The sequence below is a fragment of the Budorcas taxicolor genome, chromosome 4, assembly GCF_023091745.1.
Source record: "Budorcas taxicolor isolate Tak-1 chromosome 4, Takin1.1, whole genome shotgun sequence".
NCBI lineage: Eukaryota > Metazoa > Chordata > Mammalia > Artiodactyla > Bovidae > Budorcas > Budorcas taxicolor.
In genome coordinates, this window is record NC_068913.1 from 77,188,429 (window position 1) to 77,260,517 (window position 72,089).

The following is a 72,089-nucleotide window of genomic DNA, read 5'->3' on the forward strand; positions in this document are numbered from 1 at the left end:
GTGATGAGTCATGTGGATAGTACACACATTAATATGTTATGCAGAAATGACACTTGACTCTCGTTGTTCTCCAAAGTGACCATTATCCCAGCCTAATAATGAGAAACATCATCAAATTCCAATAAAGGAGCATCTGGCAAAATATCTGGCAGCATATGAAAAAACTGTGAAGGCCACCCAAAACGAAGAAAAGTCTGAGAAACTGTTGTCGCCAATTGGAGCTGAGGGGACAGGTTAACTAAATATGACATGGTATACTACATGAAATCTTGGAATAGAAAAGGACATTTGATAAAATTTAAAAATTCTGAATAACTATAGACTTTAGTTAACAAAATATATAAATACTGGTCCATTAGTTGTATTAAATATGTGAAGGTAAGATGTTAATAATAGAAGAAACTGGAGGTAGGATATATGAAGACTCTGTACTATCTTTGAATTTTTTCCCTTGGTCTAAAAAGAGCATTCATTAAAAGAAAAAGAAAAAAAAAGAAGCTGATGGAATTGCACAGCCATATTTTGGGTACGAGAGAAAGCCTTACCATAAAGGAAGCATTTGAGCTAAGATAAAGGGTGAGTAAGACTTACTTGGCAGGCAGAAAAGGAAGATGTTGTAGGCATAAGACAATGAAGATGCAAATACTGATGGTGAGAGAAAATACAGTTCTTCTGAGGAACTGAAAGAAGGAGCATCCTCCTATCCCCTCCCCTACTTCCCTGCCCTCCCAACCAGCCTTCTCTATGAACCATGGGAGAGGTGGGAGAGCCTGGTTAGCCAATTAATTGAGAATCTTGGCCTCTCAGGAGAAAGGGAAGTTATAGGAGAATTTCAAGTAGACAAAGGGCATGACTACACTTGTGTTTTTGAAAAGTTGCCCTTAATATTTCCAAGAAAGTGAAGGGCTCAGCTCACTTCCTTTCTTTTCTTCCCATTACCCTGCCATTCGGAAACCATTTGGGCTCCTTCAGCCACACTCTCCTTTGGATGGTAATGTTTAGGGATGCTTCTTTGTCCCAACCCCATCCTTCAAGTTCAGAGTAAGAAGCATGTCATGCAAAAGCCATAAATGAATCTTAGAAGGAGGTTGAAGAATCTCATTCTTCTCAGATGTTTCTCAGGCCATCAAAGGAAGTCTCAAACAAGTTTGTTAAATACCTGGAGCCTTGGAAAGTAGGCTTGTGCCTTCCTTCCTTCAGACATAATATTTCAGTAATTAGTAATCAATTACCACACTGTTTCTGCAACAGTGAGCTTCCTTTTCCGTGATATTTTCTCCTCACCAAAGCTGTGCTGACAGGCGATTGAGTCATATCTTTCTCAAGCCCGCCTAAAGCCACACACTCTACAGAGGGAGAAAGGAGAGAAAATGAGATGATCACACTGGATTATAGATAATTAGATAATTATCCCTAGTTGAAACCACATCTTGGAGTCTACATTCAACATAAAGAGATTTGGCAAAAAGAATGCTGATGTCAGGTACTGGGTAATTTTATTTCAGAGAAGGAGATCAACAGGGAGGATTTAGTCATCCTGACTCTCATCCAGCTTCCTCACTTGTCTTCCAACCTGTGACTTTTTCTATTAGGATCTAAGCTCTACACCATCATCAGAGAGAAACATCTCAAACATCATGCTGTCGTTTGAATAAAGGAGGAGGAGTTGTGGTCCATTCACTTTTACAATGAAAATCCTATTGTATGAGATCTTCCATAATCTCACCTTTTCCTGCATTTCAGTCTCATTGATCACTCCAATCACATGCTCTTATGTTTTGTATTTCAGAAACATGGGACCATTGATAGGTCTCCAGACTCAAAACTGTTTGATAAATCCATGCTCCCTTGTCTCTCAACTTCATTAAATATTCCAGCCTCCACGTAGGTACTTGAAAAAAATTCTGGGTACTCTTGAGTACTCTTTCCTTTCCCCACATGTCTGATCCACCTGTAAGTCCTATTGACTCCCTTGCTTCATTTCTCACCATCCTCGCTGCTGACACCCTCATCCACACCCCCACCACTAGACACATGAATACACTCCATACTGGACTACTGCACTAATTCCCTAAGTAGTCTCTTTTCTTCCACTAGTACTCCCCTACAATCCACTGGGCTCTTAAAACTAGAAATCCAATCATATTACTCTTCTGTCTAAAATGTTCCATGGCTTCCCATTGTTCTTTTGTAAAATCTATTTTTTACTTACCTTCACTAACACCGTGCATCTCATTTAACCTCTTTTTCTCCTTCATACCATTCCTCAAACACTTCAGAACCCCCAGTAAAGGTCCCCCTGAGCTGAGAACAGGCAGCATGGCCCAAGGGTCTTTAACTTCTTCAGCACAGTGAGGGTCCGGGCCACACTCTAGCCTCTGCCAGGGTTTGCTGTTGGTTTCTCCGTTTGTCGGACATCCACAGATTGGAAATCCATTCATTCTAATTCTCCACACGGATTGGACTGCTTGCTCCAGTTATTCATACTTTATACAATTTAGAAAGCCCTCCTCACGAGATTTGTAGCAAACTTCTTGGGACCTGAGCTCTAGTTAAGGCATCCACCCACAGCACAACACGTAAAAAGAGGGGCACTCAACTCAAGGGTTACATTACTTCAAACTTTTAAAAAATACATCTTCATGTTTGGGAACACATGTAAGAATTAAAGATTTTAAAATTAAAAAAAAAAAAGCAGACTGTTACGTGGTATGCAGATTGCAATTATAATAAAAAAATGTATGCTTGTGCACAATTGCAAATAAAAAAAAATAAAAAAAAATAAATAAAAAATAAAAAATACATCTTTTTAAAACTTTGTTTTCCATTTCATCCTGACAAATATCCTGATCCAGTTATAAATCACTACTAATTTATAGAGGAAGGAACTAAAAACCAGTTATGCATTTCAGGTCTTCCTGCTTCAAACTCTGAGCCTTTTTTATGGCTTCAGGTTTCCAGTTACTCCTCTTCCTCTCCCAATTCTAAACCTGCTTTCTAAGACTGGTCAGAGTTTAGTCCAAAGGTGAATAATTCCTCTTCCTCAGCTCATTCAGCCTCTATCCAAATCCATCGTTTCTAAGTACATTCTTCACAGGGAAATTATAATATTTATTGACTCTCTCCAACAGGCTAGAACTACAACATATAAGTTATCTAATTTCCTTATGGTAATATCATTCTGAAAGGACTTTTGAGTTAAATGAGTACATCTTCCTATTGACAGATGAAGAATTGCTGGGTTGCAAGGTAATATATGTTATACTCATACTTGCAACGTATGAAGGTTCCAGTTTCTCCACATCCTCAGCCAACACTGTTTCCCCTTTAAAAAAATTATTACACCTATTTTAATGGATATGAAATGTTATGTCATTGATGTTTTGATTTGCATTGTCTCCAACCAATCCATTCTGAAGGAGATCAGCCCTGGGATTTCTTTGGAAGGAATGATGCTAAAGCTGAAACTCCAGTACTTTGGCCACCTCATGCGAAGAGTTGACATTGGAAAAGACTCTGGTGCTGGGAGGGATTGAGGGCAGGAGGAGAAGGGGACGACTGAGGATGAAATGGCTGGTTGGCATCATGGACTTGATGGACGTGAGTCTGAGTGAACTCCGGGAATTGGTGATAGACAGGGAGGCCTGGTGTGCTATGATTCATGGGGTCACAAAGAGTCGGACATGACTGAGCAACTGAACTGAACTGAATGACTAACGATGTTGAACATTATACATGTTTATGCATATAGTTTTTGGAGAAATGTTTATTTGTACATATTCTTAGAGAAATGCTTAGTGAAATGTCTATTCAAATCCATTGCCTACTTTATTTTTAAAATTGAGTTGTAAGTGTTCTTCCTATATTCTGAACACTAGACTCTTATCAGAATATGATTTACAAATATTTTCTCCCATTCTGTGCACTGTTTTTTCTTCTTCTTTATTTAAGGTGTTCTTTGATGCAAAAAGGTTTTTAATTTTTATACTTTCAAATTTATATGCTTTTTGTTTATTGCTCTGTTGGTGCCTTATATGTGATGTCCAAGATACTGGTGCCCAATCTAAAGTCTTACAGATTTACACATATGCTTCTTCTAAGAGTTTAGCACCTACATTTGGTTTTCATCAAATCTGGAAGTGCCTGACCATTATTTATTAAAAAATTTTCAGTTATGACTTCCTTGAAGACTCAAATAACACATATATTAAGTCATTTGAAGTTTTACCACAGCTCACTGATATTCTGTTTATTTTTTTAAATCATTTATTCTGTATCTAATTTTGGATATTTTCTATTGCTATGTCTTCAAGTTCTCTAGTCTTTCCCCCCCTGCTATATCAAATATGCCATTAACTTCACCACTGTATTTTTCATCTCAGATGTTTTAATTTTCATCTTTAGAAGTTTCATTTTTAAAATACCTTCCATTCTCCTACCTTTTCGACTTGCATATATAGACTACAGTTATACTGACTGTTTTTATGTCCTTGTCTGATAATTCTAATAACTGTAACAATTTTGAATTGGCCTAAATGGGTTGATTTCTCTTCTCAAAATGGGTAAATATTCCTATTTCTTCCCTGTTTATTTCCTGTAAATATTTGGTTAAATAATAGCTGCTATGAATTTTCTCTTCCTAGTACTGGATATCTTTGTATATATATATTTTTTAATATTCTTGAACTTTGCTCTGGAATTGGTTAGGCTACTTGGAAATAGTTTGAAGCCTTTAGTTCTGACTTTAATATTTATTGGGAAGAACTTTAATGTTTGAAATGTTCATTCTAGTGTCAATTATTCCTAACTAGTGAGGCTAGATCTTTCTGAATACCCAGCCAAATTCTCTAAATTATGAGGTTTCCATTCGGGTTACTGGACACTGGCACTACTCTCAACCCTACCAAGTTTATATCTTTTCATCTTTTTGAGACTCTTTCTCTGAATTTGGGTATTTTTCACACATGGATAACTATTATTTCTCTGGGCTTTCTTGAGCTCTTTGCTCTCTCTAAGTGTCCTCATGAGCTAGGATTTGGCAGCATGGGCTCAAGGGAACCCTCTTCATATCTCCAGAGTTCTCAGTGCAGACCTCTCATCCCTGAAAATTCTAGCCACTTTGGTGTCTCTGGCCTCTTAGCTTCATTTCCCTTGCTCAGGGGATCTGTCAGGCTCTGTCTGAGTTCACTCCCTAAGACTTCACCAGGAAATATTATAAGCTGAGGTAATTGCAGGGCTTAGTTCTTTAATTACCCTTATCTCAGGGATAACTGTCTTGTAAGCTGTTATTTCAAGTTGATTTTTCTCCTTTCTTTCTTTCTTCCTGTCTTTGTTGTTGTTTTAGGGAGGAAGGTAAATCTAATCAATGTTGCTCAGTCTTAGCCTAAAGTGGAAGTCCCTCCTGCTTTATAACTAATACAGGAAAATTCTGAAAGAGATAGGAATACCAGACCACCTGACCTGCCTCTTGAGAAACCCTTATGGAGGTCAGGAAGCAACAGTTAGAACTGGACATGGAACAAGAGACTGGTTCCAAATAGGAAAAGGAGTATGTCAAAGCTGTATACTGTCACCCTGCTTATTTAACTTATATGCAGAGTACATCATGAGAAACACTGGGCTGCAAGAAGCACAAGCTGGAATCAAGATTGCTAGGAGAAATATCAATAACCTCAGATATGCAGATGACACCACCCTTATGGCAGAAAGTGAAGAGGAACTAAAAAGCCTCTTGATGAAAGTGAAAGCGTAGAGTGAAAAAGTTGGCTTAAAGCTCAACATTCAGAAAACTAAGATCATGGCATCCGGTCCCATCACTTCATGGGAAATAGACAGGGAAACAGTGGAAACAGTGTCAAACTTTATTTTGGGGGGCTCCAAAATCACTGCAGATGGTGACTACAGCCATGAAATTAAAAGATGCTTACTCCTTGGAAGGAAAGTTATAACCAACCTAGATAGCATATTGAAAAGCAGAGACATTACTTTGCCAACAAAATTCCATCTAGTTAAGGCTATGGTTTTTCCAGTGATCACGTATGGATGTGAGAGTTGGACTGTGAAGAAAGCTGAGTGCAGAAGAATTGATGCTTTTGAACTGTGGTGTTGGAGAAGACTCTTGAGAGTCCCTTGGACTGCAAGGAGATCCAATCAGTCCATCCTAAAGGAGACCAGTCCTGGGTGTTCATTGGAAGGACTGATACTGAAGCTGAAACTCCAATACTTTGGCCACCTCATGTGAAGAGTTGACTCATTGGAAAAGACCCTGATGCTGGGAGGGATTAGGGGCAGGAGGAGAAGGGGACGACAGAGGATGAGATGGCTGGATGGCATCACCGACTTGACACACATGAGTTTGGGTGGACTCCGGTAGATGGTGATGGACAGGGAGGCCTGGCGTGCTGCGATTCATGGGGTCACAAAGAGTCGGACACGACTGAGCAACTGAACTGAACTGAATTGAATTCTTTAGAAAAAAAAATGATTATCATTTTTCCATCATAAATTCCGTTTTATAAAGTCATTTCCTAATATTCCTGTAAGTCAACAGTATTACATTCTCTTCTATATATTTAGAATACATTTCCCTCCTTTATTACTTATTCCAAAATGTCTCTTTCTTCTTCTGTGTTCCCTTGGCACTGTGCTCTGAGGTGTATAGTGATTTTCACAGTGTTTTTTGTTGTGTCCATTATCTTCAGTGAGGGTACATATTGTGGCTTATTCATCTCTGTAACATTCCTTCCATTTACCAATAGAGGTGATTTTTAATGTCTCTTTGAATGGGTGAATAAATAAATGGAAATGAACTTATGAAATTATAGTTATTAGACATTGGCTGGTATCTGAGAGGAGAGGACATTTTGGAGTGATGGTGTGCCACTACATGGGCTTCAAGAAGCAGACGCCAAGTTGAGATAGACATGCTGGAGATTTTGTGGGAAATATCTGTGAAGGATAAAAGAGGAGGGATAGGAAATAAATGAAGAAAGACTTCCTACCATGGTGCCATCTGACAACTGTCAGAGCAGAGATGGCAGAAATAATTTGATAGAAAGAGCTTTCACCTGAAATGCACTTTCTGAGAAAATCTTAGTCAAACTGATGAGGATACCCCTAGAAAATAGTGTTGTTAAAGAAGTCTTGCATTAGATGGAAATGACCTTGTGTCCTACCCACAGGGTTCAGTCATTGGCTGGAGTGGCTGATGGGAAGTAGGGACCCATCTGGAGCACTATAGCAAATCCAAAGATGGTGCTTGTGAAGGTTGCCAGTCAACCGTGCTTCCCAAGGCAGATGTCCTTAAAAGAAATAAGGATAAATCTATGGCTACTATAAATCGAAAGGAGGTAGGACAGTGAGCAGTCATTATGACTCCAAATGCCTACTACCCACTTCTATGACTCTCTGTGGGAGAATACAGTCGGAAGTTGGAACTGACCCACAGGGGCATTTGTGGGCAGCCCACTACTTTAAGCATACAGGTCTTGGAGCTGGTCTATGGCTTGCCCAGTTTCTAGCTTTCTCTCTGAATCTGATGGGCTAGGGCACAGAGCCTCACTGCTTATCCAAGAATCATTTTATTAGTCTCCTCCTTTGAGTGCTGGCAGATGAAATTTGTTGCCTTTATTATCTTGTAAAGATGCTAATCTCCCAACCACAGCGAGGGGTTGCTTCTGTGATTGATTTTGCCTCCCTACATGACATGTTCAAGAGCTTGCTGAATCTCCATGCCACGCTTGCCAAGGTTCCTGCATTCCTCATCTGTCATAGGGAAAGTGATGGGGATAAAACTGTATAAGCAGAACCTTGCCACAGGCATCCATCATGAGTCATGGGGTAAAGGATGGGAGAACAGCCAGATGCCTCAGCACCCTGATTCTGTGTTCCACACAAAAATACAGAACCTCTCACTCAGCTAGTGTCACTAAGCTGGACTCTGCCCCCTAAACACTGACACCTGATCCAAAAAGTCTATGCAAAACAGAGTGAAATGGAATATGTAGGCTGGATTCTGGATCTGGCAAAGTACATTTTTTTTTTTTTTTTTTTTTTGCACTATTGCCCTAGGCCAGCTTTTGTTTCTCCTACACACTTGTTCTGCTTTCTTAGATCCACTAATGAAGGGAATGGAGGTTTGGGGCCATATAAAGTCATTCTAGCAAGGAGTCAGCTCAGACATGTGTTTTTATGCTTTAGTTGGTGGCAGAAGATTCTGTTTATATTTTCAAATCAGGAGATATACTCACTCCTTTCAGTCAAATGTGCCTTTATTCACTTTCAATTTTTTAAATCCAGAAATAGGGTGAAAGTGTTCATATATTCACTGAACACATGCACATATTAGTTGGGTAAATTTTGGATGTCAGGTTCCAACTCTGGCAATGAAAGGGCAATGGAGAATAAGAAAGAAGAAATGTCTGTTCTTCAGATTAATTCTTTCAGGTGTCTTTAACACCATCTCCCTCTCAACAGAGGCCCCAGGCAGACACCTTCAGTGCAGGGACCAGGTGGGTACAACCATGAGCTCAGCCTGACTTGCTGAAGGATTCCAACCTGAGGCCAAAGCAGCTTGCAGGTGGCTTTCAGCCAGAGCTGGGAACTCAGGGAGCCCAGGCCAGGCCTGCATAGCTCACATACCCCCCCAGGGTCTGAAACCCATAGACAGGAGTCCAATGACACTGGACAAAAGCATGGCACCTGGCTCTGGGCCAGCATGAATTCTGTTCTCGGGTTTTTTGTTGATGTTTGTTTTTGGTTGTTTTGTTTTACCATGCAAAAGAAAAAAATCATTAAGTAAGACATGAACACAAGTTAAGAGAATAGAGTGTTACTCTTAGCTGTCTCTGGAGACATTTTCATTTTATAATTGAAACTGTGAAGAATTAGGTCGAGGGGGAGAATGTATAAAATGGGAGGCACCAAAGCAGCTGAAGGTACTTACATTTCAAATTAGATAAAATGGAGGAGTTGTGTCTCTTCTGCAGGCCTGTGTCATACATCTTCCTTAGAAGAGTTTACTCTTGTGATAAGAAATGTGATAAATGTTAGAAGATAGTTTGTGTAGTCTAAATCCCTGGGAGGAAGAGAATTCAATTTTCATCAACTTTGTAGATAAAAAGTTGCGATAAACATCTTAGAAGAAAGAGTTAAGGAATTTCTTCATTATTATTATTATTTTGTTCTCTCTCTTTCTCTCTGAATGATGATTAGATTTGACAGTCCTCTTGTACAAAAAGAGAAGATAATAATAATCAGTTAGCTATTGCAACTTTGTCTTTGAAATTTGAACAGTATCAGATTAAAAGATGAGGTACACAGATTTCAGCATTTTTTAGTGTCATTTTATATCTACATTAGTCAGTTGCATCTACATTTTCTTTTTTGACTTTTAAAGAAAATTAATTCAATTAAACAACTGTCTGTGGATACCTGATAGTTCTTGGGGTGATGCAAACATGAATAAAACGGGGATCCTACTCTCAAGTATTTAAAATAAGAAAGATAGATTAATCAGCAACCTGAACAGAAAGAAAAGATTATCAGAAAATGAAAGTGGAAGAGACGAAGGAATGAAGGAAACAAAGAGGAAGAGAGGGAGGAAGAAAGCTCTTTGATTTACATTCACCCTGTTTTCTCCCTGTTCAGGTCCAGTTTGTTCAATTTATTCTAGGGTTGTGATAAGCCGTGTGTAGTTTATTTGCAGGTTTGAACTCTGCTTCCTCCTGTTATTAGCTGTATGACTTTAAGCACGCTATTTAAACCTGAGTTTTCTCTGTAGGCTATCACTTAGTTTTCTCTAAATGACCTTAGAGATCATTTAAGTTTTCCACTGTTATTTCTATCTATTGCATTTTCTTTCACTTCATATATGTTGTCAACTGAAACACACACACAAACATGAGAGCTGTAAGTTCAATTTTATTTGAGGCTTATTGAGGACTATCACCCAAGATATAACCTCTTAGTGACAGTTCAGAAGAGGTCAGAAGGAGGTCTGTATGTATATAATGTTGGCAAAGGATACATGAAATCAAGTACACATCTCAGATGTCTCTTTAAATGATTTTTATGCTTTTCTAGATCTGAGATGATGCAAGAAATTGGATTCATAAAATTTTCTCCTGTAAATATCTACCTGAAGACCTGTTCTGCCAGTTTTTCCCAGAGCACAGAGTGTCTTTGATAAATAAAACATTGCCTGCCAAAATAGTAAACAAATGATCTAGCCATAATATTAGAGTCACCCCCAAAGTGAGCCCTGAGGGAACTCAGGAAGGAGACAAGGAATGCCTGCCATCTAGCAGCCATCAGACTGCAACCACCCCAAGCTGGGGCATCCTGAGGAAACTCAGAATGAGAAAACAAAGGATACTAGCCTGGAGAGCTGAACTGCATATCAAAGGAAAGATTTCAGTGAGTCCAGACTCTTGCATCTTTTCATACATGTTGCTATTGTTCTGTTGCTAAGCCATGTCTGATTCTTTATGATCCCATGGACTGTAACACGCTAGGCTCTGCTGTCCACTACTGTCTCCAAGAGTTTGCTTAAATTCATTGCCATTGAGTCATTGATGCTATCTAAGCATCTCATCCTCTGCCGCCCCCTTCTCCTTTTGCTTTCAATCTTTGTCAGCATCAGGGTCTTTTCTAATGTGTTGGCCCTGCACATCAAGTGGCCAAAGTACTGTAGCTTCAGCATCAGTTCTTCCAATGAATATTCAGGGTTGATTTCCTTTAGAATTGACTGGTTTGATCTCCTTGTAGTCTAAGGGATTCTAAAGAGTCTTCTCTAACACTACAGTTCAAAAGCAACAATTCTTCAGCACTCAGTCTTCTTTATACTTCAACTCTCACATCCATACATGACTACTGGAAAAAAACATAGCTTTGATTATATGAACATTTGTTGGCAAAGTAATGTCTCTGCTTTTTAATATGCTGTCTAGCTTGGTCATAACTTTTCTTCCAAGGAGCAAGTATCTTTTCATTTCATGGCTGCAGTCACCATCTACATTGATTTTGGAGCCCAAGAAAATAAAGTCTGTCACTGTTTCCCTTTTTCCCCCATCTATTTGCCATGAAGTGATGGGACTGGATGCCATGATCTTAGTTCTTTGAAAAGTGAGTTTTAAGCCAGCCTTTTCACTCTCCTCTTTTACCCTCATCAAGAAGTTCTTTAGTTCCCCTTCACTTTTTGTTATTAGAGTGGTATCATCTGCATATCCGTGGTTGTTATTTCTCCTGGCCATCTTAATTCTAGCTCGTGGTTCATCCAAACCAGCATTTCACATGATATACTTTGCACATAAGTTAAATAAGCAGGGTGATAGTACACAGCTTTCTCGTACTCCTTTCCCAATTTTAAACCAATCAGTTGTTTCATGTCTGATCCTAACTGTTGCTTCTTGACTGGCATACAGGTTTCTCAGGAGACAGGTAAGGGGGTCTGCCACTCTCATCTCTTTAAGAATTACCCACAGTTTGTTGTGATCCACATAGTCAATCACTTTAGTGTAGTCAATGAAGCAGATATTTTACTGAAACTTCCTTGCTTTCTCTATTATCCAATGAATGTTGACAGTTTGGTCTCTGGGTCCTCTGCCTCTTCAAAACCCAGTTTGTACATCTGGAAGTTCTCAGTTCACATACTGTTGAAGGCTAGCTTGAAGGATTTTGAGTATAACCTTGGTAGTATGTGAAATGAGCACAACTGTACAGGAACTTGAACATTCTTTAGCATTGTTCTTCTTTGGGATTAGAATGAAAGCTGACCTTTTCCAGTCCTGTGGCCACTGCTGAGTTTTCCAAATTTGCTGACATATTGAGTGCAGCACTTTCACAGCATCATCTTTTGGGATTTTAAATTGCGTAGATGGAAGTCCTTCACCTCTACTAGCTTTGTTTATAGTAATTCTTCCTAAGGCACACTTTCTACTTCCCACTCCAGGCTGTCTGGCTCTAGGTGAGTAACCAAACCATCATGGTTATCCAGGTCCTTGAGAGGTTTCCTGTATAGTTCTTCTGTGTATTCTTGCCTCCTTTTCTTAACCTCTTCTGCTTCTTTAGGTCCTTACCTTTCCTATCCTTTATTGTGTCCATCCTTGCCTGAAATGTTCCCTTGGTATCTCCAATTTTCTTGAAGAGATCTCTAAATCTTGCCCATTCCATTGTTTCCCTTTTATCTCTCCTTGCTATTCTCTGGAACTCTGCATTCAGTTAGGTTTCAGTTAAGTTGCTCTGTCGTGTCTGACTCTTTGTGACCCCATGGACTGTAGCATGCCTGGCTTCCTTGTTCATCACCAACTCCCGCAGCCTACTCAAACTCATGCCCATGAAGTTGGTGATGCCATCCAACCATCTCATCCTCTGTCATCCCCGTCTCCTCTCACTTTCAATCTTTCCCAGCATCAGGGTCTTTTCTAATGAGTTAAGTCTTCTCATCAGGTGGCCAAAGTATTAGAGTTTCAGCTTCTGCATCAGTCTTTCCAATGAATATTCAGGACTGATTTCCTTTAGGATGGACTGGTTGGATCTCTTTGCAGTCCAAGGGACTCTCAAGAGTCCTTTCCACACCAGTTGGGTTTATCTTTCCCTTTCTGCTTTGCTTTTCACTTCTCTTCTTTCCTCAGCAATTTTTAAGCCCTCCTCAGACAACCACTTTGTCTTCTCACATTTCTTTTGCTTGGGGATGGTGTTGGTTACCACATCCTATACAATGTTACAAACCTCTGTCCATAGTTCTTCAAGTACTCTGTCTACCAGATCTAATTCCTTGAGCTGAGTGACTAACTTCCTGGGCTCAAAGTCCTAAGAATGTCTGCCAAATAAAACATAACTGTCAACTTTTAGATGGTGCTTTTTTTTTTTTTTTTTTCCAATCAGCACCTTATTCTTGATCTCTGCTCTGAACTTTTTAAAGAGTGTGTTGAAGGTCAGGACTCTATGGCTAGTGACTTAATTCTTTTAGAATCAGATAGAGAGTGACATTCTTTATTTGGCAATTTCAATGCTGTGTTTTTTCAAAAGATTGAGTCACATAATTTCATTATAAAACTTCATTATTTAACTTCAATAATAAAAAACAGTTGGCAACTCTATCATAGACAATATGCTTCATTTTACATTGTGTGTGTATATTACTCACTGAGTGTGTCTAACTCTTTGTGACCTCATAGACTGTAGCTCAATAGGCTCCTCCATCAGTGGAATTCTCCAGGCAAGAATACTAGAGTGATTTGCCATTCCTTTCTCCAGGGGATCTTCTCAACTCAGAAATCTGCCTCCCTCATTGCAGGCAGATTCTTTACAGTCTGAGACACCAGGGAAGCTCTTATTTTACATTTCACTGTGTTTAAAATAAAAACTCTTACCTCTCTCTTGCTTTTAGTTGAATTGGCCTGGTATATCTATCTCCCTTTATATCAGTGTTATGGACTGAATGGTGTCCCCTCCAAAATTTGTATATTGAAGCCCTAACTTCCAATATGACCGTTTTCTGGAGTTAGGGCATTTAAAGATGTAATTAAGGTTAAACAAGGTTAGAAGGGTGAGGTCTTCATCCAATAGGGCTACTGTTCTTGTAAGAATAAGAAATGACACCAGAGATGCATGTGCTAACAGAGAAAACAGCAAGAAACAGCCCTCTGCAAGCTAAAGAGAGAACTCTCATCAGAAATCAATTCAACCAGCATCTGACCTTGGACTTCCAGCTCAAAGCCTGAGAAGTCAGTGTTTGATTTGAGCTACCCAGCCTGTGACATTTTGTTATGACAGGTCTGATAGACTAAGCATGGCAATTCTGTGACACTTTTTTTAAAGTGAATTTTGAAAATATATTTAGATTTTTTTCAACCAAATTAAATCTTTTTCTTAACAACTAAAAGTCTAGATTGTCTAGCTTTTTTTTTTTTAATATATATATAATATAAGTTCCTTGTAATGTCATAAGACTTGGTGAATGTTTGAATGATTCTTTGCTGCTGCTGCTGCTAAGTTGCTTCAGTCATGTCCGACTCTGTGATCCCCCAGAGACGGCAGCCCACCAGGCTCCCCCGTCCCTGGGATTCTCCAGGCAAGAACACTGGAGTGGGTTGCCATTTCCTTCTTCAATGCATGAAAGTGAAAAGTAAAAGTGAAGTCGCTCAGTCGTGTCGGACTCTTCGCGACTGCATGGACTGCAGCCTACCAGGCTCCTCCACCCATGGGATTTTCCAGGCAAGAGTACTGGAATGGGGTGCCATCGCCTTCTCCGTGAATGATTCTTTAGTACCCCATTAACAATTAAAAAGTGAGCCTCCCTTCAATCCTTCCCTTTCCCCTCCCTTCTTAAAGGACTTATTTGACACTTAACAGTGTGTTAGATTCTAAGTGTTTTAAAGACACTAACATATTTAAACCTATTCACAAGTATGTGATAATGGGAGATATTGCTATCATCTCCATGTTGCAGAGAAGGATACTAAGATCTAGAGGAACAGGAAACATTCACAAGTTCACAGAACCTGGAGGGCTACACAGAGAGCTGCCCTCCATGGCCTATTCCTGAACTGCAGACTGTCTCCAACCAAATACAGATGCCTTAGTCTAGGAAAGAAAGTTCCAGTGGACCACGGGGAGAGAGGGCACAAGGTGGTGGCTCTGATCCATGAAGGGCCTGGGCCAGAACCAGTCCTTGGATGTGGCTGTAGCAGAGCAGGTACAGAGAACAGAGCACAGAGACAGGAGCCTGAGGACCTAGAAGGGCCTGGAAGACTGAGCTAGCAGGGGGTGGGAGCATCCCTTTTGGTAGGGCACCTCTGCCTACCGAAAGCTACCTACTCTGGCTCAGAGAAAAAAGTACAGGGAAAATGAGGGAGGCCACTGTGTTTTGCACCTTAAATTCATGAAACCATTTACACCCTGTGGGATCTCAGCAAGGCCCCTTCTATGCACTTTTACTTGGCAGAGCCATTGTCTACAGTCCAACTCATCAGCCTTCACTTGATACCACCTCCAGAGAGATGAGGCATGTTACTCAACTCAGATTTCACAGTGGCAACTAGGACCAGCTTCAGGGCCAGGTGGCCTGCAGCTGTTTCCTAACTGAACTCCTTGATTTTCCTCTAAGTCCTCTGAATCTCTCATTCCTCACAAATACAGTGATGTAGAAAGTACAGGGTCAGCATTTAATCATTCACAACACATCCCAGCTTCTCTAATCCTGTCCCTCCAGTGTGTCCTCTGCCTTCATTCTCTTAGTTATCGCAATCAACTTCCACCTGAATGGGCTTTCTAGACTCCTGGATAATTCTACCTCCCTTTCATCACCCTCACATCTTACTAGTCTCCAGGTTCTGTTGATTCTGCCTCCCTCAATCCAGTGTACTCATCCCCCTTATTCCTACCCGCTAGCCTCTCTGCCTCAATTGCAGGGACAGTGAAGATCTTTTCTTCCTGCCCCTGGCTTCCCCATCACCTAACACCCTTCCAGCATGTGCCATGCTTCTGCTTAGCAACCTTCAGTACGTCCCTTATCCAGGGATTGCCCACGTGATGACACTGTAGGCACATGGTAACAAGTTGAGTGACCAAATTGGCAAGACCAATCCCTGCATTCTGTGCTCCAAGTTGTTCTTAGCTGTGTTCTGACCATCTTTTGACTGTTAGGGCATCAATATCAGAAATCTAATATGACTGGTTTACCTTTGCAAAAGAACAAAATGGATTTAGTTAGAACTTCTACAAAGGTACCCACTCCAGTGTTCTTGCCTGGAGAATCCCAGGGACAGGGGAGCCTGCTGGGCTGCCATCTTTGGGGTCACACAGAGTTGGACACGACTGAATCAACTTAGCAGCAGCAGCAGCAACAGCTACAAAGGTATGTGAAGAGGGGTGATGCTTGTGGAAAGATGAAGAATGAAAAGCCTTTACTAGAATATGAAGAATAGTTAAAAGCCAATACTAGCTTGAGGTCACATACAATCCAACACAGACATTATTTGCATAGCATATGATATAACTAACACAGGAACTTTGTCAAGGGTTGAACTTACATTTTTAAGTATTTAAAACTTGGCAGTAGTATTTATTTTCAATTTATTTTTTACAGTAAATATTTTAGTTGGTTTCCATAATTATTGCAATGTTTGTATAATGTTATATTCATCTAATTTACTAAATTTTAAAAACTAACGTAACTAAATTAGTTTACTAATTTAGTAAGCTAATGTAAATTAGTAAGCTAATGTAAGTTAGTAAGCTAATGTACTAAAAACTAATGTAACTATGCTTTCTGCTTATATAACTAACACTACTGTAAATATCTTTAAATATGTGGTTGTTTACTTTTATGGAATTACCCTAGGATAAGTTAATTACAGAAGAGATTAGCTTTGTTAAAAGCAGAGACTTGACTTTGCCAACTAAGGTCTGTCTAGTCAAGGCTATGGTTTTTCCTGTGGTCATGTATGGATGTGAGAGTTGGACTGTGAAGAAGGCTGAGCACCGAAGAATTGATGCTTTTGAAGTGTGGTGTTGGAGAAGACTCTTGAGAGTCCCTTAGACTGCAAGGAGATCCAACCAGTCCATTCTGGAGGAGATCAGCCCTGGGATTTCTTTGGAGGAATGATGCTGAAGCTGAAACTCCAGTACTTTGGCCACTTCATGTGAAGAGTTGACTCATTGGAAAAGACTCTGATGCTGGGAGGGATTGGGGGCAGGAGGAGAAGGGGACGACAGAGGATGAGATGGCTGGATGGCATTACTGACTCGATGAATGTGAGTCTGAGTGAACTCCGGGAGTTGGTGATGGACAGGGAGGCCTGGCGTGCTGCAATTCACAGAGTCGCAAAGAGTCGGACACGACTGAGCGACTGAACTGAACTGAAAAAGTATTAATCAACATGCAGCACAGTCACTGGTATGTGAATGCACCACAAATATAAGAAGCTAACCACAAATGTAAGCTCTTAATGTGTCTCAGAAAGTTGTGCTGTTTTGATACTTCATCAGTTCATACATTTACCAACTTTCCTCATTTTAATAATATTTAAACTTTCATTTACTGGCCCTAAAAGTTGCTTTGATCTTTTTTCAATTAGCATTTGTTTCATTACTATTTAAAATTAATTTTTTAAGTGCTGCTTACTTTAGGGATTTCTTCATATTTGAATTGTTGACGGTGTATTTATAGGGGCTTATTTAGACTCACTTTAATCCAGGTTGTCTATGTATAAACATCTTCTAACCTTTGATATAGCCATTACAAATAAACTAATCATTTATATTGAATTAAACCATTAAGCATTTTCATATATATTATAAAGAATGACTTATGTGTAACTCTCCTAAGAAACTAGAGTTACAACAGAAATACTGTTTTAATAAGCCATTTAATATACTTTCAGCTGAGTTATCAAGAAGAAATTTTTTTAAAAGTTGCTATAGGCAGGGCTTTATGGGAAATTATTAATATTATGATATAAGCTGAGAAAATATAATAAGGGAATCAGAAGCAATGTGATCAAATACACAATGAAGGTAATAATTCAAAGGTTTAAGTTCCATGGAGAATCAAGCTAAAGAGACAACATAAAAAAGGTTGAGCGATATTAAGACAATTGTATAAAATATTAATACAAATTCTAAGATATGACTTTTACTTAAATGAGACTTAAAAAGAAAAGGTTTTTATTTTTAGAACTTTATCCCATGACCAATAAAAGATGAGCAGATTAAAGCTTCCCAGGTGGCACTAGTGGTAAGGAATCTGCCTGCCCACGCAGGAGACGCATGTGATGGACTTGCGTCCTCATGGACTGTAGCCTGCGAGGCTTCTTTGTCCATGGAATTCTCCAGGCAAGAATACTGGAGTGGGTTGCCATTCCCTTCTCCAGGGAATCTTCCCAACCCAGGGATCAAACCCAGGACTCCAGGACTCCCCCATTGAATGTGGATTCTTTAAAGTATGTACCACCATGTAAAAATATATAATAAAATATATAATAAATAGTACAGAATTCTCATTAATAAAAACAGAAACAAATTTCCTAAAATGACCCGTAACTCTATATACAAACTGAAGTTTATTTAAAGTTCTTGCTTCTGGTTGGAAGGGGAACTGTGGCTTTCTGGAAATAGCTATCAGGGGCCAAATCAATTGATGAGGTGGCAGGATTTTTACTTTGAAGAGTCAGAAAATAATTTTGTGAACATTTCCAGAGTAACAGAGTGAAGATCTCTAAAATCTTGCTCCTCCATCCAAAGTGACAAGAATACCTCAAAATAGACAAATTCCATTTTTTTCAGAACTTTGGAACTAACCAAAGCTTGCAATAACCCACAGGATGCATATTAAAGAAAAATGTCTAACTCTTAGCAAAAAACTTAGTTTTGTGACATTTTATTATTTTTTGATTGTTATTTAAAAAAATTTTATTGGAATATAGTTGATTTACAGTGTTTTGTGATATTTACACATGCCCACCTCTAAGTTCTATGCTGCTGCTGCTGCTGCTGCTAAGTTGCTTCAGTCGTGTCTGACTGAGAAAATTTAAAAGCAACAGACTCACAATCATAGCAGCTATGAATATAAGCAGCTTAGCAACTACTGGAAATGATTGACGATGTTTGACCTATATGGTTGTTCCCTGGAAACCTCCAGTCAGAGTTTGTCTGTTTTACCTGACTCAGAGTCTACTCTTTGAAAACAGCATTTTCCCTGGGGCAGTTGTCAAAAACAATCAGTAGCAATTGTTTAACATTGTATCAGCATGAGGCATCATTAACAGGTGCAGCAAAAACTTGGGAAATGAGAGGTATTTGGAGATTTGCAAAGAATTAAAATGTTCCTGGGAATCAAGAAAGCCATACACATGTGTGCTGCTGCTGCTAAGTCGCTTCAGTCATGTCCAACTCTGTGCGACCCTATAGACGGCAGCCCACCAGGCTCCTCTGTCCCTGGGATTCTCCAGGCAAGAACACTGAAGTGGGTTGCCATTTCCTTCTCCAATGCAGGAAAGTGAAAAGTGAAAGTGAAGTCGCTCAGTCGTGTATGACTCTTTGCGACCCCATGGACTGCAGCCTACTAGGCTCCTCTGCCCATGGAATTTTCCAAGCAAGAGCACTGGAGTGGGTTGCCATTGCCTTCTCCATACACATGTGTAGGGTTGACTAAATGCTGAGGAAAGAATTGAGAAGGTCCAATTTCTCACTCTGACTTTGAGGCTCTGGGAAAAACGGAAAGGTTAATCTAAGGCATATGCCTGCCAGATCATTGAAGACATGTTACTGCACACACAGAGAACCCCTCAGCAAAGGCTGGAAGACTTACTGATTAAACTATTTAAGGAAATCTCTGTCCAATCATTATAGTTGGTAAAGGTATATGGATGTGAGAGTTGGACTGTGAAGAAAGCTGAGCACTGAAGAACTGATACTTTTGAACTGTGGTGCTGGAGAAGACTCTTGAGAGTCCCTTGGACTGCAAAGAGATCCAATCAGTCCATCCTAAAGGAGACCAGTCCTGGGTGTTCATTGGAAGGACTGATGCTGAAGCTGAAACTCCAATACTTTGGCCACCTCATGCGAAGAGTTGACTCATTGGAAAAGACCCTGATGCTGGGAGGGATTGGGGGCAGGAGGAGAAGGGGACGACAGAGGATAAGATGGCTGGATGGCATCACCAACTTGATGCACATGAGTTTGGGTGAACTCCAGGAGTTGGTGATGGACAGGGAGGCCTGGCATGCTGCAATTCATGAGGTCAGACACGACTGAGCGACTGAACTGAACTGAATTGATCAGAGACGTCAGTGATCATACATGAAAAATACATAGATTATAAATATATATATGGGCTTCCCTGGTAGCTCAGCTGGTAAAGAATTTGCCTGCAATGCGGCAGAAAGGAAAGTGAAGTCTCTCAGTCATATGCGACTCTTTGCGACCCCATGGACTGTAGCCTACCATGCTCCTCAGTCCATGGAATTTTTCAGGCAAGAGTACTAGAGTGGGTCACCATTTCTGTCTCCAGAGGATCTTCCCAACCCAGGGATTGAACCCAGGTCTCCTGCATTTCAGGCAGACTCTTTATCATCTGAGCCACCAGGGAAGCACAGTGCAGCAGACGTGGGTTCAGTCCCTGGGTTGGGAAGATCCCCTGGAGGAGGGCATGGCAACCCACTTCAGTCTTGTGTGCAGAATCCTTATGGACAGAGGAGCCTACTGGGTTACTGTCCATGGGGTCTCAAAGAGCGGACATGACTAAGTGACTAAGCACAGCACAGTACACACACACACACACACACACACACGCGAGAAATGCAAGGAAACAGCAAGGTATGGCACACAAACAAGAAAATCATTGTCGCTGAGGAAGTTCAGCTGTTGGGCTTACTAGACAGACTTTAAATCATGAGTTATAGATATATGTTTAGAGAACTAAAGGAAGCCACATTTAAACAACTAATGGAAAATGTAAGAGCAATCTTTAGACAAATAGAGACTACCAATAAAGGATTAGAGATTATTTTAAAATATAGCAATTACAGATTTGAAAAGCGCAACAAATGAACAATTCACTGAGGTTCTCAAAGCCAGATTTGAGCTGACAAAGAAAATAAATCATTGAAAATGAAGACAGTTCAATTGAGATAATTCAATCTGAGGAACAGAAAGAATGAAACAAAAGTGACAGAGGTGGGGAATGACTGCTAATGGATATGAGGTTTTTTAAAAGATATTTTTCAAAATATCTAATATTCTGAAATTAGAGGTGAGAGTTACACAATTTTATGTGTATAAATATTGGGTATAAATATTATACCCATTGTTCATTCATGGATTGTAAGCTATGCTAACTATATTACAATAAAAACTAATTAAAATATTTCTCAAAAAAGAAAATTATTTTGAGCAAATTGAATGGGAAAAAATACTCATGTGTCAGGATGCCAAGGAGTTCACACCATAGCTTGTAAGGTTATAAGTCCATCTGAACATAGGGTTTGTTTGATGGGAGCAATGTAATCATTGAGGCAGCTGCTTATTTATACCCAAAGGCTACCTCTTCTTTTCCAGATTCTTCCCTTTGGCTCCCTCCTGCTCTCTCACTTCCCAGTGGCTGCTGACTGAGCCTGGATTGTGGACTAGAAAGGATACAGGGAAGGTGAGAATTCTCTTTTTTTTATCACTTAAGAAGCAAGTCAACTCTTCTATGCATCAGAAAACATAGAGTATATCAGGTACACAGCAGCCAGGCAGCCTAAAAGTCAAACAAATTAAATGTCTGCGTAACCATGGTGTCTTACTTCTTTGACACTGATCATCTCCCCAGAGGTATAAACAGGCTGCAGCCGCCTCGCTCCCAAGCGTGTGTGGTCAAGGTGAATAATTGTAAAGGCCAGAGTTGAGACCTTGAGCACACTGCATTGTGGTGATACCAAAACAAAGTGTTAGAAAGAAATCTAATGGATGGTTACTGACTTTAAATAATTTAAGTTGTAAGGTTACAAAGAAGCAGAAAATAATACTTTGCACACAAAACATATTTACATATAGAGTTTATTTTATTCTTAAAAGACCTTGATGCTGGGAAAGATTGAAGGCAGGAGAAGGGACGACAGAGGATGAGATGGTTGGATAGCATCACCAACTCAATGGACTTGAGTTTGAGCAAGCTTTGGGAGTTGGTGATGGACAGGGAAGCCTGGTGTGCTGCAGTCCCTGGGGTCGCAAAGAGTCAGACACGACTGAGAGACTGAACTGAACAGAACTGAATGCCTTGAAGTCACTCTTAGTCATTCCCATTTCTAGGTGAATAAGTAGGCTCAGAGAGGTTGTGACTTGGGATGGAACTCACAGCTTATGGAGAAGGCTGCAGGTGCTCTGTTAGGTAGTCTGACTTTGGATATTATGTCCTTTTTGTTCCTTCAGCCACATGGCCCGTGATATACCAAATGATTGGTTCTCAACACTTTAGGTGTTCATAGCATACATATTTGTGAAGCAATTCCAGAAAAGGGAAGTCACACTTGTAACTAAGTGATGGCCACTGACAGTTCACCTTCTAGAGCTACCCCCTTGCTTGTCCCAACAGCACCATGCTAGGAGCGTTGCTGCCGAGGGAGCAGTGCCTGCTCATTAGCTGTTAAACTTCATCTTTGAATAACCCATAGCAACCAGTAAACACAAGACCCAAACAGGAAAATCCATCCAAAACCACTCTTGAAAATACAATTAAGTCTTTAGAAGCAAACCAAGCACAAAGCAATCATTTTGGCATAGTAGGGTCTCAAAATAAAGGTATACACATGTTTTGGAGCTAGAAAACTAGTTTTCAAGTTTGTTCTGGGAAAAGGATCCATGGGCTTCCTACTTCCCAGTATTGGCCTGACAATAAAGCTGGGCTATTAGTCCTGTTTATCATGTTTATCTACAACATACGGTAGCACTTTAAATAAAGGTAGGGTGGTATCCTTGATCATACTAATAAAACGGGTCTGACTTTTCTCAGACTCTGTGGCACCATGTCTCCATAGCGTTTAAATCTTGTGACTGGGACAGGAACTTTTATTGGCGCCTACCAGAATAATCTGTGTTTGAATCAATTTCCTGGCTTGCATTATAAAGTTTGCGGATTTCTGCACAAGCAATTTGGGAAAAGCAAGCACTCATTAAAGTACTTGACCCAAGAATTTCTGTAAGTTCAAAGGGAAAGCCACCTACTCCTCAGTGATCCCTCACCCAAACAGGGTGTAGAGGCAAGTAATGGTGCCTGGATAACACACGGCAGCAGGGTAATGCTTCTGGTGTATTTTCTACACTGGGAAATACATTGGGATTTGTGGACAAAATAAAACATAGTCTACCACTGTCTTAATAAACATATTTACTTTTATATTCTTTTATGTTGATGCAAATAAAGTTTAAAAACCGTACAACATTAGAGTAGACAGACTTTATTTCATTAGCCTGGGATGTCTGGAAGACTATATTTTGTGTTTCACCAGGTTACTAGACTTAATTTCAGACTATAAGATTTTCCATTTCTTTTATCATATTTAGATGATGTTAAAATATACTTTTGCTTCTTTGTATTAGACTTTAAGAAAAATTTCCATGCATGTGATTACAGAGGCAGAAGATCTGGGAATCTAGACTATCTGGAGGATTCTTACTTTTTTCTTATTTTTATTATTATATCTTTCAAAATATAGTGACCAAATTAAACTGCCATCAGAAGTACCTATTGATATCACCATATCTTGCCAGCATTTAAGTATTATCATGAGTGCATGCTAAGTTGCTTCAATCGAGTCCAACTCTTTGCAACTCTATGGACCATAGCCCACCAGTCTCCTCTGTCCATCATGAATAATCCTTTTTTTTTTTTTTTAACTGTAATTATCTCTTCTTGTTATTTAGTTGCTAAGCTGTGTCCAACTCTTTTTTGAGGCCATGAACTATAGCCCATCAGGCTTTTTTGTTCATGGGATTTCCCAGGCAAGAATACTGGAGGGGGTTGCCATTTCCTTCTCCAGGGGATCTTCTTGAGCCAGGGATCAAACCCACATTTCCTGCATTGACAGGCAGATTCTTTACTGCTGAGCCCCCAGGGAAGCTTTGCTACAAAGTTTAATAAGTAAAATTTACTAATTTAAAACTATTATTTATTAGTGGCCTTAAACATTTTAAATAGTTTAAAATTGTTTGCTGAATTGAAATCTTCTACCTATTTGTCTAGTGAGGCCTTCATGGTTTTTTACATTTCATATGCATAAAATGTATATGCTCATTTAAATATTGTAACCAATAATATTTATCTGCTATATTTCATGTGAATATTTCTTTGTAGTCATTTTTTACGTGTAATATCAATGGTACCCCACTCCAGTACTCTTGCCTGGAGAATCCCATGGATGGAGGAGCCTGGTAGGCTGCAGTTCATGGGGTTGCAAAGAGTCAGACATGACTGAGCGACTTCACTTTGATTTTTCACTTTCATGCATTGGAGAAGGAAATGGCAACCCACTCCAGTATTCTTGCCTAGAGAATCTCAGGGACGGGGGAGCCTGGTGGGCTGCCGTCTATGGGGTCGCACAGAGTCAGACACGACTGAAGCGACTTAGCAGTAGCAGTTCATTTTCTATTGATCTTTAAGCAGGAAATATTCAAAACTGAATTGTAATGGTTATATTTTTAATATTTTGCAGCATAGCATTTTAGGAGTATTATTTGCAAAGTATTGAAAAAAAAATCAATTTTTCCAAAATGGTCTGGAAAGAAACATGGATATACACACATCCTTAAATGTGAACATGTGAGAACAACTATTCATAAAATATTAATATAATTATGCATATAGTATGTTCTACTGCCCAAGAATAGGTGGAACACCCAGTTAGTCTTGTCCATGAGGCAATCACACTACCATTGTCTGATTTCTAGCCCTCTGCCTGGTTTTGTGCCACTTGGTCTTTTCTCACATCCCACTGTAATTCAGGCTGATTCACATAGAATCGTTTAATTTCCTGTTGTTATTTAGTTGTTAAGTCGTGTCTGACTCCTTGCAACCCCATGGATTGTAGCCCGCCAGGCTCCTCTATCCATGGGATATCCCAGGCAAGAATACTGGAGTCGGTTGCCGTTTCCTCCTCCAGGGGATCTTCTTGACCCAGGGATTGAACTCGCATCTCTGTGTCTCCTGCATTGGCAGGCATTGGCAAGAAGATTCTTTACCACAGAGCCACAAGGGAAGCTCTTACTTTCTTAAACCAAACCTACTGTATTAACTAGAGAAGGCAATGGCACCCTACTCCAGTACTCTTGCTTGGAAATTCCCATGGACAGAGGAGCCTGGTAGGCTGCAGTCCATGGGATCGCTAAGAGTCAGACATGACTGAGTGACTTCACTTTCAATTTCATGCATCGAAGAAGGACATGGCAACCCATTCCAGTGTTCTTGCCTGGAGAATCCCAGCGGCAGGAGAGCCTAGTGGGTCCCTGTCTATAGGGTCGCACAGAGTTGGACACGACTGAAGTGAATTAGCAGCAGCAGCAGCAGCACTGTATTAACAGCTGATAATTCTTTCTTTTATCAGCAATTAGTGGATTCATAATTCTAAGTAAATAGTCAGTTCCATGTATGCAATATTCGCCTAATGCTTACAAACACAAAGAGAGATCATAGGATAGGAGGTGAAATCTCCATTGCACCTGTTCATGCGCAGCACTAAGAACTTCTTTTCTCCACGTTATCTTGTGCTAAGGCAATCTCGGAATTGTTTCTTTTTTTTTCTGATTTATCAAGTCATTGCAACTCAGGCTGCAGGCTGTTTCTTTTTACTAGCATTTTCTATGGAAGACACGTGAAAATTTGGCTGTTTTTTACTTGTGCTATTGTGTTTTTCACTTGTGCTATTTACTTATATGCCTCTGCTATACCTGCATATACCAGAATCTCAAAAACTATTTTTTCATCAGAATTGGAGCCCTTTGAAATCAATGTCTAAGCATGGTAAATTTCTGATTTCTGTTTCACTTTCATATGAATATTCCCATATATCAAGCTATGTGGAGATGTCTTTCATATCAGTTTTAGAATCTCCTGTGGTTACTGTCAAAGACACACATGATTTAGGGGAAGTTTCAGAATCTGCCCAAAGTTGTGTCCTAGAAGCTTGCTGTCTTCTCCAGGCATGGGTCATTTCACCTTCCAAAATGGTAAGCACTTTCTAGACCTCTAGCAATGAAGTTTTTTAATGTGCTAGCCAAGCTAATTGTGTTTCTTGTCCAGGCAGGGAAGTACTACTAAGAACTCTCCTGATGCCCTTGTGAGTGAATTAAAATTCTGAGATCTGGTTATCCCTGAATGAGCCACCATCCAAACATGATATTTCAAAGACAAATAGGACTACTGTTTGTAGAGAAACAAAAAACCCTGTTTAAGTCTGCCTGGGAGGTTCTTGGCCTGAAACTAAATCTAGCATGTTTTCTTGTGAGTGTGTTTTAATTTCAGAATGGAAGAATCTTATGTCACTATTTGAGGCATTGTTAGTTTCCCTATGCCACTTTTGAGTAAGCACCAGTGCAGTCCTGTGCTCTTCAGTTATAACACTGAAGCTATTACGTCCACTCAGGGTTTCCTGTGATACCTGTACTCTGTAGGCATTATTAGCAATTCAAACTTTAAATGCTAGTGATATACAAAATATGCAGTTAGACAATCAATGTTTGAAAGTTAGGCAATGTAGTTTTAGATAATCCCTGGGTTTATTTAGAATTAAAAATTTAAAGACATTTCAATGGCAATAAGAAAATATTTTGAACTAAATACAATTTAAAAGTATATATATCAAGCTTGTGGAATGTATCCTGTTACTCTGCTCTGTGGAGCATCTTTTCCATCGGTTTTTATAATTCAGGTTTATTTCTATTAATACTCAGCTTTATTGTCCTTGAGTTATGACTACAATATGATCATTCAAACCATGGTTGGGTGCCTCTGGAGCCCTGAATTACACATTTTCACAAGAGATAAAAGCTTGTAAACGTCCTACCAACTTTAATCATCTAAAAGTGAATGGCAGGGCTGTCAGTGACTTCAGAGACTAGCAAAGATTCCAACTCTACTATAATAGCAAATGTACTAAGTAGAATTTTTAACCTAAATAAGTAATATTTTATAGAGCTATGTAAATCTAATCAGTTATATTCAAGGTATCCTTTATTTTGAAATTATTTTTAAAAAGCCATTATAGAAAGGAATATAAATTTGGACCTGGCTCTTGTCACTTCTGTGGTTAGTGGAACCATCCCTCCACCATCAAGATGTCTGTACCCTAGTCCTTGGATGCTGTAAATGTCAGTTTATTAATACATAGAGAAAGAGACTTTGTAGATGTGATTAAAGTTAAGGATCTAGAAATTGAGAGAGGATCCTGAATATACATGTTGACCATCTAATCACATGACTCCTGAGAGCAGGGAAACTTTCCCAGCTGTGGTCAGGCATAGTGTGACTACAAAAAAAAATGTCAAGAGATGCTGTGTTGTTGGCCTTGTGTTTCCCAGGTGGCACTAGTGGTAAAGAAGCCACCTGCCAGTGCAGGAGATGTAAGAGATGAGAGTTTGACCCCTGGATTGGGAAGATCCCTGGAGTAGGAAGTGGCATACCACCCCAGTATTCCTGCCTGGAGGATCCAATGGGCAGAGAATCCTGGCAGGTTATAGTCTACATAGCCACAAAGAGTTGGACACGACTGAGTGACTGAGCACGCTTATGCTGGCCTTAAAGATGGAGGGAGGAGACACAAACCAAGAAGCATGGTTTCTCCAGAAGCTGAAGAAAAAGGATTCTCCTCTGGAGCCACCAGAAGTGTAGCAGTCCTGCCACCACCTTACTTTTAGCCCAGGTATAGCCATGCTAGATGTCTGAGCTACAGTGCTAAATGATGAATTGTGAATATATCACAATAGTAAAATAACACATACGTGTTCTTTTAAACAACCGACTTTGTGGTGATGTGTTAAGGCAACGAAAGTTAATGAACATACTCATGCTGGACAAAGGCATTAGACATGAACATTTTTCTTACCAGTGTAGTCAACTCAGTCACTTGTTTTCATGGCAGCACTGAAGATGCTAGTGTGGCCCTCATTATAAGCAGTGGGAGTGACAAGTGTGGGCCCACCATTTGCATTTACGGAGCACCATCTTGCTCTTCCTGGAAGTTTCTTCTGCTTGGAATATGCTTTCCCCTTATTTCTGGGATCCCTTCCTCATCCTTTGAAACGCAAAGTAAACCTCACCAGACGTAACAAATGGAAAAAGATGACACTAAGTTGCAGGCATCTTAGGGGAGCACTAGGGGAGACCTGAACACTGGTTAGAGTTGAACTCTTCAGATGGCCAGCCACAAGTTCAACTCCAGCATCTATAAAGACTGAGGAGTTCTGGCTCATTCTCTTTCAGCTCCTATCTGAAGGAGACTAGGTATCTGGTCCATTGCGTGGGGCAGGGCAGTGGAAGCCCAGAGGGAAGTCTGTTGGGAGAAGGTATGTGTGATGTTTACTACTGTGTACTTGGCACTCAGCCCAAGACCTGGCATCCAAGTGCCTCTGCAATTGCTTGGCAAATAAATGGAATAAAGGAATAAAGCCAGTGGTCAAGTGAGAATCAATACAGAAATTATGTTCACCCCAACTTCCTCATAGATGGGAGGGCAACTTATCCTCAGCTGCACCAAGGACCAAGTTAACAAAGCTGAAAAATGGTCCCTGACTTGTGATATTCTCCTGGAGGCCAGTGGTCTACCAGTCAGCTGGAAGTCCAGTGTGGGAAGGATGGTAACTGACAGGAGTCTGTAGCTGAACAGAACTGAAACAACTTGAAGAAACAGATGTCTCAGGGGTAGTAGTGCTTGAAAAGAAAGCTGCCTGGCTTAGTTTTGGAGTGACTCAATAGCCTTGAAATAAACTGTCAGCCCCAGAGTCCTATAGAAAACCCCAGAGAGAATCAAGTTCTATTGTGGGTGAAAATTTGGAATTGGATGAGAACCAATGGCTGGGGCATTTGGACTGGGGAGGGGAGTTATTAAGAGGGAGAGAGAGAGCCGACAGATATATCCTGGTCTGGCAGGATGAGGCTTGCATTTGGGATTTCAGGCTGGGAGGAAACAAAGGCAAGCGTGTTGGTTTGGGAGATGGAGCTGTGATCACAGACTGATTCCAAATTCCAGCCTCTGGAAATAAGATTCCTAGTATGAGTCTTTTCTTGACCTGGGCTTTCTCAGTACCTGGTAGAGCTAAGTCTGTGGGTTTAAGTCCTCCACATTTGCAGCTGAGCAGACATGGGGAAAGCAGGGCTTGGAGGCCCTCAACAATGTCTTACCAATACATATTCTTTTGTTTTTAATTTAATTTTCATTTTATATTATAGCTGGTTTACAGTGTTGTGTTAGTTTCAGGTGTACAGCAAAAGGATTCAGTTATACATGTACATATATCCACTCTTTTTCAGATTCTTTTCCCATATTAGTTATTATAGAATATTGAGTAGAGTTCTCTGCGCTATCCAGTAGGTCCTTGTTGATTATCTATTCTATATATAGTAGTATATATATGTTAACCCCAAAGTCCTAATTTATCCCTCTTTCCACCTTTCCCCTTTGGTCATCATGAAAGTTTGTTTTCAAAGTTTGTGGGTCTGTTTCTTGTACCATGTCTTTTCAGCCCTTGCATCAGGCTTCCATGGTAGCTTGTAGTGTTTATGTTTGTGTGTACCTAAGTCCCCTAGAGATGAATGTCCTGAGAGAAACCACCATGCCCTATTCATCTTGTCTTCCCAAGGTCCACCGCAAGGACACTTGACATAAATTCAATAAAGGTCGACGATTGAAAGGAGGACATTTTAAAATTCGCAGATTGATGTGGTTTCTGGTTGGCAATGAAAACATATGGATCTTTGTCATATGTTCAAAGTCCTGTTTATTGGTAAGTTGAAGACGTGTTGGTATATCTATGTTTCTGCCTTAAGATGGAGCTGGTCTTGGCTTGCTGGTTTGTCTGAAGTGGCTAAGATTTTGTGATCAAAATGTGCAGAATTATGAGTTATTTGCAAATCTGATGAAATTCATTGTTCATTTCTCTGATTTGTGTTTCCCTTATTTTTGGCAGAATTTTGGTACATGCTGTTTTTCAGGTTTCAGGGCTTTTTTCCTCTCTTTTTAGAAGATTAATATTTGGTGTGATCTGTTCTTTTGCTTCTGGATATTCCTCTGGGATAGTATAGGGCAGAAATATGTACAAACAACAGCACATTTGGTTAAAAGTTGTGAAATGTAGAAATACTCAAAATAGTTGATGTTTTAGAACATTCTGTATTCCTAAAATTAAGGTCAGAAAAGCTTTTGCCTCTACTACTATAAAATAACAGAGAAGGTAAAGTGAACAATTTGGAGAAGTTAAAAAATGTGCATTTATTATATGAGATACATTTTCATGAGGCTTGTTTTAATTCAAAATGAGTTCTACTTAAGTCTGGAGGGAGAGTAAATGCAGATCCATCATTTATCAGCAGGATAACAGAAAGCAAATAAAGTCATTTCTCTGAGTCTCAGTTCCTATTTCCATCTATAAGGTGGGAATTGTGATCATAGAACCAGACAAGGAAGAGCAACCCAATATTGAAGGGGAAGAACAAAGTGGGAGGATTGATAATCCCTGACTTCAAGACTTACTATAAAGCTCTGGTGATCAAGAGAGTGTGGTATTGATGAAATAATAGATTAACAGAACAGAATAGAGAGTGCAGAAATGTACCCCCATAAATATAGTTAATTGACTTTTGACAAATGGCAATAGCAACATTGCCAGTGGAGCAAAGACAGTCTCTTTAACAAATGGTGCTGTAGCAACTAAAACATTCACATGCAAAAAATTGAATATAGACACAGACCTTAGTCTTCACAAAAAATTAACTCAAAACAGAACATAGACATAAGCTGTAAAATGTAAACCTATTAACCCCCTAGAAGATAGCATAAGAGAAAATCTATAGGATCCAGGTTTTGGTGATGACTTTTTTGATAAAATTGTAAAGGCAGGATCCATGAAAGAAAGAACTGATAAACTCAACTTCATAAAACTTAAAAATTTATGCTGTGTACAAAACATGTCAAGAGAACAAAAAGAAAGCAAATTAACTCTCTTTGTTGTTTGGTCACTAAGTCATCTGCCTCTTTTGCAGCCCCATAGACTGTAGCCTGCCAGGCTTCTCTGTCCATGGAATTCTCCAGGAAAGAATACTGGAGCGGGTTGTCATTTTCTTCTCCAGGGGATCTCCCTGACTCAAAGATAAAACCTGTGTGTCCTGCATTGCAGGCAGATTCTTTACCTCTGAGCAACCAGGGAAGACCATTATCTCCTAGATCTTAAAATAATGATTTTTTTGAGAATTATATAGAGTATATTCACTGTCTCTTAAATTTTGGGAAACATTAAAATCTTTATTTTTGTATAGTTTGACTTTCCTTTTCTAATGTGACATGGAAAACATTCATAGAAAATGCACAAAAATAACTGTAGGATCCAGTAGATTATTAAAAAGTGAACACACTATTCTGACTCTCTATTTTAGTGCTGCCTGTTTTGAACTACACATAAATGGAATTGTGCGGAATGCATTCTTCTGTCTGCCTGCTCTTCCTTCAGTGGTCTACAGGCTGTGCACCCTTTCTTCTGGGTAGGAGAGAGTGGCTCAATCATTGATCCTGTTGTTAGAAGAGTTTTTGCTGGAATTTGAATTGTGATCCTATTAGATCTACAGATCAATTTGGGATCGATTGTCATCTTCTCAATATTGAGTCTTTAAAACCCCTATGTGATAGATGCCTCCATTTATGTAGATCTTCTTTAATTTTTAGTCATAAATCATTTTATTCTTTCTTGGGGGTATACTTACATTTCTCATTTCATTTGTTTCTAGAGATTTGATATTTTTGATGCGACTATAAATTATATCTTTATTTAAATCTCTTTTTAAATTTCTTGATGGTATGTAACAAGAGATTTTTTCTTTATATTAATCTTTCCCCAGTGTTCTTATTTAACCCATTTTTAAATCATTTATTTGTTTGTTCAGTTGTCGAGTTGTGTCCGACTCTTTGCGACCCTGTGGACCACAGCACACCAGGCGTCCATCCCTCACTGTCTCCTGGAGTTTGACAAGTTCATGTCCACTGAATTGGTGATGTCATCCAACCATTTCAACCTCTGCCACCCTCTTCTCCTTCTGCCCTCTGTCCTTCCCAGCATAATGGTCTTTTCCAATGAGTCTGCTCTTTGCATCAGGTGGTCAAAGTATTGGAGCTTTAGCTTCAGCATCAGTCCTTCCAATGAGTAGTCAGGGTTGATTTCCTTTCAGATTGACAGGTTTGAGCTCCACACTGTCCAAGGGACTCTCAAGAGTCTTTTCCAGCACCACAGTTTGAAAGCATGAATTCCTCAGTGCTCTGTCTTTTTAATGAAACTTTATAGTATAAAATGGGGTTTTCTTCTCCTTTCTAATGCTTGTATTTTCTTTTTCTGTTTCTCTCTGTTTTGTTTCTCCATTTCCTTTGCCTTCCTTCATAGGTGTAACTTGAGCATTGTTTAGAATTTCATTTTGTTGTATCTATAGCAATTTTTAGCATATCTATTTGGCTAGCTTTTTTAGTATTTGCTTGAAGTATTACATTCTATATACATAGCTTATCACAATGTACTGAACAGTTCTAGTAAAGTTGAGAAACTTTATGCTGCTTTATATCACTTTACTTTCCCTTCTTTAGAATCAAATTGTCTTAAATATGTCCTCTATAAATACTGAGACCATCAATCGGTATTATAATTTCTGTGTAGAAAACTCAAAATAATTTAGACAATTCAAAAACAAAAGGAAAGTCTATTTCATTTACCCATTCTTTGGTCTTCCATTATCACTTTTTTCTTCCTGATTTTTTTTTTTTCCCATCATTTCCTTTCTGTTAGAGAACTTCTGTTAGCCATTGTGTTAAGGTAGGTCTGCTAAGGAAAAGTCTCTTAGTTACCCTTCTTCTGAGAAAGTTTTGATTTCTGCTTCATTCCTGAAGGATATGTTTGTGAACAGAAGATTCTGGGTGACAGTTCTTTTCTTTCAGCCCTTGGAAAACTGTGCCTCTTCCTTCTGGCCTCCAGTGTTTGTGATGAGAAAACTGTTGCCACCACATGGTTCTCCCCTATATGTAAGTTTTCATCCTATCTTTTAATACTTTCAGGACTTTTTCATTGTCTTTAGTTTTCATATAAGAAACCTTGTCTAGCTTAATTATAATGAATCTTGGCATGGATTTTTTGTGTTTATCCTGCTTGAAGTTCACTCATCTATAAGTTTATACATCTTTTGTCAAATTTTGGAGATTTTCAGCAAATAGATTACCAAATAATTTGTCAGTCCTTTTTCTCCTTTCTTTTTGGGACTCTGGTGATATGAATGTCCAACCTTTGTACATTCCCACACATCCCTGAGGTTCTGTTCATTCTTTTTTTTTTTTTTAATTCATTTTAATTGGAAGCTAATTACTTTACAATATAGTAGTGGTTTTTGCCATACATTGACATGAATCAGCCACGGGTGTACATGTGTTCCCCATCCTGAACCCCCCTCCTCCCTCCTTCCCCATCCCCTCCCTGAGGCTTGTCCCAGTGCACCAGCTTTGAGTGCCCTGTTTCATGCATCAAACTTGGACAGGTGCTCTGTTTTACATATGGTAATATACATGCTTCATTGTTATGCTCTCAAATCATCCCACCCTCACCTTCTCCCACAGAGTCCAAAAGTCTGCTCTTTATATCTATGTCTCTTTTGCTGTCTTGCATATAGGGTCATCATTACCATCTTTCTAAATTCCATATATATGCATTAATATACTGTATTGGTGTTTTTCTTTCTGACTTACTTCACTCTGTATAATAGGCTCCAGGTTCATCCACCTCATTAGAACTAATTCAAATGTTTTCTTTTTAATGGCTAAGTAATATTCCATTGTGTATATGTACCATAGCTTTCTTATCCATTCATCTGCCAATGGGCATCTAGGTTACTTCTATGTCCTAGCTATTGTAAACAGTGCTGCGATGAACATTGGGGTACATGTGTCTCTTTCAATTCTGGTTTCCTCGGTGTGTATGCCCAGCAGTGGGATTGCTGGGTCATATGCCATTTCTATTTCCAGTTTTTTAAGGAATATCCACACTGTTTTCCATAGTGGCTGTAGTAGTTTGCATTCCCACCAACACTGTTAGAGGGTTCCCTTTTCTTTGCACCCTCGCCAACATTTATTGTTTGTAGACTTTTGGATAGCAGCCATTCTGACTGGCATGAAATGGTATCTCAATGTGGTTTTGATTTGCATTTCTCTGATAATGAGTGATCTTATCACTCATTGAGCATCTTTTCATGTGTTTGTCAGCCATCTGTATGTCTTCTTTGGAGAAATGTCTATTTAGTTCTTTGGCCCATTTTTTGATAGGGTCATTTATTTTTCTGATATTGAGGTACATGAGCTACTTGTATATTTTTTAGATTAATTCTTTGTCAGTTGCTTTGCTTACTATTATTTTCTCCCATTGTGAAGGCTGTCTTTTCACTTTGCTCATAGTTTCCTTCATTGTGTAAAAGCTTTTATGTTTAATTGGGTCCCATTTGTTTATTTTTGCTTTTATTTCCATTACTCTGGGAGGTAGGTCATAGAGGATCCTGCTGTGATTTGTCAGAGAGTGTTTCGCCTATGTTTTCCTCTAGGAGTTTTTGTAGTTTCTGGTCTTACATTTAGATCTTTAATCCATTTTGAGTTTATTTTTGTGTATGGTGTTACAAAGTGTTCTATTTTCATTCTTTTACAGGTGGTTGACCAGTTTTCCCAGCTCCACTTGTTAAAGAGATTGTCTTTTCTCCATTGTATATTCTTGCCTCCTTCATCAAAGATAAGGTGTCCATAGGTGTGTGGATTTATCTCTGGGCTTTCTATTTTGTTCCATTGATCTATATTTCTGTCTTTGTGCCAGTACCATGCTGTCTTGATGACTGTAGCTTTGTAGTATAGTCTGAAGTCAGGCAGGTAGATTCCTCCAGTTCCATTCTTCTTTCTCAAGATTGCTTTGGCTATTCAAGGTTTTTTGCATTTCCATACAAATTGTGAAATTATTTGTTCTAGTTCTGTGAAAAATACCATTGGTAGCTTGACAGGGATTGCATTGAATCTATAGATTGCTTTGGGTAGTGTACTCATTTTCACTATATTGATTCTTCTGATCCACAGACATGGTATATTTCTCCATCTATTAGTGTCTTCCTTGATTTCTTTCATCAGTGTTTTATAGTTTTCTATATATAGGTCTTTTGTTTCTTTAAGTACATTTATTCCTAGGTATTTTATTCTTTTCATCACAATGGTGAATGGAATTTTTTCCTTCATTTCTCTTTCTGTTTTCTCATTGTTAGTGTATAGGAATGCAAGGGATTCTGTGTGTTAATTTTATATCCTGTAACTTTTCTATATTCATTGATTAGTTCTAGTAATAATTTTCTGGTGGTGTCTTTAGGGTTCTTTATGTAGAGGATAATGTCTTCTGCAAACAATGAGAGTTTTACTTCTTTTCCAATCTGGATTCTTTTATTTCTTTTTCTTCTCTGATTGCTGTGACTAAACCTTCCAAAACTATGTTGAATAGTAGTGGTGAGAGTGAGCACCCTTGTCTTCTTCCTGACTTTAGGGGGAATGCTTTCAATTTTTCTCCATTGAGAAATGTTGGCTGTGGGTTTATCATATGTGCCTTTTATTATGTTGAGCTTTGTTCCTTCCATGCCTACTTTCTGGAGGGTTTTAATCATAAATGGATGTTTAATTTTGCCAAAGGCTTTCTCTGCATCTATTGAGATAATTATATGGTTTTTATCTTTCAATTTGTTAATGTGGTGTATCACATTGATTGATTTGCAGATATTGAAGAATCCTTACATCCCTGGGATAAAGCCCACTTGGTCATGATGTATGATCTTTTTAATATGTTGTTGGATTCTGTTTGCTAGAATTTTGCTTAGGATTTTTGCATCTATATTCATCAGTGATACTGGCCTGTAGTTTTCTCTTTTTGTGGCATCTTTCTCTGGTTTTGGTATTAGGGTGATGGTGGCCTCATAGAATAAGTTCAGCAGTTTGCCTTCCTCTTCAATTTTCTGGAAGAGTTTGAGTAGGATAGGTGTTATCTCATCTCTAAATTTTTGGTAGAATTCACCTGTGAAGTCACCTGGTCCTGGGCTCTTCTTTGTTGGAAGACTTTTATTACAGTTTCAATATCCATGCTTGTGATGGGTCTGTTAAGATTTTCTATTTCTTCCTGGTTCAGTTTTGGGAGGTTATACTTTTCTAAAAATTCATCCATTTCTTCCAAGTTGTCCATTTTATTGGTATATAGTTGCTGATAGTAGTCTTTTATGATCTTTTGTGTTTCTGTGTTGTCTGTTGTCATTTTTTCATTTCCACTTCTAATTTTGTTGATTTGATTCTTCTCCCTTTTTTTCTTGATGAGTCTGGCTAATGGTTTGTCTATTTTATCTATCTTCTCAAAGAATCAGCTTTTAGTTTTGTTGATTTTTGCTAGAGTCTCCTTTGTTTCTTTTTTATTTATTTCTGCCCTAATTTTTATGATTTCTTTCCTTCTGCTAACCCTGGGGTTCTTTATTTCTTCTTTTTCTGGTTGCTTTAGGTATAAAGTTAGGTTATTTATTTGATTTTTCTCTTGTTTCCTGAGGTAAGCATGTATTGCTATGAACCTTCCCCTTAGCACTGCTGTTTCTAAATCCCGTAGGTTTTGTGTTGTCGTGTTTTAATTTTCATTTGTTTCTATGTATATTTTGATTTATTTTTTATTTCTTCTTTGATTTGTTGGTAATTCAGAAGCATGTTGTTTAGCCTCCATATGCTTCTATTTTTAATAGTTTTTCTTCCTGTATTTGACATCTAATCTTACTGCATTGTGATCAGAAAAGATGCTTGAAGTTATTTAATTTTTTTTTGAATTTACAAAGCCTAGATTTATGGCTGGCTGAGGATGTGATCTATCCTGGAGAATGTTCCATGTACATTTGAGAAAAAGGTGAAATTCATTGTTTTGGGGTGAAATGTCCTACAGATATCAATTAGGTCTAACTGGTCTCTTGTATCACTTAAAATTTGTGTTTTCTTGCTAATTTTCTGTTTGGTTGATCTATCCATACGTGTGAGTGGGGTAGGTTCTGTTCATTCTTATTTTTCAGTTTGTAGTCTCCTTATTGTTCAAACTGGGTCACCTCTATTGCTTTATCATCAAGGTCACTAGTATTTTTCCCCCGCCCTATTTTTTTGTTGGCTTCGTTCATTGTGTGTTTTATTTCATTATTGTGTGTTTGGATTTCTGAAATTTCTATTGGTTCTTCTTTATGTCTTCAAGTACTTTGCTGAGATGTTCTATCTTTCATTTGTTTCAGGCATGCTTCCTGAAACATCTTTATGATGGTGACTCTTAAGTGCTTCTCGTGTAATTCTAACAACTCTGCCAACTCAATTTTGTTGTCTGTATATTGTCTTTTCTCACTCAAGTTGTGATGTTCTTGGCTCTTGCTATGATCAATTATTTTCTGTTGAAATATAGACAATTTGGGTATTATTTTGTGAGATTCTAAATCTTATTTAAAGTTTGTGTCTTATCAGGACTCTGCTAATGTTAGGGGTGGAAATTCAGGCTCCCTCTGGGGTTCCTTGTTATTGCTGAGTGGAGATGGGAGTGCTGGTTTCTCTCTGCTGCTGCTGCTGCTAAGTCACTTCAGTCGTGTCTGACTCTGTGCAACCCCATAGACGGCAGCCCACCAGGCTCCACTGTCCCTGGGATTCTCCAGGCAAGAACACTGGAGTGGGTTGCCATGTCCTTCTCCAATGCATGAAAGTGGAAAGTGAAAGTTGTTCAGTTGTGTCTGACTCTTTGTGACTGCATGGACTGCAGCCCACCAGGCTCCTCTGTCCATGGGATTTTCCAGACAAGAGTACTGGAGTGGGTTGCCATTGCCTTCTCTAGACCTCTACTAAAACTCCCTGACTGGAACAGGTGGAGGCACCTCACCGCTGTTTCCTTCATAACCTTCAGTGATGCAGGTGGTGAGGAATGGCTTTTTGACCTCTAGACTCTGGGAAACATCCTGACTCTTCACTATGCCCCCCCTGAGGTTGCACCAGGTGGTAAGAAAAGACACTGGAGCAGGCAGGAGGGAAGCTGGGTGAAGGCTCTGGTAGAGGGATGGGCCTGCAGCTCTGTCACTTCTGTTAGTTAACAGAAGCTATGGCAGCCCATATTTCAGAATGGGAATCATGGTAGCCCCTCACTCACCCATGGTCTTGAGATACAGTGATCAAGGGAAAGGCTTTGTTAAAATGCAAAGACATTCATTTGTCAAATTCAGACAGAAAGAAAAGTAGAAGTTTGGAATGGAAGCAAGAATGATTAATGCTCAAGAGAGGGAAGGAGGGGAAGGTTCTGGAGGCAGAAAGAGGTAGAGAGCACATGTGGTCCAGAGGAAGTCAGAGGCCAAGAAAGGGTCTGAAAGGGTGCAGTGTGTGATGAATATAGATATGGGTTGGTTGATTTGGAAAGAGAGGGGTGCCATGGAAAAGGATGCCCAAGAAAAGAGGACAAAGATGGCACTGTTGAAGCAAGGAGCTAGGGAAAGGGGCAGGTGGGAAGCCACATGAGTGTGGGAGCAAAGGTCCATGAAAGATGAGATGTACATGGGTCACTGCACTGAAAAGGGACTGATGTCTCTCTCAGAAGGCAGCTTCCCAGGGGATGAGTTGCTTAAAGTAAGTCGTTAACAGTTGCAGTTCAAGTCTGTCAGATAGCATGCTTTGTTAACTGGATTTCACATTCATGAGTAGAGTTGTGCCATATCTTTTCATTCCTTTATTTTAATTTTTTCCACTAACATCCTTTTAGATGGAAATTCCAAATAATTTTTTCTCCACTCTTTTTTTTTTAAAGAAAAACATCTGATGGCACATTTTACATTTTTCCAAAATGTTTAAAGAATACTTAAAATTCATCTGAAGTGTTGCCAGACTGGACTTTGGAGAGTTTTCTGCATCAGATGATTTTAAATCTTGAGCCCAGGAGATATTTTTTAGGAATTTGTTACAACATTTCAGGCAACAGTGAATGAAAGAATCCCAATGAAGACACTTTCTAGAAAACAGAAGAACCTGAGAGGTAGCAGAAGTTAGATGGGGGAGAAAAGGTATTCTAGCAAGGATAAGGCTATTTTCCCAGGAGTCTAAAACATTTATCAGGAAGTATTTGGGGGAGCATCCAAGTGGTTCAAAACCCAAAAGTGTTTGGTATAAATCTAGAGGTGAAACCAAAGAAAGTGTTAGTCATTCAATCGTGTCCAGTTCTTTGTGATCCGATGGACTGTAACCCACCAGTTTCTTCTGCCGTGAAATTATCCAGGCAAGAATATTGGAATCGATAGCCATTGCCTTTTCCAGGAGATCTTCCTGACCCAGGGATTGAACAATTGTCTCCTGCATTGTAGGCAGATTCTTTATCATCTGATAGGGATATTTACCTAATGTAGAGTTGAGTCTATGATTGTCTTGCAAGTGAGCAGTAGAAAACTTGACATTTAATTGTTATCATAAGAGAACTGCTTATCATGATGCCTGCTTTTATGTGTGCAAATGTGGTAGATATAACATACCTTCTAGCACATTAGCTGTCAATGACAGAATCACCAACACATGGAAGCAAATGAAAAATCATGTGCGCTAAGGATGATATGAGAAGCAGAGATATGGAAATGGGCTGTGATGGACTTGAAGGGGCTCATTGGCCTGACTCATTCTGGCTTGACAAGTGGTCAGGCTAGGTTAGAAGTTTTGGTAGATGTTAGGTCTGCAAAAGTGTAGAGAGACTCTACTATGTGTGGAGACTTTTGTTAGGTTCTGAAGACATGATGTGGCAGGATTCTTGCCAAGAGTTTATACAGTCCAATGGAAGAGACAAATGCATAGTAAGCTAACTACAGTAGAGTATTTTCAGTGGAGGGTGAAACTCAAAGTGGTATCTAAACTCAGAGGAGAAGGCTTGCCCTCTGACCTGATAAGGTTAGACAAACTCCCAAGGAGTTAGTGCTTATAAAACAGCCGTTTGGCTGGTAAATGTATTTCAGATACTCTTCATTACTCTTTTAAGTCAATCCTCACAAATCCCCCTCAAGTGAATTTTTATATTCCTCATATTTTAAAGTGGAAACTCTGTCTCAAGAAAAGTTTAGTATCTTACCCAAGATGACAGAACTGGTAAGTGACATATGAGACAGGGACCCGGATCAGCCTGGTTCAATACTGGAGCTTCTCCTCTGCACCTGGGCTGCCTTATTCTAAGTCCTCAGAAAATCTTGACTGATGCCAGATGGGTTTAGAGGTGCTTGGCTGACACCAGAATGCCTGTGAGCAACTTTGAAGGAGAAAGTGGGAAGTTAGTTTGGAAAGTAATGTGCTGGCACCAAGGACAGGAAGCCCCCTGCAGTGGGATAATTCTGCTGTGCTGGAGTGGATCATGGGGTTGACCTACACACCCAAACCCAATCCCAGGTCAGTATACCAGGTTCTCTTCAACAGATCACCAAGGAAACCCATTCATCGTCACTGTCTACAGAAGGGTGGGCCTCAGGGGATGGTTCCTGAAAAATGCTAAAGCCATCAACTGCAATGGTCCATAACAACACTCTCCTTATTCCAATCACCACCCACTTGTCTTCAAAACTGTCATAAAAGAGTAGAAACAAATGTTACTCAGTTTTGTTTGATTGCTTTGTGCTCTATTTAAATATAAGATTCATCCAGTGAACCATGAATCACCCCAAGGAAAGGAACTATAAAATTAGTGAGCTTTAAATCCACAGCACCTTGCAGAGAGGCTGCGGCTCAGAATCAGTTCAGTGGATGTCTGTTGAATGCAATGATGAACCACATCAGAGCAGCAGTATAAGATCAAAAGTTTTCATGATAATAAGTGCTGTAACCCTGCCAACCTCCAGTCTCTATTTTTAGAAAGTGTGTTTGTCCTATAAATAGATACTAGCTTTTCTTGAGGAGGAATGTTGAAATCTCTCCTTCGAAAGATTTTGCATCCAACTTCTGACCTTTGTTCTCTGGGTTCCAGAATAAAGTTGGGGATACGAGGATTCTTGAGGAATCTGATGAGGAAAGGAGTGTCCAAAACAAGAGCTCTCAAGGGGGCTGCAAATGGCCAAAGGCTACCAGACAGCCAGGTCTGTGTGGACATTTTGTGAGGCCAAATTTGTTGCCTCTTTTGAACATAGCATGGAAACCAATTTTGTTTTGGAATTTTGGTATTTTTAGTTCTTTGAGTGAAAATAGGGTGGTGACTTTTGCAGAGAAATTATTTTCTCTCCAAATTTTCTTTACTTATGATTTTATTTTTTCTGTATCCACATAGAAATAGAAAGTTTAAACCAGTCTGATTGTTTCAGAATCTAAAGACCTTTCCATTTTTAAAATCTGTAAATGACCTGTAGATTTATGAGTCTTAATTAGAAAAAAAATGTATGTATGTTATTTTGATTATATTCCTAATAGATTGCTTTAATTCTCCTTTAAGAAGTGTAAGATTGGGAGTTTGGAACTGACATATACACACTGCTATATTTTAAATAGATAGCCAACAAGGACTTACTGTATACCACAGGGAATTCTTCTCAGTATTCTGTAATAACCTAAATGGAAAAGGATTCAAAAAACAATAGATGCATATTTGCCACTTTGCTGTACGCCTGAAACTAGCACACACACACGCACACACACACACAAAGGAAAAAAGTACAATAAAGCAAGAATAATAAACCATTTTCAAGATAAAATAGGCATTAGTAATCACTAGTTCAATTTCCTCTTCTAACAGATAAAAACTGGAGATTTATATCCAGAAAGGCTTTGCCAAGAGCATTCAGCCAGACAATGACAGAGCCTACTGGGAGTCAGGGTCCCCATCTGGCAGGTCAAGGCTCCCCCTGTGTTAGGTCTGCTTCTTCCTCCCAAGAAATCTTTCTTGACTGGATCCTCCGACTCATTTCCTTCACATTTCTGTTCTAGAGCTATGCTCATCATCCATAAATGACCCTTAGTGGATTTTCTTTCTTCTCATTCAATTTTTATATACTTAAGATACATGGATATACCTAGCCATTTTTAAAATATTTCCCAGTTGAGAGGTTATCACTTAACCTGAACTCATTTTTATATGATCTAGATATATGTTGAATCTGAGCAAACTCTGGGAAATAGTGGAGGACAGATGAGTCTGGCATTCTGCAGTCCATGAGATCGCAAAGAGTTGGACATGACTTAGTGACTGAATAACAGCAACAATATCAATGTTAACTTCCCATTTACATACATATTACCTGTTATACTAACTGGTTAGTACCTTGAAGAAAATAATTGTGATTTGTGTTTGGCTTCTATTTAACTAATCTATCTGTGAAATCTTAAGGGTAGAGAATTTGAATATTAGTTGACATAGTAGTTTTCTGATCTGTAAAATGGGCAGAAATAACTTTTGTAATATTTGTATTAGCACAATGCTGGGATATCAACAAATGTCAAATGTCAGATGTTAGTGTCATTCAAGATTAAGCCTTCATTTATATAGCAATGATTGTTTTCTGTTCTTCTATTTGTATGTCTTATAAACATGGAGCCCCAGCTTGATTCATTTTGTCTATTTTTCTGGGGGTACTAAGGAAGAATGTAGCCAGTATTTCTGGTTCTTTGGAGAATACCCTTGTTCAAATGTTAATGATGATAAGAAACAGATCTCACCTCACCCTTCATACAGTGCATCAGGAAGAATCCAGACAAGAATCCAGACAATAGAGTAAACCCTGTTAGCTATTTTTAACAAAGAGAATGTAATGGAGGAAATTTGGTAAGGACGTGTCAGAGGACTGAACAAGTAGAGAAGAAATGCTGAAACAGTATTATTCCTTAAGTTAGAATAGTAAATTCAGAAACTAACACCCTCAGGTGGATCAGAGACTTATGTAAAAGTCTGCAACTATAATATAACACTTGTTTAAAAATATAGGAGAAAATATTTGCAAAACAAAAAGATGAAAAGGGAAAATGATTCATAAATTGGACTTTTGTAAACTTTAAAAAGTTTTTGCTCTTCAAAGACACAGTTACAAAAAATAAAATCTAAGTCACAGAATAAGTGAAAATATTTTCATTACATATATGCCTGACAAACAACTGATTCCAATTATTAGGAATTCCCACAACTCAGTAATAAGAAGACACCTAGCGTGATAATAAAAGGATGTGTGTGCATGCTAAGTGACTCCATGACCACATGGACTGTGGCCCTCCAGGCTCCTCTGTCCATGGGATTCTCCAGGCAAGAATACTGCAGTGGGTTGCCATGCCCTCCTCCAGGGGATCTTCCCAACCCAAGGATTGAACCACATCTCTTGGCAGCTCCTGCATTGCAGATGTATTCTTTACTGCTGAGCCACTGGGGATGCCCAGTAAAAGGGCAAGACATTTGAAAATATGCTTCATCAAAGAAGATATAACTCTCAAAAATCACTTGAAAACAAATCCAACATCCTCAATTATCAGTGAAATGCAGACGAAAACCATAACAGTCATTATTGTATGAATTAGAATGGCTAAATTAAAAAGACTCACAAAACCAGTTATTGACAAGGCTATGGTGCATCTGGAATTCTCATACACTGATGGTGAAAATATAAAATTGTACCACTCTGGAAAACTGTTCAGTAGTTTCTGAAAAGTTTAAGATATGCCTAGGTACAGTCTACCCACTTCACTCCTAGCTCTTTTCTAAGAGGGATGAACATACATTCATGCAAAGATTTTTACACAGTCATTTTACAAAAGCTCTACTGTTACCCAGAAACTGACAACAACTCAAATGTTCATCAGGAAGTCTATGGATAAAATGTGGTGTATACATAGGATGGACAACTCTGAACAAGATAAAGGAGCAAACCATGATTCATATTACAACTTAGATGAATGTCAGAATCATTATGTTGGATGAAAGAAACCAGACATAAAAGAGTACTGTAGGCTTTCACCTATTAAAAATTTTATAAAAAAACAATTTTATAGTGATAAAACACACACACACACAGAAGAACAATGGTTGCCTGAGGCCCAAGTCAGATGAAGAGATGGATGCAAAGGGGAACAGAGAATCTTCTGGACAAAATGGAAATGTTTAGTAACTTGGTTGTCACAGTTTCATGGGAGTATACTTCTGACAAAACTCAAACAAATTAATACATTATAAAGAATACATAAATTATATCTAAGAAAAGAGTAGGATTATCTGAAAAAAATAGGAATAAATACGAGAGTTGCTATAAGGAGTTTATTTCTTTAATCAAAAATTATGTGGTGATCCAAGTAAGGCTGATGTGATAGCTCTGTGGCGTCTTCAGAGACCAGGTCTCCTACCTTTTCCATCATGATGCTTTGTTCCCTGGTCATTTCTTTGTTCTGCCTATAAACTCTAGTCTCCATATTCATGTTCTAGGCTGGCAGCAGAAAAAAGGGAGAATTCTAAAAAGGTTTTCTGATATAAAATACATTCTTTATAATCTGCCTTCCTAGAGGTATACACAGTACTTTTGTTTCTCCCTTCTGTGCTTAGTCGCTCAGTCATGTAGCCGGCCAGGCTCCTCTGTCCATGGGCATTCTCCAGGCAGGAATACTGGGGTGGGTTGCCATGGCCTCCGCCAGGGGGTCTTCCCAACCCATGGATTGAACCCAGGTCTCCCGTATTGCAGGCAGATTCTTTGCTGTCTGTGATTCTCCCTTACTGACCTGATTTTACTTACATGACAATATCTACCTGGAAAAGAGTGTTCTGTGTAGCAATCCCAGAGAGAAACTCAGCATTCTTTTTCAAAGGAAGGGGAGAGTATATACGGGGAATAAAACAATAGCCTCTGGCTATGTTAAAATGGTGTGGTTAAGAGTTTACTGCCTCTTTCACAAATGACATTGGGAAAGCAGGATAATTCTTACCTTACACTAAATACAAAAATTCACTAAAAATGCATCAAAGACTTAAATATAAGAGCTAAAACAATATAACTTATTCTTTTACACTGAGGTAGGAGAAAACATAGGTGAAAAGCTTTATGACACTGGACTTGGCAATTATTTTTTGGGGGGTGCGGATGACACCAAAAACACAGGCAACAAAAGAAAAAAAATGGATAAATCGAACTTCATCAAGAATAAAAACTTTGGCAGATCAAAGAACACTATTGACAGAGTGAAAATGCAAGCCATGGAATGGGAGAAAATATTTACAATTCATATATCTGATGTGGAATAAATATCCAGAATATATAAAGAACACCTACAATTCAGCAACTAAAAAACCAAACAACCCAATTTAAAAATATATATATAAAAGACTTGAATAGATATTTCTCCAAACAAGATACACAAACAGCCAATAGGCACATACAAAGACGCTCAGCATCAATAAACATCAGGGAAATGGAGATCAAAAACACAGTGCAATGCCAATTCACACCCATTAGGATAGCTACTATCAAAACACAAATGCGAACAGAAAATGACAAGTGTTGGTGAGGCATAAGTGCGCCTAATGAAAAGTCCTCGTCTTACCTCCTCCAAGCTTAGGTACAATACAGGAAGATTACAGAAGCCTTCCAATGACTCCAACCCCCAGTCATTGCACCCCCCTAATTCATGAGTCTTCCTAACGATCTCCAACGGATTTTACTGCACTATTGTGTCTCCATTTCTAATCTGCAAACCTAAGCTTGTGACCAAATGGTTGTTGTTTCATGCAACTGAGTAGGGAATGCTTGTTGTGCAGCTATGGTTAGAGCACACATACACAGAAGAAAAGTCTTAGAGTCAAGAAAAGCCATTACATTTTGTTTACCAAGCATATCCTTTTGACTATAGATCTTCTTGTCATGTGGCACTTATTAATATCCCAGAAAACTATTTTCTTAAGCACATTTTTGAAAGTTTTACTTTATCCTACATGTAAGAGGTGATAATGCCAAGTAGGGGTCTACATTTTACATGTATGTTTATCTACATGATACAAACCAGCCATCTGCTTTGGTTATTTGAAATTCCCAGTTCAGTTGAAACTGCTTATCTAGGAGCCCAATATAGGTTAGTTAAGAATTACTCCTGAAGAATTATTTGATTTACAATTTAATATTTCTATTTTTCACTTCTACTAAGGAAAATGGCTTGCACTGTAGTTAGGAATTATGATTCACTGTGATTTTTCCTTAGATATGAAACTAGGTTCAATATAGTTTCTAATGTATTAAACTGTTTGGTTGGCCAAAAAGTTCCTTCAACATTTAAGTAAAAATAAGACACATATTTCATTTTCACCAAGAACTTTATTGACACCGCACATTCACTATTTTGTTTCACTACTTTCTGCCATTTTTCAGGCAACTTCATAATTCCATCTCCCCAAAACTTTTATCTTGCTAATAAAGAACTGTTCTAGGTGCCTTTTATGGTCTTCCAGAGAATCGAATTTTTTTCCATTAAGAGAATTTTGCAAAGACTGAAATAAATGATCAGGAGGTGTAATGTCTGGTGAATACAATGGATGAATCAGAATATTCCAGCCAAGCTGTGACAGTTGCTCGGTCTTCAAAGAAAGATACAGTCTTCCATTTTCCAAGCAGTACTTGTTGGAGTTAACTGTTTGGTTTTCTGGAAGGAGGTCATAACAGAGGACTGCCTTCCAATCCCACCGTATACACAAAATCACCTAGGATGAAGACTGGCCTTTGGTGTGGTTGTTGGTGGTTCATTTCACTTGCCCCAAGACCTTTTCCATTCCACATTATTGTACAGTATCTATTTTTCCTTGACCAATTTGTTTTAAAAATGGAACTTTTCCCTTAGAGAATCACATACAGAAATACTGCCAAGAAGGCTTTTTTCACCTGACTTTGGAACCCAAACATCAAAGCAATGAACATAACCAAGCTGGTACAAATAATTTCCGACACTTGACTTGGATATTTTGAATATGTCGGCCATCTCCAGCGTGGTATAACATTTATTATTCTCCATTAACGTCTCAGTTTGGTGGCTATCAAACTGTGGAGCATCATCCACTGAGAAAACTCCAGCATGAAACTTTGCACACCTCTTTTGATACACTGGATAAATCTCAGCACCTTCTCTATACACTGCACAAGTTTTTTTGTGTGTGTGTTTTAGTTGCTTTTTCACCTTTCTTGAAATAATAAATCATAATATGCTGAAAATGTTGCTTTTCTCCATCTTCATTATTAAAATGGTTAAACAAAAACTCACCCATTTTCATAAGCTTGTTTTTTTTTTAATGCATGCTGATATGACAGCTGTCACAATGCAATCTAACAAATTGTTTCAAATGAAGCTAAAGACATCTAAGCTCCATTAAAGCCATTTTATGGAAGAAAACAAAATGAAATTTTTGGCCAAATCAATATTATGAGAATTGAGTGAAGAGTGTATCCTAGCAGTTGACACAAGGCATGATACACAAATGTCACTGAATATGTTACCACTCATTATTAGAATATAAAAGTCACTTACAGTGACAATGAGACTATCAGTGTGTATTTATTGGAACAATGGCCTTGGATAGACCACTTATATAATATATCCTGTAGCACAGAAAATAGAATAGAGACCAGAAAACAAAAAAATAATAAAAAAATGAGGAGCAGAAAAGAATGGCACTATGGCATTAGAATGAAGACAATCTTATCTCAACATTTTATATGGAATATGGATATAGTAAATTCAGCATATCAGTAATCTCAAAGTATAAGTGTGAAGTAAGTGGGCATGTTTTAAAGTTGTTTTTATAATTATTTTCTATGTAAATAAGAGAGCTGTGGGGATGTAACTACAGTTACAAAGTCTCTAGAGATGCAGTTCTCTCTTCACTATAAACCAAGACATCTATGATTTTGCTTATACCAAGTAAGACTCAGGATAAAAAGGAAGTTTATAATTTCCTCCAAGAGGTTATAAACTCCTTAAGATAAATACAGGAATGGACTGTGTCATCTAATTGCAGGATGTTGTAGGCACAGGAATAAGCCTGCGAGACTCAGCCTCCATGCAGTTTCCCTTGTGACATGAAGTGTGGGAAACCCCACATATTTGGCAACGGTTTGCTAAACTTCAGTTTGAGGCTCAATAAAGAGTTTTTAAGAATGACAGTAATTACAAACAAGTAGTGTTACATTTGGGGGCACGTCTGTTTTTAATTATCTTTAATTTTATTCGTAATTCAGATGGCGCCAAATAGTCCCAGAGATCTTCAAACCTTTACCACCTTGGACACCTTCCCTTCCTCTGCTGCACTGGTGTTATAAACCCAGAGAGTGGGCCCCAGCCATAGAAATCACTGCCTTTCTAGGTAAGGTTGTCAGATGTAGCAAAGAAAACTATAGAATTCCTAGTTAGATTTGAATTTTAGATCAAGAGCAAATAATGTTTGGTATAAGTATGTATCCCAGGCAATGGGCAATATTTGGGCCATACTTAAACTAATTTTGCTGTTGTTGTCCTTTTCAGAAATTCGAACGTAACTGGGTGTCCTGTGTTTCATCTGGGAGCCCTACTGTTATGGATGAGATGAAACAAAGGCCAGTGCAGGTCTAGATCAGAGGTTTAAGCTGAACACAAAGGATCTGTGTGACTATCCCAATTAAAATGGACAGTGACTACAAACCTGAAGGACTCCCAAATGCCACTGTGAGCAGGACAATTACATAACCTGTAACTGTAATTGAGAAATGCTTTTGTGTATGGTGTATACTTTTTATGTAGTATGTAGTGTGCATGGCATATGTCTGTATGTGTGTGTCTGTGTGGTATGCATGGATGTGTGTATGTCCACCACAGTCTAGGGTGTGTAAGGCAGTGTACGGTGCAGCAAACCCAGACAAGAAACAAGGATTGTCCATGTTGGCTCTCTTAGAGATGCAGCTCCCCACCTGCAGGTCCAGCCTAGGCCAGGTTCTGCCTGCCTCTCCTTGTAGCCACACAACAGGGCCCGGGGCAGTTCTGGAACTAGGAGAGGTGACAAGGACACAGGATTTAGCTGAGAGTGACTGAACCCACTGTCTGGACTCACAAGGACATATGCTTTTTGGCACATACCATTGATCTAAACATTCAAGTTTACATGAAAGAACATCATATGTGGGAATCTGATAAATTTCCATTCCTCCATCTGCGGAAGCTGATGGGCTCTCAGCCAGGAGACACACGCTCTCCAGCTGCAGACTCTGTTTCATTGGAGATTTTGCTGATCATCTGAGTCCCTGCAGCTCATGTCCCATGTCTTTGATCAAGAACCTCATGATTCAGTCTTTGCTTCTATACATGGTGAAAAGTTCTCTGAGCGCTTTCCAGATTTGGATTATATACTCTCAGATGGGGCCAAGGCCATGGCATGTTTTAAAAGCTCTGCAGGTAATGCTAATATTCAACAAGGGTAGGAATCACAGGTCTAGAAAACACTTCAGTTTGGAACAGAAAATATTCAATTCATGTCAGAACGGAAGTGATTCCCTCCTACTTAATCTATACTCATACAGACACATTCTCTGCTGGAGGGGCACCCAATTTTCACCTGCTATTATAATAGGCTGCAGAAGCACTTATGGCTAACATTATTTTAGCTGAAAATTGTCTTAAGGAATGACTTGGAGTTAGTCTGCTGACAGCCCTTTATGACCACCTTGGGACTATCAGTTCAGTTCAGTTGCTCAGTCATATCCAACTCTTTGCAACCCCATGGACTGCAGCACACCAGTCTTCCCTGTCCATCACCAATTCCCAGAACTTACTCAAACTCATGTCCATTGAGTCGGTATGCCATCCAACCATCTCATCCTCTGTTGTCCCCTTCACCTCCCACCTTCAATCTTGCCCAGCATCAGTGTCTTTTCTAGTGAGTCAGTTCTTCACATCAGGTGGCCAAGGTCCTGGAGTTTCAGCTTCAGCATCAGTCCTTCCAATGAATATTCAAGACTGATTTCCTTTAGGGTGGACTGGTTGGATCTCCTTGCTGTCCAAGGGACTCTCAAGAGTCTTCTCCGACACCACAGTTCAAAAGCATCAATTCTTTGGCACTCAGCTTCCTTTATAGTCCAACTTTCACATCCATACATGACTACTGGAAAAACCATTGTTTTGACCAGATGGACCTTTGTTGGCAAAGTAATATCTCTGCTTTTATATGCTATCTAGGTTGGTCATAGATTTTCTTTCAAGGAGCAAGCATCTTTAAATTTCATGGCTGTAGTCACCATCTGCAGTGATTTGGGAGCTCCAAAATATAAAGTTTCTCACTGTTTCCTTTGTTTCCCCATCTATTTGCCATGAAGTGATTGGACCAGATGTTATGATTTTAGTTTTCTGAATGTTGAGCTTTAAGCTAACTTTTTCACTCTCTTCTTTCACGTCCATCAACAAGCTCTTTACTTCTTCACTTTCTGCCATAAGGGTGGTGTCATCTGCATATCTGAGGTTATTGATATTTCTCTCGGCAATCTTGATTCCAGCTTGTGCTTCATCCAGCCTGGCATTTCGCATGATGTACTCTGCATACTCGCAAAGAGTCAGACACAACTGAGCAACTGAGCTGAACTGAACTGACTCTGCATATAAGTTAAATAAGCATGATGACAATATACCGCCTTGACGTACTCCTTTCCCGATTTGGAATCAGTGTATTGTTCCATGTCCAGTTCTAACTGTTGCTTCCTGACTTGTATACAGATGTCTCAGGAGGCAGGTCAGGTGGTCTGGCATTCCCATCTCTTTCAGAATTTTCCAGAGAGTTTGTTGTGATCCACACAGTCAAAGGCTTTGGTGTAGTCAATAATGCAGAAGTAGATATTTTTCTGTAACTTTCTTGCTTTTTTGATGATCCAGTGGATGTTGGCAATTTGATCTCTGGTTCCTAATGCCTTTTCTAAATCCTTGTTCTAAGCTTGAACATCTGAGAGTTCATGGTTCACATACTATTGAAGCCTGGCTTGGAGAATTTTGAACATTAAGTTACTAGCATGTGACATGAGTGCAATTGTGTGGTAGCTTGAGCATTCTTTGGCATTGCCTTTCTTTGGGATTGGAATGAAAACTGACCTTTTCCAGTCCTGTGGCCACTGCTGAGTTTTCCACATTTGCTGACATGTTGAGTGCAGCACTTTCACAGCATCATCTTTCAGAATTTGAAATAGCTCAACTGGAATTCTATCACCTCCACTAGCTTTGTTCATAGTGATGTTTCCTAAGGCCCACTTGATTTCTCATTCCAGGATGTCTGTCTCTAGGTGAGTGATCACACCATAATGATTATCTGTGTCACGAAGTTCTTTTTGTATATTTCTTCTGTGTATTATTTCCACCTCTTCTTAATATCTTCTGCTTCTGTTAGGTCCATACCATTTCTGTCCTTTATTATGCACATCTTGCATGAAATGTTCCCTTGGTATCTATATAATTTTCTTGAAGAGATCGCTAGTCTTTCCCATTCTATTGTTTTCCTCTATTTCTTTGCATTGATCACTGAGGAAGGTTTTCTTATCTCTCTTTGCTATTCTCTGCAACTCTTCATTCAAATGCATATATCTTTCCTTTTCTCCTTTGCTTTTAGCTTCTTTTCTTTTCTCAGCTATTTGTAAGACCTCAGACAACCATTTCACCTTTTGGCATTTCTTTTTCTTGGGGATGGTCTTGATCACCGCTTCCTGTACAACGACATGAACCTCTGTCCATAGTTCATCAGGCACTCTATCTATCAGATCTAATCCCTTGAATCTATTTCTCAAGTCCACTGTATAATCATAAGGGATTTGATTTAGGTCATTCATACATGAATGGTCTAGTGGTTTTCCCCACTTTCTTCAATTTAAGTCTGAATTTGGCAATAAGAAGTTCATGATCTGAGCCACAGTCAGCTCCCAGTCTTGTTTTTGCTGACTGTATAGAGCTTCTCCATCTTTGGCTGCAAAGAATATAATCAATCTGATTTTGGTATTGACCATCTGGTGATGTCCATGTGTAGAATATTCTCTTGTGTTGTTGGAAGAGGATGTTTGCTATGGACCAGTGTGTTCTCTTGGCAAAACTCTGTTAGCCTTTGACCTGCTTTGTTTTCTACTCCAAGGCCACATTTACCTCTTGACACATTTACCACATTTATTCCAGGTAACTCTTGACTTCCTGCTTTTGCATTCCAGTCCCCTGTCATGAAAAGGACATCTTTTGGGGGTGTTAATTCTAGAAGTTCTTGTAGGTCTTCATAGAACCATTCAACTTCAGCTTCTTCAGCACTACTAGTTGGGGCTTAGACTTGGATTACCATGATATTGAATGGCTTGCCTTGGAAATGAACAGAGATCATTCTGTCATTTATGAGATTGCATCCAAGTACTGCATTTTGGACTCTTTTGTTGACTATAAGGGGCTTCTCCATTTCTTCTAAGGGATTCTTGCCCACAGTAATAGATATAATGGTCATCTGAGTTAAATTCACCCATTCCAGTCCATTTGTTCACTCATTCTTAAAATGTCAATGTTCACTCTTGCCATCTCCTCTTTGACCACTTCCAATTTGCCTTTCTTCCTGGACCTAACATTCAATGTTCCTATGCAATATTGCTCTTTACAGCATCGGACTTTACTTCCATCACCAGTCACATCCGCAACTGGGTGTTGTTTTTGCTTTGGCTCCATCTCTTCATTCTTTCTGGAGTTATTTCTCCACCTATCTCTGGTAGCATATTGGGCCCCTACAGACTTGGCGAGTTCATCTTTCAGTGTCCTATCTTTTTGCCTTTTCATACCATTCATGGGGTTCTCAATGGGGTATAAAAACCACCAATCACAGCAACCACCAAATATTTCAGCTGGATCTCTTGGAGTAGAGACCATATTAATTAATAGATTAGCAGCAACTTGTACATTTTAATACGCACATATTTATAACCAATTCAAATCATGTGTTTTAAATATTTAAGACAGATCCATCCAAGCAGTTTCAACAGAATAAGTGCAGCAACACACTTAAAATGTACAACAATGTTTCAACACAATAAGTGCAGCAGTCTTATTTATGTTTATTTTCATCTACCAAGTCTTTCATTCTCCATGAAATAGTACATGCCTGGGGATGACTCTATATATGATATACTCATATTTTACCACTACTGAAACCTAAGGTAACCAGTGTCAAAGTGGTGGAAGGGCAGGATTGCCATGATATTCCATAAGATCAGTTCAAATGCAGAGGACTGGAAAGCTTTCAATATGAATTTACCAACAGAGGCAGAAACTTCTGACCAGTGTGCCCATGTTCTGGTTTGGGAAAAGAACACTGTTGCAGTGAGACATGGATAAACCACCACCTTGTAATTAACCACACATGTTTCTCCCAGAGGAGTGGCAGGAGGGATCACTCACTGTTCACCATTTCATATGCACATATTTATAACCAATTCAAATCATGTGTTTTAAATATTTAAGACAGATCCATCCAAGCAGTTTCAACAGAAACTGTGTTAACTAGACAAACACAGAATCAGAGTTTATTATGGTTCACAAAAAGAAGCTCTTAAAAACAATTAAACTTATTATATTTGGTTATTTTTAGACCAATCCCACCAATCCAGTATTAAAATCATCAATTAAAGCAATTTGTTTACAACTGTCAAGTGTGCTAATGGTCTCTGATGCCCTGGAGGAGAAGGTGGGGCTCAGGAGAAGAGAAAAAGCAGTAGAAGTCAAAGGAAGCAGGATGTGGAGGCAGAGGAGAGGTCTTCAGTATCGTCCTGGGAGCTTGTCCACTGTGGATGGCACCAAGATAGGGTTCAATGTGGTGTTACTCTTTAAAGTGCACAACACATTTGAAAAGCAGTGTCTGTTCACTGCCCCTCCCCATGCATAAGAAAATTTCACTTAGCAAGAGCCTGTTTCTCACCACCTTTGACTCAGATCATTCAGGGATTTGTTCCATCCTCTCTTATCTCAGGGCAAGGTAATACTAAGTGTATCCTTACTAGTCTAAACCTCAAGATGAGAATGGAATCATCTGGAGGAATGCTCACACCCACGTTATACCAAATACTTCCGAATCCCAGAAGGCAGGAGAAAGGCCTGGAATGGATCCACCCTGGTGTCTTCAGAAGGTAAGGATCTTTCCACTGCCCTGCCACACTGCCATCTTGGACTTAGGGCCTCCAGGACTGTGAAACAATAAATGTCTGTTTGTCTTAGTCACCCAGTTTGTGGTACCCTTGTTACAGCAGCCCTAGGGAATGAAGACAGATGAGAAGAGCATTCTGCCAACAGCACATCAGCCCATCGCCTGGCCTCTGGCACCCAGAACAGCTTGGATCTGGCGTTTTAAGTGGAAGAGAATATGGCTTCTGGTGGTCTGTTACTCAGGGTCTATTGAAAGTCCACCTGGCAGAAAAGGCTCACAGAAGACAGGTTAGGAGGGGACTCCCTGTGTACTCCTGCAAGCACAGCACTCATTGGCATTCACTTCCTAGAGTTTAGAGCTCAGGAAGCTGCATATCAGGGCCTTGTAACCATAGCAGCCTCAGGATCACCCTCACTGAGTTTTAGTGGGTGTGAAGCCCTGGTTTGTGCTCAAGGATCATCCTGTATACTATAAATTCCCCGCATATGAATGAGTTCTATTCCAAGAGCATGTTTGCAAGTCCAGTTTGTTCATAAATCCAACAAAGTTGACCTACATGCCCAACTAACACAATCAGCTATATAACTGCACTGTAATAGGATTATAATACTTTTCACACAAATAATACATAATAAACAAACACAAAAATAAAGAAAACATTTTTAATCTTACAGTACAGTACCTTGAAAAGTACAGTGCTTAGTCACTAAGTCGTGTCTCACTTTGCAACCCTGTGAACTGCAGGCTGCCAGGTTCCTCTGTCTATGAGGATTCTTCAGGCAAGAATACTGGAGTGGACTGCCATGCCCAACAAAAGCTGGCATCGAGTGGACAGGTAAGAAAAGCTACTGACTGGGGAAGGGAGAGAAGGTAGGACATGGTAGAGCTGAAGGATCATCAGCAAGAGGAGACGGAGGTCAAGTTGTGATTTCACGCATGCCTGTCATTGATGACACAGGTTCTGGGGTGTTGCTGAATTCAGTTCTACATACCTATCCTCTTGAAAGAACAATCCAGTGATGTCTGTCTCTTTTTTTTCTCATGATAGATGACATGGTTGCACTAGATTGCATTTTGAATGGCTGCTGCAAACTTTGTGTACTATTCAGGTTCTGTGCCTCAAAATGTAACGGTGCCTCCTCAAATAAAGAGCATCCCCTTGCCATCTCCTGCACTGTGAATCTCTTTGTTTTTTTGGTTACTTCTTCCTCTTGTCTCTCTCCATCCTTTTTCTGGGCCACCAGTTCCTCAGGTTGCATAACAAGGAGTTCAAGGAATTTGTCCTCTTTCAGATCTAGCTCCAGTTTCTCACTGAAGGTCACTAAGTTGCTGAAGACCTCTTTAAACTCCTCATCCACCTTCTCAAATCCATGAAAACTGGGAACAAACTGCAGGCAAAGTTTCTTCCAAACCCAACTCTTGGTGACTGCCATAACATCACACCAATCAAAGTCAATGTTTTTATAGCCTTGTAGATATCTTAGTCTTTCCAAAATTGTCTCTAGGTTGTTCCTGATTCATCACTCGCCTTTACTGCCTGATAAAAAATGTGATATAAATAATATTTCTTGAAAGTTGCTATTACTCCCTGATCCATTGGTTGGATGAGCAGTGTCGTATTTTGTGGCAGATGCACTACTTTGAAGTTGGGATGAAAGTCATCCATAAATGGAGGGTAGTCCAGAGCAGTGTCAGCACCAAAAGAATGTTGAATGAGACAACCTTCTCTAAGTGATATTTCTCTACCTCTGGGATAGAGTAATGGAAAAACCAGTCCTGGAAAATGGCCTGTATAACCCGGGCCTTGGGTTTAGTTTTCCACACGACAGGAAGAAAATCCTTGGCTCAGTTTTTAAGACATTTTGGATTTTCTGAATGATAAACTAAGAGACTTCAGCTTCATATCCCTGGAAGCATTGCCACCAAACAACAGAGTTAGCCTATCCTTTGCTGCTTCATAATCTGGTATCAGTTTTTCCTCCTTGCTGATGAAACTTCAGGCTGGCATCTTCTTCCAGTATGTTCCTGTCTCATCCACATTAAATACTTGCTCAGGTAAATACATGCCTTCATCAATAATTTCTGGAAGCATTTCAGGAAATTCTTGAGGAGTTACTGTATCTGCACTTGTTGCCTCAGGCTTTATTTTCACATTGTGAAAATTGGCTCTAGACTTGAATCAATGAAACCAGCCTTAACTGGCATGAAAAGATTTGCCCTCTGATTCTCTGCCATGTCAAGTCTTCATAAAGACTTTTATCTTTCTCTTGAATCAGCATTAAGCTGAGCAGGACTCCATACTGATGCTGATCCTGTATCCACACACTGAGAAGTTTCTCCACCTCATCCATCATTTTTCCATCCTTCTTTGATATTTTTGTCAACAACATCAGTACAGCAGACTTATTCCATAATCTTGTCCTTGTTCTTTAGAATTGTGTGCTGATGGATGAATGAGTCATGTTATAAGGATGAGTGATATTTCCATTTTTTCCTGCTTGCTCCACTCTCTCAATTATTTTCACTTTTGCTTCCATTATTATCACCTGTTCCTTCTTAGCAGTACCAGCTACATTAATAATGCTTTATGTTTGCTTCTGGACATGCCAGGCTTGAAATACTCTGCTACTGTACTCTATACATTACTATACAGTAAAGTACACAAAAGCACAATCACTTGTGAAGAATGCATGCACATGACAATGTACAGCAGAGACATGAGCTAATTGATGTGATTGGACATGTGAACATTTCTTTGAATCTCTGAAAGTTTGCAACAGGAATGTTTGTATGTAAGGGATTATTATACATCTGAACATTGCTTTTCTATCTTTTAGAAAACTTGTAGAAGTTTCCTTGTGATAAGTTTGCAGAATTAAATACTAGAAAATGGTATTTCCTCTTATGGATTGCCTTCCTTGCCTTTTATCTGATGGTGATGGTTATGAAACCTACAGCTTGCTCCAAACTCTCTGTTTAGAAATGCCACAGCCAGAGTTCAACTTCTGTCAGAGTGTCAGAAAGAGCAGACTGGTACTTCCCTCTGCGTTTGTGTGACATTCACATCTTTCTTACTGAAAAGACTCAAGAGAGCCACGTTCATCTCAGAAGTTACTCCCCTGTGCTTTACTGTTGTTCGTGAATGAAATATAACCTGTGAGTTGTATTTCCAGTCAGTATCTCCTCAGTTTCCCTTTTCGCTCAAGAGACAGATGGGTATGGTTTACCCTTAGCAGCAAGATATGTGATTTGGCATCATGGGGAATTCTCAGCCAGACAATGTGTGAAAGTTTATGGTGGGGATGGAAAGCTGAAATTTCTCTATGGAAAGCAAATGACTGAAGGGGAGGTAGGAAAGAGATGTGTCTTGTTTATTGACCAACTTTGGATTTTTATTTCTGTATGTTGGCTGATTTCTCTTTGACTGACTTGATGATGTTGTTTCTCAATGAGTTAGGTTGCATGTACACAGACTGGTGAGTTATTGGGCCTTTATTTTGATAAAGCCTCCCATGTGATGTTTTGAAGAGAGGATGGTTCTCTCTCAGCTCTTCCTACTGTCACTTGGCTCCTGGTAATTTGCTAGAGGGGAAAAGCATGGCCTTGGGACACAACAAGTGGTGAGAGCTCAGCTCAACCAGTGCATGACTCATCTTAGCTAATGACTTCCTGGCCTTGCTTTGTTTCTAAGTGTAGTTTTTATGGAACACATGTAAACTCACGGCTGATTCATGTCAATGTATGGCAAAAAACCACTACAATATTGTAAAGTAATTAGCCTCCAATTAAAATAAATAAATTTAAAAAAATGAAAAGACAAAAAAAAAAAAAAAAGAAAAGAAATGCCACAAGTAAATTTCTCTCTCCTTGCATGACATCCCTTTTTCCTTTCAATGTTCTAGGGAGCAACTGGGACCTCTTGCCCAACAGAAAGTTTATAAAGCAGGGCCAGCAGGCCACATTGGGTCCCATCTTCACAGGTGCCCAGTGGTGGAGGCCTCTGGGAGGAAATCTGTTTTCTCTCTCTCATTTGTATTATGAGCAGTGTGCAGGCTCCTCTTTGGGCTGTGCCTGGGTTCAGCTTTAGCAATTACTCAAGTTGGAACTTGCCTTTGCTGATGCAGACCTTCAAAACTTGCGATATGTCCCCCAAATTCTCCTGGGAACCCCAAAGTTTGTTTGCATGCCTATTACCAACCATAAATTAATAGCTGCCATGCAAGGAAGTATGAATCTCCTGATGTGCACTGCCTTGTCCTGCACTAATTTCATGCATAGCTTTGGGAAAGTCCTTCTCCTTTCTTGGACCTTAGTTTTCTCACTAATGTGTGTGTGTGTGTGTGTGTGTGTGAGGAGGGGATAATTAAACTCTTACACTGTTTCTGAAGATCTAGTTTTTCATTATCTGTCTGTAACCAATGCTTGTTTGTATGAGTATATGATAGAACTTCTATCCTGACATGAAGATAGCTGGGTTTGTACTAATCTGCCACAGTATTGGTCCCTCGGCCATAACAATCTTCCATGTGGGAGTGAAGAGCTGGTCTGGGAAGGACTACACCAGTGACTTGAGTCCCTAGAATCATCTGTTTGGTGCAGGCCTCTGGGCCACGTCTGACAAATAATAGCTGTCTGGTATTCAAAGGGCTTTTTTCTCTTACTATAACAAACTCCCATATATCATCATCCAATTTCAACATTCATCAATAATTTTCCACGACTTTATATATTGCTCTTCTCCACTTTATAACTGGAGGACCATTTGATTTTGCCTACAAGGTCCTCAATATGCATATACAAAATGATAAGAATGTTTTCTGAATCGCAAAAAAATCCCCATGCCTTACAAATTTAACAATAATTTCTTTTTTTTTAATTTTTATTTTTACTTTATTTTACTTTACAATACTATATTGGTTTTGCCATACATTGACATGAATCCACCATGGGTGCACATGAGTTCCCAAACATGAACCCCCCTCCCACCTCCCACCCCATATCATCTCTCTGGATCATCCCCATGCACCAGCCCCAAGCATCCTGTATCCTGCATTAAGCATAGACTGGCGATTCATTTCTTACATGATAGTATACATGTTTCAATGCCATTCTCCCAAATCATCCCACCCTCTCCCTCTCCCTCAGAGTCCAAAAGTCCGCTCTACACATCTGTGTCTCTTTTGCTGTCTCGCATACAGGGTCATCATTACCATCTTTCTAAACTCCATATATATGTGTTAGTATACTGTATTGGTGTTTTCCTTTCTGGCTTACTTCACTCTGTATAATCAGCTCCAGTTTCATCCATCTCATTAGAACTGATTCAAACAAAAAAATGGGCCAAATAACTAAATAGACATTTCTCCAAAGAAGACACACGGATGGCTAACAAACACATGAAAAGATGCTCAACATCACTCATTACTAGAGAAATGCAAATCAAGACTACAATGAGGTACCACTTCACACCAGTCAGAATGGCTGTGATCCAAAAGTCTGCAAGCAATAAATGCTGGAGAGGGTGTGGAGAAAAGGGAACCCTCTTACACTGTTGGTGAGAATGCAAACTAGTACAGCCACTGTGGAGAACAGTGTGGAGATTCCTTAAAAAATCGCAAATAGAACTGCCTTATGACCCAGCAATCCCACTGCTGGGCATACACACCAAGGAAACCAGAATTGAAAGAGACACATGTACCCCACTGTTCATCGCAGCACTGTTTATAATAGCCAGGACATGGAAACAACCTAGATGTCTATCAGCAGACGAATGGATAAGAAAGCTGTGGTACATATACACAATGGAGTATTACTCAGCCATTAAAAAGAATACATTTGAATCAGTTCTAGCAATAATTTCTTAATGTCATCAAACACACAGCCCATACTCATGTTTCTCTGAGTTGAAAATGTTTTTTTGTGATTGGTTTATTCAAATCAAAATATGTTCCTCTCTTGACATGAGTTTGATGAAGAATCCCAAGAAGTTTTTCTGTAGAAGATCCCACATTCTAATGTGGCTAATATCTCCCTCCTGGTATCATTTTAACTTGTTCATTTATCTCCTATTTCTTGTGGCCTGACAGTTGGAGTTCTGATGATATGAGATCATTAACTGAATCTGTAATTTCATTTTGGCAGAAAAATGGTAATTTCCTAATTCAATCTTTCCTTACATATAGTTCAGGTGAAATTTTTCGTATAGAAGAATCTTCCCTCATCCACCACAGTTATTGGAATATCCCAAAGTATAGCTTATATCAGATACACAAGAAAGATGCCTAATTCTTTTCCTCTGTTAGTTTTTTGAGCTCCAGTGACCTCCAAAGCTATTCAATGGGCTACCTTTTTAGTCTATATTATTATGGATTTCTGAATTTTTATATATTTGATATGTTTTAGTCATATATAGTCATTGTCGTTTTAATTGCTCAAACTATCTTATTTTGAGGATGGCTTAGCCTGAGTTCTCCAGAACCCAGTATATATGTTTACTGGAAGCAATAGGCTCATGAATTTATGGAACCTGAGAAATCCAAGATCTGCAGTCCAACTGGAGATCCAGGAGAGCCAATGGCATCATCCTAGTCTGAGTCCAGCCACTTGTGAACTGGAGGAGAAGACGGCTCAAGTCTCAGACCTAAACTGAGCCTATGTCTGTTTGTTAAGTAGTGGCCAAGACATCGTTCTCTTACTAAACTCAACTCATACTAAACAAAAATAATTTTTCTTTTTTTTTGATGTGGCTTTATTTAGTTATGTGAATTTATTTAAATCAGTTATCTTGTCTAATAAATCCAATGTCTATTTCTTCTGGGGTAAAAAAAATGAAAAAATAAAAAAATTAAAAAATAAATAAACTGAGCCTAAAGGCAGAAGATCACTGTCTTAGTTTGAAAACATTCAAGAAGAGATAAAGAGTTATTTTTAACTTTTTATTGCATTCAAGCCTTGCAAAATTGGATGAGCCTCACTCACAGCCAGGAGGACAGTCTGCTTTTTTCAGTTTACTGATTCAAGTACTAATCTCATAGAAACACTCTCATAGACACACCCAGAATAATGTTTGACCAAATCTCTGACCATCCTGTGTTCCAATTAAACTGGCACATAAAATTAATAGCCACAGAGTGCAGGAGAGTGCCTTCAAGCCAATTCCTTTGTTCTTCATTCCCTGTAGGCTGAATAGCTCTCCAGTTTTCTACCATAAGAGATGTCCCAGGATCGGATGTCCCAGTATGAATCTTCCCTTCCTAGATCCTGAAATTAGTCATTTCAATTATTATAGACTTGCACAAAATAGACTTAATGGTTCCTTCTCCTTCATCATTTCTAAAATTAAGAATTGTATTCTCCCTTTTATAAAAGCTTCAGCTAAGTAATATTATATTTTGCTGATTTTTTTACAGATCCCTACATTTCATAATTTCCAACATTTTATGATTTTTTTTCTTTATTTTATTTATTTATTAATTTTTTTGAATTGAACATTTTCATTCTTATCAATGTAGGCATTTAATGCAACAAAGTTTCTTCTGAACACAACTGTAGCTGTTTCTGATAGATTACAATTTGTCTTGTCTTTAATAAGCTTATTCCCTAGAAATGCTGCGAATTCATTCTATTCATTGTATTTTCTCTTTGACCCAAGAGTTTTTAATAGAGAGCTTTAAATTTCTAAGTAAATGGACCATTGTGTATGTGTGTTATTAATTTCTAGTTATCACAGTTCAGGTTTCCTCTAAAGCAGACTCTGAGACAAGGTTGGGAGGTGATCCCAGGAAGCATAATGAAGGACTAAGGAGGTGGCACAGCATGACGACGTAACTGCTCCAAGCAATGGTGCTCCTTTCCACTTAGCACCCTATGCAAGACTCAGGAAAACATATTAATACTTCAGAATGGCCCCTTGTCTCTACCCTCATAGAGCTGAGGAAACTGATATTCACTCAACACTTGTTAGTACCTCAATGGTGGAAGGTTCCTCCTAACTTGTAGCCTGACCTGCCTGCTAGCAGAGGAATCTCTCTTCTCCAATGACAGCTTCTAGAAAGGCATCTGGAACACCTGTCTGCTGGTTACCTCTTGTGCAGGCCAGGTTGGAGTATGGATGACAGTATCCACAGTATGGGCTACTCAAGTTTTAGTTCACTGCAGATTGTGCTATTTATTCATGTTTCCTTCTTTTTAAAAAAACATGAGATGCCAACGTTTGAAAATGTTCATATGCAGTAAGAAATTCCATAGTATCCAGTGACCGATTTTAGTAAATATCTGTTGTTTAGTTGCTAAGTCACATAAGACTCTTTTGGAGTCACATATAGACTCCATGGACTATAACCTGAGAGTCTCCCCTGTTCATGAGATTTCCCAGGCAAAAAGATTGGAGTGGGTTGCCATTTCCTACTCCTATTCCTGACCCAGGAATCGAACCTGCATTTCCTGCATTGGCAAGTGGATTCTTTACCACTGAGTCACTAGTAAGGCAGGACACAATTTTTGTGTCTCTTCTTTATACTCATTTAAAATATTTCTTTTGTTTGTTTTATCTTTCTAGGATTAGAGAAGTGTATTAAAAATCTCCTTTGATCAGTATATATCTGTTTCATTCTACTTATTTCAACTTGAAATCTTTATTAGGTGGATTGATCTTAGTAACATCAATCTTCATTGTGAATCACACTCTTTAGAATGACATTTCATTTATTTTCTCTCCTCTTTTGACCTTTTCTGTTGTAGTAATTATAGATTCACTGATGCTGAAAAGATACTACAGAGGTAGCCCAAATACCCTTCACTGAGTTTTCTCCATAGTAACTATGGTACCCCGTTGACAGCAGGAATTTGACATCAATATAATGTGTGTATATGATTGGTCTTAGGTCATTCTGTCACTTGTGTAGATTTATGTAACACTATCCTGCTTGAGACACAGAACTATTCTGTCACCACAAAGATCTGTCTTCTTCTATCTCTTTCGATTCATACGCACCATCTCCTTACAACCATCCTTAGTCCATAGCAACCACTGATTCTCCATTCTCCTAATTTTACACTTTAACAATGTTATATATGTGAAATCACATACTGTATGTCCTTTTGTTTTTTTTTTTAACACAGCAAAATTCCTTTGAGATCTAGTAAAAGTTTTATACATACTAACATATATGTATTCATTTTTATAGTCAAATAGTATTGAATCACTGAGGAAGGCTTTCATATCTCTCCTTGCTATTCTTTGGAACCCTGCCTTCAGATGCTTATATCTTTCCTTTTCTCCTTCTCTTCAAGAAAATTAGAGATACCAAGGGAACATGTTATGCAAAGATGAGCACAATAAAGGACAGAAATGGTGTGAACCTAACAGAAGCAGAAGATATTAAGAAGAGTTGGCAAGACGATGCAGAAGACCCGTACAATAAAGATCTTCATGACCCAAATAATCACATGGTGTGATCACTCACCTAGAGCCAGACACCCTGGAATGTGAAGTTAAGTGGGCCTTAGGGAGAATCACTATGAACAAAAGTAGTGGAGGTGATGGAATTCAAGTTGAGCTATTTCAAATCCTAAAGGATGATGCTGTGAAAGTGCTGCACTCAATATGTTAGCAAAAGTGGAAAACTCAGCAGTGGCCAAAGGACTGGAAAAGGTCAGTTTTCATTCCAATCCCAAAGAAAGACAATGCCAAAGAATGCTCAAACTACCACACAATTGCACTTATCTCACATGCTAGTAGAGTAATGCTCAAAATTCTCCAAGCCAGATTTCAGCAGTCAGTGGACTGTGAACTTCCAGATGTTCAAGCTGGTTTTAGAAAAGGCAGAGGGACCAGAGATCAAATTACCAACATCCACCAGATCATCAAAAAAAACAAGAGAGTTCCAGAAAAACATCTATTTCTGCTTTATTGACTACACTAAAGCCTTTGACTGATAGGATCACAATAAACTGTGGAAAATTCTGAAATAGATAGGAATACCAGACCACCTGACCTGCCTCTTGAGAAACCTATATGCAGGTCAGAAACAACAGTTAGAACTGGACATGGAACAACAGACTGGTTCCAAATAGGAAAATGAGTACGTCAAGGCTGTATATTGTCGCCCCGCTTATTTAACTTATATGTAGAATACATCATGAGAAACACTGGGCTGGAAGAAGCACAAGCTGGAATCAAGATTGCCAGGAGAAATATCAATAACCTCAGATATGACATCACCCTTATGGCAGAAAGTGAAGAACTAAGAGCCTCTTGATGAAAGTGAAAAAGGAGAGTGAAAAAGTTGGCTTAAAACTTAACATTCAGAAAACGAAGATCATGGCATCTGGTCCCATCACTTCATGGCAAATAGATGGGGAAACAGTGGCTGACTTTAATTTTGGGGGCTTCAAAATCACTGCAGATGGTGACTGCAGCCATGAAAGATGCTTACTCCTTGGAAGGAAAGTTATGACCAATCTAGATGGCATATTGAAAAAGCAGAGACATTACTTTGCCAACAAAGGTCCATCTAGTCAAGGCTATGGTTTTTCACTGGTCATGTATGGATGTGAGAATTGGACTGTGAAGAAAGCTAAGCACCGAGGAATTGATGTTTTTGAACTGTGGTGTTGGAGAAGACTCTTGAGAGTCCCTTGGATTGCAAGGAGATCCAACCAGTCCATTCTAAAAAAGATCAGTCCTGAGTGTTCTTTGGAAGGAATGATGCTAAAGCTGAAACTCCAGTATTTTGGCCACCTCATGCGAAGAGTTAACTCATTGGAAAAGACCCTGATGCTGGGAGGGATTAGGGGCAGGAGGAGAAGGGGACGACAGATGATGACATGGCTGGATGGCATCACCGACTTGATGGATGTGAGTTTGAGTGAACTCCAGGAGGTGGTGATGGACAGGGAGACCTGGCGTGCTGCAATTCATGGGTCTCAAAGAGTTGGACATGACTGAGCGACTGAACTGAACTGAACTGAGACAGCATATTAAAAACAGAGACACTACTTTGTCAATAAATGTCTTTTTAGTCAAGGCTATGGTTTTTCCAGTAGTCATGTATGGATGTGCGAGTTGGACTATAAAGAAAGCTGAGCACCAAAGAATTGATGTTTTTGAACTGTGGTGTTGGAGAAGACTCTTGAAAGTCCCTTGGACTGCAGGGAGATCCAACCAGTCCATCCCAAAGTAGATCAGTCCTGGGTGTTCTTCGGAAGGACTGATGTTGAAGTTGAAACTCCAGTACTTTGGCCACCTGATGAGAAGAGCTGACTCATTTGAAAAGACCTTGATGCTGGGAAAGATTGAGGGCAGGAGAAGAAGGGGACGACAGAGGATGAGATGGTTGGATGGCATCACTGACTCAATGGACACAGGTTTGGGTGAATTCCGGGAGCTGGTGATGGACAGGGAGGCCTGGCGTGCTGCGGTTCATGGGGTCGCAAAGAGTCAGACACGACTGGGAGACTGAACTGAACTGAACTGTATTGAATAGTTTGTATCTACTGCAGTTTAACTGTTCAGAGAGTTGTCCCCTCTTATCTGCAGGAGATATGTTATAAGACCCCAAACACATGCCAAAAACCATGAATGGTAGCCAACCCTAAATTTGCTATTGCTTTTTTTTTCTGTATTCATATATGTGTGATAAAGTTCAATTTATAGATTGGGTGCAATAGGAGATTAACAATAATAACCAATAATAAGATAGAACAATTATAATAATATACTATAATAAAAGTTGTGTAAATGTGGTTTCTCTCTCTCAAAATATCTTATTGTACAAATTGAATGCCTTTTTCATCTTAACCAAGCATTTATAATGCACTGTGGCTGAAATTCTTGGTAGTTTGAGAAGCAACTACAAGTGCCACTAACAATAATTTAATTTTCCTTTTTCACAATTTCAGAGAAAATTTGTTCTTAATTTAAATTTTAGCAATCTCAGCATGGGCTTCCCAGGTGGTGCTAGTGGTAAAGAACTCCCTTACAATGCAGGAGACATAGATTCTATCACTGCGTCAGGAAGATCCCCTGGGAAAAGGAATTGGCAGTCCACTCCAGTATTCTTGCCTGGAGAATCCCATAGACAGAAGAGCCTGATAGGCTATAATCTGTAGGGTTTCAAAGAGTTGGACATGACTAAAGCAACTGAACACATGTGATCTCAGCATACAGATTGTTCAGATTTTTTTCTTATTAAGTCTACATCTCCCACTTTTTCACTGAAAGGAAGCACTTCACAATTTCTCTTTGGCATATCTGAATTGCCTGCCTCACAACTCTTGCACTTTGGATCCATTGCTAAAGAAAATAAGGGTTACTTGAAGACTAGCACTGTGATGGTGGTTTATGTTCTCAGTGGGTTAGAGCTGCACATTATGAGATTACATCACACTACTCAGAATGGCAGGCAATTCAAATCTTAAGAATTGTTTTTTTCTGGAATTTTTTCACTTAATATTTTTGGACAGCAGTTGACCACAGATAATTGAAACAATGAAAAGTGAAACTGCAAATAAGGGGGAATACTGTGTTCGATAACATTTTGGTTCTTTCTTGTTTTGGTTATTATAAATAAGGCCGTAATTAATGGTCAAACAGGTTTCTACATGGACATAAGTTTTCACTTTTTGGGTTAAATGCCTAGGAGTGTACTTTGCTGTCTGGTATGTAAGTATATGTTTAGTTTTTAAGAAATGCCAAACTATTTTTTTAGGTAGCTGTGTCACTTTACATTCCTTACCAGAGAATCAGAGATACAGTTTCCAGATATCCTTGCCATTAGATGGTATTGCTATTTTTTAATGCAGCCTGTCCTATTAGGTATATAATATTATAGGATCTTCCCTGGTAGCTCAGCTGGTAAAGAATCCACCTGCAATGCAGGAGACCCTGGTTCAATTCCAGGGTTGGGAAGATCTCTTGGAGAAGGGATAGGCTACCCACTCGTGTATTCTTGGGCTTCTCTGGTGGCTCAGATGGTAAGGAATCTGCCTGCAGTGCGGGAGACCTGGGTTTGATTCCTGGTTGAAAGCTCCCCGAAGGAGGGCATGGCAACCCACTCCAGTATTTCTGCCTGAAGAATCCCCACGGACAGAGGTGCCTGGTGGGCTACAGTCCATGGGACCGCAAAGAGTCAGACATGAGTGAGCGACTAAGCACGTACTATATTCAGGTTTTCTCAAGTTTTTACCAACCGTTCTTTTTCTGCTGGAGGATTCTATCCGTGACCCACACTTAGTTGTGTCTCCTTAGACTCCTCTTGGATGTGGCAGTTTCTCTCAGATTTTACCTTGTTTTGATGACTTTTTGATAACAATTTTAAGGAGTGCTGGTGTTTTGTAGAATATTTTTCTATTGGATTTTGTCATATTTTTCTCATGGTTAGACTGGTGCTATGGGTTTTTGGAAGAAAGATGATAGAAATAAAGTGCCATTTTTATTATATCGTCTCTTGCAATTCTGATTCTAATCACAAGAAGTCAGGTGATACTTCATAGGTTAAGGGCACAGTGCCCACAGTACTCCCTCACTTCCCACACTACCTCAAGCTCTGGGGCCCCTAGGCCATCCTCTCTTCTTACCAGTTGGCTTCAAGTTTGAGGGTACACACATAATTTGCTAGAATTATTCACAGAACTCAGAAAAACACTATACTTGCTATTATAGTTTTATTGCAAAGCCTTCGCCTAAGGGTCAGTGAAAAGAAGAGACACATTTGGTGACCTCTTTCAATTCCCAAATGTGAAGCTTCCATGTCTTTAGGATACATCTCCCTTGCGGCATATTGACGTATTTCCCCACCCAGGAAGTTCACCTGAGCTAAGTTCAAGGTTTGTATTGAGGTGTTATTACAAAGGCATGATTGATTGAATCGTTAACCACTAGACTGAACTCAATCTTCAGCTCCTTGCCCATTCTTAGAGGTCAGGCTGATATCACAAAGCTCAAAGCCTCAATTTTCTAATCACAATGCTGGAGCTTCCAACTTAATTTGACCAGCCCCACCCTGAATTTCTTTAAGGGCCCATTGTGTCATCTCATTAACATAAACTTAGGCATGGCCCCAGGAACCCACAACAAATAACAAGACACTTCTGTTACTCTGGAAAGTCAAGCGTTTGAAGGATCCTTCCAGGAATCATGAGCAAAGACCACTCAAATTCTTTTTATACAACAGGTACGGATACTAATATGATTCATCACTATTGATGTAGACCATGATTTCCTGGCTGGGGTATATTTTCATATTTCTCCACTCCAAAGTTACTCATTTTTTTCCTTCTTCTTGTATATTATTTTTTGGAAGACATTGGCATGTACAGCCCACACTTGAGTGGTGAGGAGTGATGTTCCAAGAGCTTCTGGACTGTTGACATGAATTATTTGTAATTCTTCTCCATGGGAGCTTAGTCTCTTCTACATTTTATTTATTGATTCAATCATTTATTTATATCAGTATGAACTCATGGCTATTTATTTTATGCTTTGGGTTATAATCCAATGCTGCTTTCTTTATTTTGTGATCAAATTGTTTCAGTTTTGGCCATTGGGGCTCTTTCACTTGGCTCCTATGTCCATTTGATATCTCCTTATCATTATGATATGTGTGTCTATATATGTGTGTGTGACTACTTCCTTGCTTAGAAATATGAGATGCTTCAGGCTCATCTTGTATGTTTCCAGTCTCTGTCCTGGAATTCTACAAGAAGTCCTGATATATTTTACTATAAAATGAACTTAGCAACCAAGATCAGGGTATCCTATGTGCTAGCTGCTACTGGAGTGTTCTTACTTCCAGGCCCTTTTGGTTGGTGAAGCAAGGAGATATATGTGTGTATGTAACCTGTAAATGTACATGCTGTTGTTCAGTCATTCAGTTGTGTCTGACTCTTTGTGGCCCCATGAACTGCAGCACACCATGCTTCCCTGTCCTTCACTATCTCCCAGAGTTTGATTAAACTTATGTTTACTGAGTTGATAATGCCATCCAACCATCTCATTCTCTGTTGCCCCTTCTTCTCCTGCCCTCAGTCTTTTCCAGCATCAGGGTCTTTTGCATTGAGTCAGCTCTTCTCATCAGGGGGGCCAAAGTATTGGAGCTTCAGCTTCAGCATCAGTCCTTCCAAAGAATATTCAGGGTTGATTACATTTAGGATTGTGCGCCTGCTAAGTCACTTGCCATGTCTGACTCTTTGTGACCCCATGGACCATAGCCCACCAGGCTCCTCTGTCCGAGGGATTCTCCAGGCCAGAATACTGGAGTGTCCTCCTCCAGGGATCTTCCTGACCCAGGGATAAAACCTGTGTCTCTTATGTCTCCTGCCATGGCAAGCAGATTCTTTACCACTAGTGCTACCTGGATAGCCCCCATTTAGTATTGACTGATTTGATGTCCAAGGGACTCTCAAGAGTTTTGTCCAGCACCACAGTTAGAAAGCATCAATTCTTCATTAATACTCATATATATCTAAATATTACTGTATGTGACCTATGTATCTATATTAAGCTAAATAGGAGTTCCCGCTGATGTATTCAACACTAATCCATTAATTCATAGACCTTTCTATCCTCCTTCCCTTGCTAATCTTAACTTCCCACTTCAATAGAGAAAAACAAACTCTCTCTCACCATCCACTATCCACTTACTTCCTTGTTCAATTCCAGCGTGTGTATAGAAGAAGCATGTATAAAACAAGCATGTATAAAACTGCTAACCAGTACCTCCATGGACTAAAAATGTATAAAGTACAGTGATACTGTACAATACCTTCTGCCTCAAGTTTAATAACCTCTACTCATTTCTGAAGTTATGTAGCCCAGCACCTTTTCCATTCTCTCCTGTGAGGTTGTTTCACACACTCATATTAGTGTTAGATTGCTCTGTCACTGTCTGCATTCATCTTAAAATTGTTGGTCTTCTGAATGATTTTTAACTTACATACAGTAAGGTTTGCTCAGTGCTATAATACCATGTGGACTTCCCAGGTGGCACAGTGGTAAAGAATCTGCCCCTATGCAGGAGACATGGGTTCAGTCTCTGGGTGGGGAAGATCCCGTGAAGTAGGAAGTGGCAACACACCCTAGTAATCTTGCCTGGAAAATTCCATGGACACAGGAGCCTGGGGAGCTGCAGTCCATGGAGTAGCAAAGAATTGGACACCACGGAGCATGCACACACACATAATATCATGTGTGTCTTGACGAATGAATTGTGTCATGAGTTCTCAACTACCATATCATGGAAAACACCATTATCTGAAAATCTTAGAATCTCCTGCACTCTACCTATTTATCCACCACAATTTCCTCTCAACTCCTGGAATCCTCTGATCATTTACCATGGCTACAATTTTGCCTTTTCAAAGTTAATTAATTAATTTTTAGCTGTGCGGGGTCTTCATTGCTGCACAGGCTTTTCCCTAGCTGTGGAGACTGGGGGCTACTCTCTAGTTGTGATATGTGGACTTCTCATTCCTGTGACTTCTCTTGCAGAGAATGTGCTCTAGGGTGCATGGGCTTCAGTAGTTGGGCTTTCTGGGCTCTAGAGCACAAGCTCAACAGCTGTGGCGCACTGGCTTAGTTGCTCCCCATGATCAAACCTGTGTTTCCTGCATTGGCAAGTGGATTCTTAACCACTGAACCACCAGGGAAGCCCGTTTTTTCTTTTCCAGAGTGTCCTAAAATGAGAATCATACAGTATGTAGCCCTCCTCTAGACTGACTTTTCATGTAGCAATATGTATTTAAGGCTCTTCTGCATTTTTTTTGGTGCCTTGATAACTCTTTTTTAACCACCCCCAAAATAGTCCATGATATAGATATAGCAGTTTTTTTCTCTATTCACCGATTGAAGGACATCTACATCGCTTTCTGTTTTTGGTAATTTGAACAAAATTGATATGAACACCGAGATTCAGGTGGTTGTATGCACTTAAGTTTTTAAAAAGTTGAGTGAGAACTTAGAAGCCTGATTCCTGGAATGATTGGTAAGATTGTGTTTAGATCTGTAGGAAAGTGACACTCTGTCTTCCAAAGTGCTTTGCCACATTTAAAAATGTGTGCAGCCCTCTGGCCTTCCTGGTTTCTAGTGAAACATCTGGTGTCATTTCGGTTTTGGTGTCTGTTGATGTCTGTTTTTCTTTGAGTTGTGATTTTCTTGGGTGTTGGTCAGATTAGTGATTTTCACTTGAAACCTGTGTAGTACTTGGGTATTAGGTTCTGAAGGTCTTGATTTTACTTACACCTTTTGTCATAGCAGGTCTCTCCAGACACTAATCAAATGAAGAGGATTATTGTCTCTGGGATATTATTTGGGGTGGAGGTTCAGGTTTTCTCTTTGTCCTTTGTATAGAGCAAGCCAGTTATCATGTCCCTTAGACCTCTATTGACTCTCTAGCAAGAAAGACTTCATAGCTCATAGCTTGGGTGGGGGTCTGGCTTCCCACTAGCTCTGTGCTGATACAACCCTGACCAGGAGAGATAGGATATGTTCTTACTGCTACATGTTAGCTTCCTCCAACATCATGGGTGGTGTGGATAAAGTCCTGATCACCACCAACCATCCTCTGACACTACCCAATTGGAAGGATAGGAGCTGGGTGGGCATGGAAGTCCAGTCTCCTCACATTATTCTCACTGACTGTGGGGAGGCGTGGACCATTATTATATGCTGGGTGGGTATGAGGAACCTAACTTCCACTTCATTCCTTTGACATCACCCAGAAGGGAGTGAGATTGCTCACTTGGAGTACAAGAATTTTTTTTCTGCGGGGATTGGCTGGAGCTTTATCATCGAAAGTTTTCTCTTTTGTATAGAGCAAGCCGGTTATTGAGTCTCTTGGAATTTCTGATTTGGCATGTTTTTTCTCTAGCCCTGATCTAGGACATGAGAGGCAGAAAGGAAACCCAGACATGTCCCTGCTGTGTTGTTCTTAGGGGAATTCCTGCTGGACTGTCTCCTTTCCAACATTCAGAATCTCCTCATACTCACTGTGTATATAGGACCAGTGGCTTTTACCTGTGCTTTGCAGGAGAACTAAGGAAAAGTATGTCGTCTCCATTTTCCCAGGGCAGAAGCACCAGTTGTAATATAATTTTCAGATTAGATTTACTATTTGTAAATCTTTTCATTATGTGAATTTCTTACTCTTTTTCTCTCTCTAAGTTTTCGGCATTCGTTTCTTTGCATATTTCAGAAGAATTATATGGCA